We start from the raw sequence: 72,089 nt of genomic DNA, 5'->3' as shown, positions 1-72,089 counted from the left end.
TTTATGAAGCAGAAGCCCCCATGTGATCAATAATATGTCAGGCCAGTAAGGTGGGATACCCATGTTCGAACCGCGCATCATGGCAGCAGGTCCTCTTCGGCAATTTTTAACTTTTTGCAAGAGATAAATTCTTCTTGAACCGAGATCTTGAACCGGATATTGAGATCTTTAAAGCTTTGTGGGAGATATCTTTCCCTTGAACCAGATTTTAAACCGGAATCTTCATTTTCAGCCGGAAATTTTCTGACGGCCTTTAAACTCGAACTTGCGAGAAGTTAATTCCTTTTTGAACCGGAAATTATTAAACCGGAGAACAAATTTCCCTTGTACCGGATTGTAAACCGGAATCCTTTTCTGATGACCCGAAACTTCTTCATTGAGCCGGGATTTTGTAACTGTCATATACTTTCTAATCCGGAAATCTTCTGACGGCCTTTAAACTTTCATCAATATAACAGTAGCCTCCGGGACCGGGTTATCCTTCCCTCCATCGTCCTGGGGTTCTTAAATTTGCTAAAACTGGCAAGATTCGCTGAGTCATGTCATCGTAGCCCCCGAGTTTCAAAGGTGACTCGAGGAGTTGGCTTGAGACTGTCCATATTTGACCGTGATATAAACCGGCATAACTTGTATATCATTGGCGTTGATAGCACGATGTGAATCCATAGAAGGTTGAGGTGACTACGGCGGGTTGTAAATGATCCCATATGAGCCATGTCAGCAACTCGGCCAATGGTTCCTTCCAACTGGCGATTTGAAGTTAATCAAAACTGTAATGGCGGCGACTTGTGCGCCTGCCCATTGAACCATCCAGTGCAAACGGTGGTTAATGATAATTTATCTCCAATTTGAAAGAAAACCGGGCTACCCAAGCCGTGACTTGCTCATACCCAATAAACAGCTCATGCAGACAGATGCGGCCCGGTATGTTGATGTAGACCAGGCCGCGAGAGACGGATAGCAAAGACGACCACAGTATCAGAGGCAGCTCGGACAGATGAGTCAGCAGCATGTCACGGCATTGCAAGCCGGTACGGACGGGGAAAATCGGTACCGGTGTTGTAAACCGGCACGGACAGACGAATAAATGTAGACCGGGTCCGCAGAGGCGGCAGCTTTGTGCACGCTTTATTGGGTAATTCGCACGGTCCTGACGAATTGATGCGGACTGGATCGCGATATAGACCGGCATGGGTTATCCATAGCTCAGCGATATAGTAATCCCTTTTTGCAATAGACCATTTGTCCTGCATTGGAAAACTTGCAAGCCAGAGTAATTGCTCTTTTTAAAGAAAGCAATATATAATATGAAAATATAATGGATGGATTTCACCTGATATGTTAGCCAAGAAACATCCACCACAGAATTGATGATCACCACGGTGAAACTGAAATCAATCACGGACGAGTCGGCCATGCGAGCAGACGGATGAATCGGCCACGGCGTTGTAAACCGGTGTGGACGGGCGACTTAGCCACGTCATATTGATGTAAACCGGTCTGCAGAATGGCGGTTTGCACATATATTCACCGAGCTTGATGGCATGGTAAGATACTAGCGCATTCATAATGGTTGCGCGAGTTTATACATCCATGACACAGCCATAGCTTTTGCAATGAACAATTGTCCTGCATAAACAATATTGCAGACCAAGGCACAGGTAAACTGTTCTTTGACAAAAATAATATGTGATAAAAAAATATATTTTAGATGGATATCACCTGATGTGTCAGGCTAGAATTTATCCGCCGCGGAGTTGATGATCAGTTGACCACCATGATGAAGTGGTGCGGTACACCGTGCGAACGGTGTGTCAATCACTGGCGCGATCCTGACGAGTTGATGTAGATCGAGCTATACAAACGGTGGCTTGCGCACACCCGTTCAATAGCAAGCAGGCGCGGATGCCGGTGCATGACGATGTTACCGCACACTCCATAGGCACATCATGGCACCGCCTTTATAATGAATCATCATCCTGTGCAAAGGATATCACATGCGAGATTAATTGTTCTTTGGGGAAAGATGCGTCAATAAAAATTAATTGGATTAATTTCACCTGATATATTTGTCAACAAAGACACTTCTGGTATATCCATCTTCATTCAGATATTGAGTCTACTGGGTAATCTTCCCAGAACCAGTTTCACCAGCTATCACAACCACTTGATCTTCCCACACAAGTATTACCTCTGTTGACAAGGAAATTTTGATTCTGCAAAATCGCTGATTGCTTCTGTTTTTTCAAATTTGCACTGTAAGTGGCCTGCAGAGCAGCATTAGCAAACCGGTGCCGGTCGGCGGGTAGGCGGGACTGCTGGCGAGCCGGCCAGCACGGGCGACAGTTGACATAAGGGTGGGTGGCTCAAGGTGCAGCCGGCTCGCCACAAGGGCTACGCCAGGCATCTCCTAGGCGGGCGGCCCTCCTGCTGCAGTCAAAGCGGGCGGCGATTCGGCGTTGATGGTTTAGAACAGGGCGGTTTACGACCGAAAACAAGGCGAGGCGCCCAACTGTGGTTGAAGCGGACTGCGGCATTGGTCTTGACGGGTCGCCGAGGGCGGCGCAGGCCGCGGTGGCGGCTCAAATTCAGAGCGAGACGAGGCGGATCGAAGCCGTGGCGGAAAACGAGCCCATGAGTCACCTGCGCAGTTCGGCGTCGAGGTGGAGGCGAGGCGCCTTGGAAACGAGCGGCGGCTCGGCAAAGGCCAGTGTAGCTCTGGCAGCAAAAGGCAGAAGCGGGCATCTGGCGAGTGAGTGCGGAGGCCCGAGGCGGCTTATGAGGCGACAGAGACCGCGGGTTGCCAAGACGGAGACCATGTGGGTTGAATTCATCGACTCATGCCGGGATGGAGCAAGGCGGGCGACTCATGCCCAAGACCGAGGCGGAGAACGGAGACCATGCGGGTTGAAATCGTGGTAGAAGCGGAATCCGGCGGCTTGGCAGAACCGCGGGACGAACATCGCGGCGGCTCGGCAGCAGGCGGTTTGATACAGGCAACGTCCGGCTCATATCCAGGTATCGCGAATTGATGATTGCCGGACCCTAGTGACGGCGGGTCTCGCGAAGACTGCGACGGAGAACAGCGGCGCAGGGGATTACTCAAAGCAGAAGCGACTTAGCCGTCCAGCGGCGACTCGGCCGGGGTGACACTCAGGCCATAGCAAAGGCGCTCTTGAAGTGTGGCGACTCAGACTCAGCAGGCAATTTGACAGCGGCGATTCTTGGTAACTGGGCCGGTTCAAACCGGCGGCGAATAGGCAGACTGCGATTACTTGGATGAAGCAGTAGCAGTAGCCGCGATGGCCAGGCTTAGGCCGGTTTATGGCGGAGGCAAGGTCGCAAAGGCATCGGAGTCACTCGGTTGACAAGTCCATATCCATCTCCTGCCCGTAGTTCCTATTTGGTCGCAAAGGCGATAGTTGTTGTACCCTCGTTGTACAATAGTTAAATACGGAAACTGTGATCTTGATGACTCGGCGGCAGATTCTTGCCTGGTTTCGGTTTCGCCGGATCATTATAATATGTACCGTGGCTGCTCCGTGCGCAACCCTAAAACTTGCCTCAATCTCATACCTTGCGGGCTAACTAAACTGGCTTCTGAATTAAATGTTGACGCAGATCTTTCTGAACCGACGCTTTTATCCGGAAAATCACAAAACTTCTCAATCCATTAGGGAAATCCCTCCAAGAACTCAACACCACCGTGCGTGGGTCCCACGGTGGGCACCAACTGTCGTGGAATTGTCACGACAGATGTCCTTAGTGTCAGGACTTAGTCGCGAGGCCAACGCATCTATGTGGTAGCTTGAGAGGGGTTGAGCGGGACGAGAGACACGATGTTTTACCCAGGTTCGGCCCCTCATGGTGAAGGTAAAAGCCTACATCCTGCTTCATTGATATTGCTGATGATGATCACGGTTACAAGAGTGCTCTATTTCGAGAGCTATTGTCTAAACCTAACTTGTCCAACTTCTGGAACTTATGAATCTTCTCCCTCTTGGGGTGCCCTGCCCCTCCTTATATATGTTGAAGGGGCGGTTTACATGACTAGTCCTATTAGGATTAGGATTACTCTATTACAAGTGGAGTCCTAGTCTTGCTTCCTTTGTAAGGGAATATGCTTTGTGCTTTCCTCATAAACCGGCCCACCATTTAAACGTGAACCGACCTTCTAGGCCATGGGCCTCGTCATTCATCTGACCCGCCCGCCGGGTTACTAATGACCCGCCAAGACCGAGTGGGTAGCCCGTGAACCGCCAAGCTCCGGGCGGGTTACCAGTGAGTCATTCCGTCTGGTCGGTTTATACTTCCGGCCGGTTTACGCCACGGGGTATATCCCCGACACTTTCCGTGGCCGTTTGGACTTGCCTATAGTCTAGGAGTCCTAGAAGCAGTTAGGTTACCCACGCCCGTATTGATGAGAATCCCGGAATAAGGGGACACGATCTCTGCTTTAACAAGACGTGCCAAGGAAACCACCTCGCATGACGCGTTGAGGTGGGATAATAAAACGATTCGAATAAAGGCTTGGCCGTGGTGCATCACACTACGGAATACGTCAGCAGATTAGATTTATGTAAATATTATTCTCTCTATGGCAATATGTGGAAACTTATTTTGCAGAGCCGGACACTATCTTTGTGTTCAAAATCTTCTATGAAGTACTTGGAGGAGGAACCCGCCTTGCAATGCCGAAGACAATCTGCGCGCCAGATTCGTCGTCATTGAAGCCTGGTTCAGGGGCTACTGAGGGAGTCCTGGATTAGGGGGTGTCCGGATGGCCGGACTATACCTTTAGCCGGACTCCTGGACTATGAAGATACAAGATTAAAGACTTCGTCCCGTGTCCGGAAGGGACTTTCCTTGGCGTGGAAGGCAAGCTTGGCGATACGGATATATAGATCTCCTACCATTGTAACCGACTTTGTGTAATCCTAACCCTCTCCGGTGTCTATATAAACCGGAGGGTTTTAGTCCGTAGGACAGCATATAAAAACAACAATCATACCATAGGCTAGCTTCTAGGGTTTAGCCTATCTCGTGGTAGATCTACTCTTGTACTGCCCATATCATCAATATTAATCAAGCAGGACGTAGGGTTTTACCTCCATCAAGAGGGCCCGAACCTGGGTAAAACTTCGTGTCCCTTGCCTCCTGTTACCATCCGGCCTAGACGCACAGTTCGGGACCCCCTACCCGAGATCCGCTGGTTTTGACACCAACATGCATCAACCGCGTGTGTAACCGTGATGGTATCTTCTCGGCGGAGTCCGGGAAGTGAACACGGTGTTGAAGTAATGCTTGACGTTGGTTGTTCTAGGATCACTTTTTAATCATAGTTGTTCGACCGTGCTTTTGCCTTCTCTTCTCGCTCTCATTTGCGTATGTTAGCCACCATATATACTAGTCACTTGCTGCAGCTCCACCTCATACCTTTGCCTTACCTATAAGTTTAAATAGTCTTGATCGCGAGGGTGTGAGATTGCTGAGTTCCCATGACTCACAGATTACTTCCAAAACCAGATGCAGGGACCAATGATAGCGCTCCAGATGATATGACCGAGTTCAAGTGGGAATTCGATGAAGACTCTCGTCGTTACTACGTGTCTTTCCCAGATGATCAGTAGTGGTGCCCAGTTGGGGCGATCGGGGACTATGTTGCATTTGGGGTTTATCTTTATTTTGCTTCCGTAGTCGGACCTTGAGTGTATTGGATGAATGTAATGACTTATTAATGTATTTGTGTGACGTGGCGAGTGTAAGCCAACTATGTACCTTTCCTCTTTATTTATGTACAAGGGTTGTTGTGAAGATTACCTTAATTGCGACATTGCTTTCAATGTGGTTATGTCTCTAAGTCATGCTTCGACACGTGGGAGATATAGCCGCATCGAGGGCGTTACAGCTTAGCATTTTGAGGGGTCCACTTTTCTCATCCATGCCATACCAATCATTGAGCTTTCCTGAGATATTAATTTTAAAATAGCATTAGCTCAATGAGCTATATGTTGCTAGGAATTACCAAAACCACTTAGAGATAGTTGCACTTTCAACTACAATTGTAAGTCTGTAAGCAGTTCTCTTTCAAAGAGAAAAATATATACATGCTTCAGTGAATGGCCGCCCCTTCTATTTAAGTAACATTGCCATTTTTATTGGTACTTGCTAATCAGTATGCACTAGCAGTGCGGGGAAAACTTTCTCCAAAGCTCTTAAGAGTCCTCAATCCATTCACACACATATGCAGCTTGATACATGTGAAATCAATGACTGATTATCTACGTCAACGCCAAGGGAAGCGGAGGACGAGGATGGGGAGTTGGGGAAGTACAAATTAAGGTGAGATAGATTTGCATGATATCTGCCGTTTTGCCCACCATATTCTCCTTTGTTTTATAGAGAAAGAAAGTCAGCGTACAGGTCAGAAGAAAAAAGATATTGTAAAATAGTAAAATGAAGCTACCTACGCCCTCTCTCAGCGTTTTGGCACAATTAACCGTCTGATTACGCTCACCGACGAACCAGATCAATTTATAGGGCTGCTGCTCCGCCGATCCATCTGGACGACTTCACGTGAATCGGAATAACAGGCGCTATGGGCCGCCCCCGAAGGGCCCGACATTTATTTTCTAGGCCGGGCCTGCGTTGGACCAGCTTCTCAGAAAACCTACGCACATGCTTGTCTTAAAAAAAACTACGCACAGGCGGCGACGGATGGCGACGGAGCTCGACTTTCTCTCCCACAATGCCGGCTGGTAGCGTGCATCTCCTTTGGACCGTGGCGGTGCGGGGGACACCTAGAAATTGATTAGCAGGCTACCAGATCCCAACTCGCAGCCGGAATAGAGCCGCATCATTGGTGCCCGAGAACTGAAACCGGTGATCTCCCTTGCAATGCCTTTATACTCTTCCTGCCCTGGCTCATGAATGTGAAAGCAGTATTTGGAACCATGTCTCCACTTTTTGTGTGATTTGGGCTTCATGATGTTTGTCAATCCCCTGGCACGCACCAGCCGTATTTGTAGGAGATTAAAGTATTTGACCATGGATTGAATCTGACAGAGTATAAATATTCAAATATATACATCTTAGTGGTAAGCAAAATTTCAGTTGGTAGATGATCTTATTAGTTACATTACAGTATTACCTGCGCAATCATCTGATGTCTTGTATTGCGAGTTATCGTCTCGTTTTTTAAGGACACTTCATGGTCAGTTGATGATTAACCAAATCCCAATCATTTACTCCCAGTGATGGTGGATATGTAGTAATAGTACATCTGTAGTTACACGATTAAGTGACATGTATTTGTGAAGATTTGGTAATTTTAGAACTCCTTTGCTGTTAAAAAAAGTGAACCATAGATATCTACTTTTGGTCGTATGGCCTGACTCAGTACCCAGCTCATTCTTCCGATTACATGGTGTTTCATTGTATCGGATTGCTTAGCCGAATCCAAAAAAGCACTATTTTTTCCCTTCAAATTCAGTTTACTAATCAAGTTTTTGTCTAAGAAAATTGTTTATGCACGGTGAAGTGGCCTTCTGTGTGAAGTCAGATACAAGGCGTCGCATGTCGTTGTTGTTGTTTGTACACACTTCATTTCTTCTATGCACATGGCATATCTACAGGAAAGACAAAAAATAATTAAATGTTAATTAGCTGCTTCGAGGATACACTTGATTAAAGGCCATTTTCGAAAAACTTGCCCATTAGTGCTACTTCAGTTACCAAGAATCAATGTGGGCGATCACGCAGCTCCATATATGAATTGTGTACCTGTTAATATTTGTATTGAGCTTCATATATGAATTTAATTGAAAAATATATGTTGTTTTTTAATATATATATTGTAGACATGTATTGTGGTAATAGATAGTAAAAGTGGTGCATAACTACCGAAGTCTTGAATACGTAGTTCTTGTTTCATACTTCATGCAAACAAGTGGCCTGGGACAAACTATCTTTGGTAAGAGAAAGGAATGACATATACAAAATAAACATGAGGTAATTAGCAGGAAATTGCAATTCATATTCTTTTGGATGCCATCTCAGTTTCCTTTTATAGGTTAGCTTTCCTACTTTTCTTTCATACAATATTTTCGCTTTTATTTTCTAAATGTATACTCAGATATATGTTCGTCTTTCATAGAGTCCAGAAAAAGTAAATTTGACATGGCATGGCAAATGCCATGTTCTACCAGCCTATTGTTTTGACATAGTTCTACTAGCAAACCACCCATTATTGACTGTTTAGGGACGAGCGCGGCAACGCGCGCCATCATGTTCTAGTTGTTTGTAAGGAAGAGAACTGTGCCTTTTTTGGAAAGAAGACAAAAATACTAGGGTGCTGATTTCTTTTCATTCAGCCCCACGATTCTGTTATAGTTTGGATCAAGTAAAAAAAGGAAGGTGTTGATCGGTTGGTTTCAATTGGAAAGAGCTATAAGTATCCTTTTATTTATCTTTTAATATTTTTTTCGAACAAATCTGTATCCTTTTATTGGAGAAAGAAAGTGTTGCAAAAAAGGGGAGGAATTAAGAGGGCGATCAGATCTGATCCTTGATATCTGTGTTAGTAATACATACATTCTTGCATACTGGCTGATCTTTCCATATGTATGAGTGTAGGATGATTCAATTTTATTTGTTGGTTGAGGAACAAGTGTCAAGATTGCTGCACCTCGATTTAATTTCATGGCTCAGTCTGCACTTGGAGGAAGTACTTTGTAGCGTATACTGGAGAGCACCGCCGCCGTAGGTTCATGCCTTGGCGCTCCTCACCGGCGCAATTTCCCAACCATCTCTTCCTATCGCCATGTTCTCCTTTTTGCTGAAGGAACTCTTCTTTCGGTGGTCGTTCTCAGAAGACTTTGGAGAGACTGAAAACATGGGACCATATGGTGGCTGAAGAAGGTGGACATCATTGATTGCCTGTTGCCTTCTTGTTCGGAGGCAAATCAACAAGCACTCTTATCTTACTTAAGGACGGATTAGATGCGAAATATTATTGTTTGTTCAATTTGTGTTCTATTTAGTGGATTCTGAAAGATGAAACCAGCATGGTGGCATCTACCAAAGAACCATGTGTGTGTGACCATGAATGCGGCAATGAGGATTGCTATGTCGATTCTTTTGTTTTAGCAGACTACTGATATGATAGTCATATGTATATTATTTTAACCTTACAAAGTAACCAGTGAGTTAGAGATCACAAAGTCAGGTTTAACACTCTTGAAGTGAACTTAATTGGTTTGCTGAAGTGATTATCTAGAGTTTGTATGTATTTTTTATTTATGGTTTGATCTTGTAACAAATAACAGGAAGATATAAACCTCTGACTCCGAGTATGAGTTCATAACTGTTGGTGTTGCAGCAAGTGTTATCAAAGATTACTTGAGTCCACTGATATAGAAATGTTTAAAGTTGCAGGTCTTAAAAACCAAGCATGGGGTCCTTCCCCTCCCTAGGTCTGAGGTTATCATTGAGGTAGCAATAGGCTTAATAAAAGAAACAAAATAAAACCATCTCAATGAGCTTAGGAGAAACACGTCATCAGCGGCAGGAGCTTTGCCGAACAGGAGCTTTACCTTATCGGAGAACTAACAGAGAGTGCAGAGAGGAGAAAAGAGGCTAAAGATGGGTGTTGGTAAATTACAGTTGCAGTAAAGAAAATATTTTCTATTTGAGAATGGATTTCTTTTCAAAAACACTGAGTACTTTGAATATTGTTTTTTCTACTTATGCTTTGTTTCAGTGGTATACTATTGATTGGGTTTCTAACCATTTATTTATTTTTTACTCGTTGTAACGTACGGGCCTTTTTACTAGATAAAAGTGGGAAAAGTAACTAGGTCCTCTACCACCAATGTTGAACTGAAGCTCCAGAACACGGACGACGCCGATGCTGCGAGGAGCACCACCCGGCGGGCCTATTCAAAAACTGTTCGTGAGTTACAAAATAGTTTATTTTCTCATGAAATAATTGCTATTTCAAAAAATGATCATTTATTTTAAAAAATGTTCGTTAAATCAACAAATGTTCGCTATAAAAAAGTTAGTGGATTTCAAAAATTGTTCCACCAATTTCCAATTAAATATTCATCGAATCTAGAAATGTTTGCCCATTCAAGAAAATTGTTTAAAATGTTAATAATTTTAAACAAATGTTTCCAAATAGTATAGAATGTTCATGTATTCAAAAAATGTTCTTGATTCTAGAAAATGTTCAAAAACTTGTATTAGTGTTCACGGACTTGAAAAATGTTCACGATTTCAAATATGTGAATGAGTATAAGAAAATGTTCATGATTTCACGAAATTGAGAGTGATAGTATATCTCGGTGATGTAGCAAAATGTGGTCATGGGCATTGCAGATTATGATGTTTTTTTTCTCCCGTTGCAACGCACGGGCCCTTTTGCTAGTCTTTCTCTAATTCTAATAATAAAGCACGGATTGAGTCTCCGGGTTCACCGTCACAATACGCTTTATCCCGTAAGTTTACGCTTTCACTTTAAATTTAAAACATATATGCGAGGTGGTACTAATAAAATTTAATACGTCGCGCGCTAGCTATTGATCCTTTTATTACGGGCCTTTTATTATGGGTCGTCCTTGACTTTTTCAATATAATCAGTCCACGATACTTACATAAGTAAGGAAAAAGTAGAATGCAAACCTCAAACCAAGAACCACTTCCATCGGGGGAACTTTCTCTAGTAGAGTTCACATCATCTCTATTTCTAATGGAGCAGTTGGTAATCTCGCTTTCAGATTTTTTTTTCGTCCCACCTTTCATAGTTTTTTTGGTACCTCCTCCCACCTTTGCTGGTTTTTTTTCGTAGATTTTTTTTTTCATCCCCTCCCCCTATTTCATCGGTTTATTTTTGTGTCACCCTCTCACACAACGAAAAAAGTCTGAACAGATCAGAACTTTCCATACTGGCGCAAATTACTTAGTAATGTAGAATCAATTACGAACAATCTCTAAAGATCAAATCTGAATTAATTAACCTTACCTTGAATCACTCAATCACATTAATTAGAAAACAAATAATTGATTTTCAGAAAATCGCTCAATCACATTAACCTTACCTTAACTCACGGATGGTAATCAATCTCCAAACAAAGAAAACAATACATCGAGGGAGCAGTAAATAAACTCCCTTTCACATGACATGTATATGATCTTTCCTTCCCTTTCTGTTGTCGAGCGTTCTTAATTCTCGAGACCGATGCTTGAGCTGTGTCACTAGGTCGCGACGGTGCCGGAGGACGAGGACGGCGAGGCCGGGTGCCGCGGCACCGCGTTGGCCGCGGCCGGTGAAGGGGGCGAAGAAGGGCGGCTTCCCTAGCCCTGGCCATGGCCGTGGCCCTAGGAGTTGGTGCGGTGGAAGCGGCACTTGAAGGACCCGGTGTGGGTGGCCGGTGCGCAAACATACTTGGAAGCGGGCCCGTGGCCCGCGCCGGACGGCGCCGACCCGGGCCACCTCCTCCGTGTATTCTTGGAGCTGTGGCTGGCCGATTTACATGAAATTAATTCCCTCAGTTGTGATGGCAAATATAATACACATAATTCATATTGTTATGCACTAGCGTGTGTGTGTGAAATAGATGGAATATGGTCCCGTACCCAATAAGATGGATATGTGTGTGTGTTAGAGAGAGAGGGGGAGAGAGAGTGAGGAAGAGGAAGGGAGAGTGTGTGAGAGAGGATTTGATGGTAAAAAAGGGAGAGAATTACTTATTGGGCCCATTCTTAAAATTTAGTTCCCTTTTTGACCCAGAAAACTGTTTTCTTCCCTATTTAACACTCAAACTTCATTTTTTGCCTTATGTGACACTTTCATCCATTTTTCCATCCAAAGATGTCAAGTGACACGTGTAAAGACAGTTTTACCCCAGTAATAATATGCCAACAGAAAAGGATAGAGAAGAGGTGTGACAAACAAAAAAATATGGGGGAATCTGCACTCATGCCTCTTTCCTTTCTCCTCTCCTTCCTCCTAACCCCCCCTGTTCTTTCCTTCCACCATCGCCCAACATGTTGCACTTAAACACGAAGTGCACCTGTGTCATGCACGATAAGATACATGTGTGCATGTGTACATTCGTGCGGCCATCAAACCAGCTAGCTTTTATTTTTATTTTTTTGAGGATATCAAACCAGCTAGCTATTGCGTGCGTTTCCTGTGTGTGCAGCTATTCGGATCGATCAAGCAAGGATCGATTAGTCTGCTGTTTTATACGTGTGTGAGGTTCTTTTGTCTACGGCCGGTGTACATACGTGTGTGGTGTACGTAGCTAGCTTTGCTAGTCTCGGTCGGAAGTCTGTTCCTTCGTCCGTTGTCGTCGTCGTCACGTGTTGCCGTCGCCGAAGCACTCGCGTAGTTGAGACTAGGCCAACATAACCCGCCATGTATTGCAGCTCGATCTTTTTTTTTTGAAGTTATGTATTGCAGCTCGATCTGTGAGAGCAGATCTGTATCGCAATGGCCTATGCGTCTGCAGCACTTGAAGCATGAACACATCTATATGATGACCCATTGACATGCCTCGTTCTAACTTATCACACGCTAGATTAATGTTTACAAATTTATATGCAACAGTGGATGCTAAATGGGTTCGTCACTGTTCCACTCATCGTATTATTATTATTAGTCATATAAATACATTTTTGTTTACTTAGTCAAACAGGACAAAATATTTCACATTACATTTGTGTTTGCATGTAAATAATATGTTCACATACTACATTAGGGGCAAAACAGTCTTTTTAGGTTAGACTTAACACTGTTACTAGCCAAAATTGACGGAAGTGTCACATATGGAACAAAATGAAATTTGGGTGTCAAAAAGGGGAGAAAACAAAATTTTGGGTCAAAAGGGGAACCAAACTTTTAAAAAGGGCCAAATAAGGAATTCTCTCTAAAAAAGTCGCCAATGTCACTTGATATGTATGAGAATATTAATATTGAACTCTCAAAATTAATGTGGCCCTGTTGCAACGCACGAGCGTTCTTCTAGTTTATATAATAAGGATCATAGTACAATCCACGTAAACACAGATATGACAAAACTGAAAAAACAACAATACACTAGCTTTACACAAAGAAACAACAGTTAAGAAGGAAAAATACAATTAAGACCAAAGAAACCTCTGAACTTGAGACCAACGCACGTTACCTACCTTTGGTGCCACCACAGTAGCCACACACACAAAAAAAGACGGATAACCTCCTCATCTAAGCTTGACCCGGCTCCACCACTGATATGCAGCTTTGCGGACCACCAAGGTGGCTCACCAAAGACGGAACCATTACCGTTGAAGGAATCAGACCGGAGCAACACCTTGGACATGCCATCGAACTCCAGATCTGGCACCCCGAACAACTAAAACGTCGGAGAAGGAAACCATATCTGTCATCCACGAATCACGAACTCAGCACATGATCCACCATCTTCCAGATGTCGTCGATGCAAACCACAATCTGCATCCGCTCCCGAACTACCTTACAAGCTTTGCGTCAGCGCTGGAGCAAACGCCGTCGCGACAACGGAGCCCGAGGTCACGGGTCCACCATGATGATGCCGCCGCCGTAACCACATCCTTGCTTGAACAAACTGATTTCCAAATCTCTTCCCAACTATAGGACCGATCGCATCTTCCGGAAAGGATCTGAAAAATCTTCACTCAGCGTCGGCATCGGCACTGTCGAAGTCAAGATGATGAACAACCTAAAATTTAGATTACACGGGGAGCCACCGAAAGATGGCGCAGGAAGATTAGCCTTTCCTAACGGCTTGGCCTTTAATTCCTGGCGGAGGCTAGGGTTCCAGCCGCCACGCACGAGAGGAAAACTATGGACTCCGATCCGAGAGTTTAGCGCGTGACATTGTACTCGTACCACTGATTGCGTGATTGCGTCTGGCGCAAGTCTACTGATGCATGCCATGCCACTCAACTCGAGCTGGCCGTGCGCCCTCGCTGCATGGCATGGCACGGCACGCACAGAGCCCCCGACAGACTCGACCGCGGCTGCCAATCAGGCGGTCAGCCCGCGCGTCACCGCGTGTCATAGTTGACGCGCTCCCACACTACTCCTCACCCACCGTCACCTCTGTACTCTCCGCAGTAGCCTCCTCCAATCTTGATGTCAGCGCCCCAGTGGCCAGAGCAGAGCACGTACTTGCGCTGCAAACGGAGAGGACTACGTTTCTGAATTCTGAATCCCGGCCGGGGAGCCATAGACAGCGGTAAATTCCGTCAGGTCGCGGGCGCCCCCGCGAATCCCGGCCGGCCGGCCTGGCTCGTGCCCGTCGTCCCCCCGGGAGACGCGCACGGAAACCAGCGCGCGTCCGTGGACCGTGCTGTGCGGCCGTGTGACGTCCGACTGGCCGGACCCTTGGATGGATTCGTACGCGGCCGTTGCGTGTGCGCTTGCGCTTGCTTCTCCTCTGCTCCATGGCTTGGGTTGGGTTCCCTCCCGACCGGCGATCTTTTGCCCGACGACGCCCCGATGGGGGAGAAGGTGCCCATGCACGCATGTACGAGCGCTCCTTCTTTCTCCGTGCTTGAACATTTCTGCGACAATTTTCAAAAAGTGAACTATGGTGACGCCGAGATTCTATGCGTGCATGACTGGCCGCTAATCCTATGCAAATTGTATCACGTACGTATAGGATTATACACCACAATTCGCTGATGCCCAAGTTTTAGCTGATCGGTCAACTTATTTGTCATTTTATGACCCGACAAAGTATCAATCCGGGTTGAACAGAATCATGATCATGTCTAGGAGGAGTACCCTCGAAGGCGCTGGTATGTATTTGTCCCGATTATTTTCTCATTGACATGGCACATGTCCCGCGCCATGAGCCAGGTCATCATTGCCCCAGCCCAGCTAGACAGCTAGCATGACATCTATCTTTTTTCTTTAAAAAGGAGGATGATCCCCCGTCTCTGCATCGAGTGATGCACATAACCATCTTTATTATATTATTTAACAACCATTCTTGTCGGGAGCCAACATACATCAAGTAATCTGATAGCCTTACCAAGCCGACCGCCAGCTAGTCGGGAGCACCAACCATTCTAGCATACTCTCAACGCGCGCTGCATGCGCACGCTCTATTATTCACCGCCGCCATCTTCCACCGTCCCATCTTCAGTAGCGATCAATGCATTAACCTTGCTAGACCATCCGGCCATCGACGTCACCACGATACCGAACATCGCCACCCTCCTGTGCGCGCCCATCAGCACGTCTCTAGCCTCGACACTCCACTGCGCCACGTCGCCGAGACCCGTTGTCATCAATGTTGAAGATGCAACACTGCTCCACCTCTTGTCCTCTCCAGCCAACACCTGCTCCAAAACGATGCCCCCAAGAGGGAGAACGACATGGAAGGTGCCATCATCGACCTATTCGAGAGACCCAAATCTAGGGTTTTTCCCTGAACATCCCGAGCATGGTGACACAACCTACGGCGACGTTGTCTCAACAAGGAAACGACGTCGCAGACGCCATCGTCGTCCGCCATGACCGGGGCATGATTTTCATCCTAAGTCACGTCACCCAGATCTTGTCGTCGACTGGATCCGCATGCAGCTTCGCCATGTGGACGTACGACGCCACTTGAATGTCAGTAGAGGGCCTCCAGCCGACCCACACCGGTCCCACCACACGCCGCCGGCTGGCCAAAGCCACGACGCAACAAAATTTTTCGAGACGCCAGATCCACAGTCACCGCCGCCAACCATCACATAACAGTATAGCCCACGGTATCACCCCGCCGGCCATCTGGTCACCGGCTACCGCCACACAGCCAAGACCTCCTTTCTGACCACACGTAAGGCCACCCCACACGAGCTGCCCTGCTGCCTCACGGGGGAACCACCACAACCTTCTCATCCTAGCACTTTTGGCACCGAGCGCCACCGCCACCGCGGGCAACACGGGCGGCAGGAATCTGCCAGGAGGAGGGGCTGGCGGCGCTAGGGTTGGGCCCCCCTAGCGTCGCCGAGGGGGTTCCGCCTCAGTCACATGGCAATATGGCATGGCATCTATCTTGGCGCCAGCACAAGTGGCATGCAAGGATATACACAACTTCGGCATCATAAAGGGTTGCGCCGAGCATGGAGTCTGATCCGGCCAAAGTTTCAAACAGGCTCATTATTTTGTTGTTGTAAAATCTCTACTACTTAAAAAAGAACATAAGGTTCCCATTTCACCTTTCTTCCCACCACCCCTTCGTCCAAACTTCCATGTGTATGATAATCAATCATCTTAATTTACTTACCTTAACCAATTCCACTTTAATTTACTTACCAAACTTCTAATCAAAATATAAGATAATTCATGAACAGAATTTGATGAGTATTTATTTACACAATCGCATTATTAGTGACAGGTAAATCATAACCTAACGTTCTAGAATACTTATATCCCGTTGCAACGCACGGGCATTGTTCTAGTAAATTATAAATTACTTACAAACTTCGCGTGGTGCTTCTCTAGTCTCTACGCTATCTCAGCTACACCAGGGATTCGTGCAATCGTGCTGGATGTCAGTACGTCGCGTACGGAGCACACCTAGCTGCTAGTGCGCCGGTGGCCAGTGACATCGAATTGTAAAGCTGTAGAGAGGTAAAATAGACAACCAACACTTCCATACAAAAAATCAAGAGGAGAACACTTTGCTGTAAAAGAGACTGAACTGAAATAATTGCTACTCCCTCCTTTCGAAAATACTTATCATCAAAATAAATAAAAGAGGATGTATTTAGACATATTTTAGTTTTTATATATCCTTTTTTATCTATTTTGATGACTAAGTATTTTTGAACGGAGGGAGTACCACAGTCATCGCAAGCTTTGGTTCCGGAGCGCATCTGACGAAATGGCGAGTGCTCCCAATGTCGTTCCAATTGCTCGGTGCACTTGCCTCCTTGATCGGATCCGCATCTCCCTCCACCAGCCCAGAGGGGCCAAGGTCACACTCAGTTTTCCTACGCCCCTAGCTAGCCTCCTGCCAAAAGGCCAATTTTCTCCCCCCTATAGAGAAAAACGGAGATTGCCGCAAGGGCTATAGCCTATAGCTCTCGGCGTGGTCATGTCAAAACGAAAACCATCTTTCAAAAGGAGTTAAAGCAGCAAATCCGACCAGGCCACGGTGAATCCGCGGGACAATGACGGTTACCCAAAAGTTGTACCTGACGTCGATGCCTGTAACTACTCGCCCAATCTATCTGTAATTATAAACTACTTGGGCGTGATGTGCACCACACTAACACTAAACCCGGTCGATCGACGGGGGTACGGTGGCCAATCAGGCCGAGGGTTGGTCTGCGACGCGCCTCCGTGCGTGCGTCACATGTAGACATGCACCCTCGCATCGGCAGGCGTACTGACGCAGTGTATGAAGAACGCAACGCACCAATTTGATACAGTCAAGGGGCAGGCAGCGCGCGCAAGGAACTTGTCGGTTCCTCTGTCTGTCGCGTTGAATCTTCGGTTATAAACAAGTTGAGACGCTAAAGGCAAAATTTTGATATGTGCACTTGCCTCTTCAACACATGCCCCTGAATTGGAGTACTTTTACATATAAAGAGATTGAAATGAACTTGTACTATTATTCCTTTGGGGCCAGTATAAATATTGAAGTGTCCATCATTTTATTCTGAAAGGAAAAGTATATGCAGGATCGCAGGAACATGCTAGCCTGTTCTCCGGCGAAAAGCAGTATGAATGATCAAAATACGTAGCAGGTCTTACGCAATCATTCGATACGATTATACGAATGAACTAGAGTGGGAGGCAAACGCTCGCCGCAAAAGCTTAAAAACACGAAGAACATGCGAGGAATGCATTGCCTTTGTCGGCTGGAGTTGAGCGCGCGCAGGCGGGGTTCGATGCATGCATGGATCATCAGTGTCGCCGCGTGAAACTACCAGCGGCCGGATCAAGGTTGAAGATAGATACCCTAGCTAGCGCATACCTTGTGGATCACTCGGCCATGGAGATGGAGGGCATACAACGTCGATCGTAGGAGCACGATTCATGCTGGCACACAACGTAGCACGCTTCAAGATTGAAGACGCATACCTCGTGGATCGACCATGGAATCGGAGGGCACACGACGTGGTGCGGTTCGTGCTCGACGACGGCGCCGGCGCCGGGCTCCGGAGCGAGGAAAGACCGTGATGGAGGAGAAGAACACGTGCAGTGCAGGGCTAGCAGCTCTGATCCCGCCGACGGAGGCAGGAGGAGATCGAGCGCGCTCGCATGCATGCACGTGCCCTGCTTCTCCAGCGCGGTCCTTCTCGCTGATCCTTGGAGTGTTTCTTCCAGTGTGGTCTGTCTTTCTTCCCACTGAGGAGCGTGAGGCACTAATGGTGATGGAGAGGAGGCAGAGGCGCCCCCTCCCCTTTTATACCCGTTCCAGAAGAGCGATGGTGATGGGAGATGGTTTCGCTTGCTGGAGGTAGGGAAGCCTGTAGCCGAAGAGGCGAGCATCCGGCATGCAGATGCCGCGGCAGCAACAGTGGCATCTATCCGGACGATTATAATTAGTTTAGCTCTTGCTCCCTGCTCACCCTGTCGGGCCACTTAAGGCATCTCCAGCCGCGTCTTCAGAAAGGTCTCCTCAGATAATTTTTTCGCGTCGACGCTGAAAAAACGGTCCAGTCGCGCCCTCAGAAGCCCGATTTTCGCCGGCTTTGGCCGAAAACAGCGCCGGCGGACCCAGGCCGAACCCGGCGCGCTGGGGGGCACCCGGGGACGCCGGGGCGAGCTGTTTTGGCGCGAAAAAGCCGCGGGCCAGCCGCGTCAGCTACTCGGTGCCTCGTCTTCCCCCAACGGCCTCGTTCCCGCCGGGAATCAATGGCAAGGCTGCCTGCCCGGCAGCCTTGCCATTGATTCCTCACGGGCGGCGCGTCACGGGACGGCGCGCCGACGCCTCCCCTTCCTCGCACGCATACACACGGGCGCGGCGCGGCTATAAAAGCCGGTGGCCTCCACTCGCCTGTGCCCACACCAGCCCCGTCCCTCGCCGCCGTCCAGCCCCTCCCTCTCCCTACCTCTCCCGAACGCCGCCGCCCAGCCCCTCCCTCTACCTCTCCCGAGCCCGCCCAGCCCCGCCGTCGCCATGGCAGAACGCTTCCCCGGAGACGAGGCGGCGACCAACGGCTTCGGCCGCCGTTCGCTCCGCAAACAGGAGTCATGACTCCTATTCCAGGCGAACATCCCGGCACCGCCGAACATGCGCGCCGGGCCGACGGGGTGGAGACTCAGCGCCGGGGGAGTGCCCATTCCCCCGTTGCCCGACGCCGCGGCGAAGCCGAAGTACTTCGCCGAGGAAGTCAAGGTCGTGCGCGCCTCCCTCACCGACGCGCAACTCTCCCCCCCCCCCCCAGTACGCCGCCGACAACCACGCGGCATGGGCGGAGTATTTCGAGCGCCACCAGCAGCAGCGCTTGGCGTCCACCAACGGCGCGCCGGTGGTCGGCGGCCGGCAGAACAGCGAGGGGCGCCACCTGTGGTGGGGCGTCCCCGGCCGCACACTCGAGGGCGTGCTCACGTACCTCGAGGGCGGCAACGACCCGTCGTTGGCTTACCCCCGGCGAGGGTGGCCGCCCCAGCGCAGCATCGACGCGCCGGGACGTGGACGCCAAGGAGGTTCGGGTCCTCCTCCTCCTCTTCTTCCTCCCGATCCTCGTCGCACTCCTCCGGCACTCCGGCCCTGCTCGGCGTCAAGGCCAAGCCCGCGGCGGAGAGGCCGCTCGACTGGCGCACTCGCAGCGCCGGCATCGTCATCAACGAGGGCGGCCGGCGCGCCTCCCCCTCGTCGGCTCCTCCGCGCTTTGTCAAGCCAAAGACGGAGCCGGGGCTGGCGCCGGTGAAGGCGGAGTTCGAGGACGACGACGCAGCCCTAGAATGGGCGCGCCAGGACTCCATTGCGATGGAGAAGGCGCGCCGGGAGAAGGAGAAGGAGCGCCAGTGCGCCGCCCTACGCCGCTTCGAGAAGCGCCGACGCGGCCGCGATGAAGGCGGGGTCGTCGTCTTATGCGACAGCGACGACGACGACGACGCGCCGCCGCCAGTCCGTCATGGCGACGCCGGGCAGGGGTCCAGTAGGGGCGCCCGCGTCAAGGAGGAGAAGGCGGACGACGACGATGGCGGCGACGACTCCAGCCCCTTTCTTTTTTTTAGATTAGGTTAATATAATGAAAATGCGCGAATTTCGCCGAAATTTGCCATGTTTGGCCGAAATTTAACTAGTCTTTATCATAACTTTGCCGAACAGTCCTTTTTTTTAATACGCGCCTGGGGGTGGTCCTGGGGCCGACGGCTGGGAACCGACTCGTCCCCAGAGCCCTTTTTTGCGCCGGCTCACCCCCAGGCGGCGCTTTTTGACGCCCCCTAAGGGCCAACGGCTGGAGATGCCCTTACGCGGCTGTCACGGCGGTGACGAGGGCGACCTCTCATCGCATGCTATCTCCTGCTCCCTGCTCATCCGACGCTTGATAGCCCCGCACACGTGGACAGCGTGTCGCTGCCGGTTCATGGCCGTCTCGCGTGCCAAATCGCCAAATGGAAAACCAAACGGTCCTGCAGTATTATACAACGATCGAGTTCACATCGATCGGCTCGTCCTTGGTTTAACTATACCGTTGACAAAACACCATTTTGCTGTTGCAAGGTAGGTCGGCTTTTCAAACCAGCAAACCCTGTACTGTTAATCTGGACATTCGATTAAGAAACATACGCGCTACCTGACCTCTCTGAACAACACGACGAGCGCCACCGCACTCCGTTCATACGTCGATGTCCGGAGGGGGTAAGCAAACTGCAGGCCAGGCCACTGCCGAACTTCTTCTTTACTCCGTGCTGCTTCGGCAGCAGACCGTCGTCCATCCGCGCGGCTGGGCGGCCGATCGACCGGTAAACGGCCACAGCGTTGCTCGCCACACGCTGTGATCTCACCTCATGCCGCGCTGAAACCCTCGTAGATTTTTTCACGAGATGCACACGCAACCCATCCATCGGCTTGAATGAATAGGTTGCGTACGCTGTCGATCGATTACTACATGGAGCGCGGCGCGGGGGAAAAGACGGCGGATGGACGCGCGGGTTGACGGATGGACAGCGAGAGTGGGGGGCGAGCGCTGCGCCTGCGCGGCACGACGAGACGCCCGGAGACACGGACGCTCGGGCGCTGCCGTGTGTCGCCAACGCTTGCTTGAGCGCAAAGGCTTCCGATTCCAAATCTTTGATTTGATCCGCTCGCCCGGAATTTGTGACCGGGTTACCCCACGCCACGGAGTAACTGGCCAACCGCGCCATCAAATCAGGTTGATAAAGAAACCGCAGCCGTCAGATCAACATATAAGTATCTTGTGTTTGGATTTCCTTGACAGACTTGACGCATGACATTGAATTTGTATTTGTCATGCATGAGTGGTTTTTTCTCCTACTAGGAAATGGGCGCATATTGTCGATGACGACATGATGGATTTTTTTATATAAACGAACGAAGTAGGCGGAAGTACTCTTCTGATCTCGACCTCAAATCGGATTTTTTTTAAAAAGTAAAAAAACTACTTTTTTGTAACGAATATTGACAAATGTTTTCAGCGCATGTAAAGTTTCGATGTGAAATGACATTTGTAAGAGAGTGGCAAAAAAAACATCACTCAAAAATGCTTTTGGAAATTACATTATTGGAGCATCGATTTTTTTTGTCACGGCTTCTACAAATGTTATGTCACGATGAAACTTTGCAAGCATTGATAAATTTTGTCACAAAAAAAGTTCAAAACTTTTAAAAATTTTGTACGATTTTATTGTTCACCGAGCTCATATGAGCTCGAGCTAAGAAACTCCATGTCCTGAAGTAAGGGGATACAAAAACAATGATCATACACTTGATCTCTTATGTAAAACAAATACACCTAGCCTCTGCATGATCAAGAGGCATGCAACCAACACTAACTCGTACACCTACAAAACTGCGTCGGCAAAGAGCAAAGTTATACAAGAACAACTCTATGCCCAGACAGACGGGAAAAAACTACGAATCGATCAGAACAACGATTGACAAACTACATCAACGGCCATCCGCATCAACTACCTCATGACATCACAAAGACAACAATAAAGGTTATCCAGTAGGAACATCCAAAAAGGAAACAAAGTCAAGCATCATTGTCGTTGAATCCAACACCAAAGGCTAGATCATGGGTTTTCATTCTGAATATCAAGTCCGAGCAATGTGTTCGACATGATAACGACACAGAAACACTGACATTACTAGGTATAACCAAATAGTGTTAGACATAAGGTTTCATCCTAGAGCTCATGACCGCGTACTCAAGAAGCACGACAAAATCAAAGACATCTTGTGTTATCTTGACGTGAGACGTCACGCAACAGAAGACCATGCCAGCACAAGCACGCAATCGAGCCACAAAAAGAGATGGTCGTCACGAAAGACTCGGAGCGGTGAAGGTCAATATTGCACACACGGCAAAGATTAACATGGGAGGAAGGTGCACTAGCAAATTCCAAGTTGGGATGCTATGGCAGCCCGTACCTTTCGATTGCTTTGTCGCCATCGTAGAATCAGTGGCAGCCTCGTCGTCGCTGCCGAATCGGAAGGTCCAAGACCCTCCAGCCCCTTGCTACAACCACTCATCATGAGGTGATTGGGGATGCAGTTGCTCATCCCGTCAAACCATTGCCGCCTCCGCCATTCGCTGCGACGGCAGAAGGATGGGGATCCTCATATCCGAGCGTCCATGTCCGTGTCTCGTGGGGTATTTCAGTTCTTCCATGTCCATGTCCTTTCTCGGAGTGCGTAGGTAAGTTGGAGGATGGTGTCATTTGTTACTAAAGTCTAACGTGATTAGAGTTTGTTCACGGTGGCGACATCCTTCACAGGGTATGTCGTGGTAGCGTGTTTTTGTCCTCCAATTATCTTCCCCTCAATGAAACTCAACCAAATAAAACTCTATCCGGGGACTTGTGAGGTTTCCTGTTCGCCTTCTTTATCTAGTTGGAGTTGGGATTATCTTCTAGCCCTCCTCGGGGCCGATTTTTCTAGGGCGGTGTTCTATCCAGCTCATGTTCATCACATATTCTCGTCTACGTTGATGACCCCCCGGCTGTTGTTTTTATAACCCGTTGGGCTTCAACGGGTTGCTCTACTGAGATGGTGACTCGGAGGGACAATGAGCTTTGCCCAGGACGCACAGCCAATGGATGCAAAAGGAAGATAGTGCTGATATCTTCCAAGGATTTTCCAGTACTTTATTTTTCTTCTAAGAAAGTTGTTTTAAGGGCTTATGTTATTTAATACTACAATGTGGTATTCGAATTTGGCCATTCCGCAAAGAAATGGTAAGAAGATGTCTGTTCAAAGAAGTATTTGTCAGGAGGACATGTACAAATGAAGACCATGAAACTACATTTCACAACATCTACAACCATGATGCACAAATCGAACCCCTCAAACATTCGCGGACGCGTCTTTTCAGTTTCCGGACATGTCCGATTTGGCCCCCCTCTCCCCCTTTCCTTGCAAACCGACTACACTTATATTGTCCGGTCACATACATGTGATTGGTGGAGATAAAGAGAGGAAGAAAAGAAATAATAAAGAATGAGAAAAGGTGGTCCGTGATGGGCCTCATCCTACGTGCGGACTATCCGAACATGCTCAGACATCTCCACTCCCTCTTCATACATGGGTTGGATATGAGAATTTGTGGACATCCCAGACACGTCTGGAGAAAATGGGGAGGGGGTCCAATTGGGTGTTTTTTTTCTTCTCTTTCTTGTCCGGGCAGCGACCCGACTGTCTATCCAGATGTTTGAGGAGGATATGAGGACTTTAATTATAGATGCTCTCACGGATGCTGTTGTTTAAGGTCGTCTTTCATGAAATATATTTTATGCAAACAAGGGTGCGACCATATGTTAGTTGACTGAGAGATTTAAATCTTTATCCCAGTTAGCCCAACAATGAGTCCCAACACGTAAATCTCAGTTTCATTTAGTTTTTAGTTTATTGACTGATTTTTTTTCTTATAACTAATTAGTCGACAGGTAACTCTTTTACCTCATTTTCAATTAAAAAACTCCATCCATTCATACGTATAAGGTATTCTAATATTTTTTGAATCGGATGTAGATAGACACGTTTTAGTGTGCTTGTTCACTTACTCCAATCCATATGTAGTTCATACTGAGATATCCAAAATATCTTATATTTATGAATGAAGGGAAAACAAGAAACTTGTGTTCATGACTAGTATTACACTACATTTATAAGAGTATCACTTTGATTTACATCCTTCATCGTATTTATTATTGGTTTTACTGTTTATAGCGTGACTAAAATCACGTTTTCATGTCAGTCGAGATTTTCCGCGCAGCTCTGGGACCAAAGACGAGGGTCAGAGGTTGGGAGCAACCTGTGAGTCTGGAACGACCCAACGACGTCCCAGGCGAAGGGAGTTAGAGGTTGAATGTGCACGTGGATGGGAGGGGGGAGGGTGTCGGCGCCGAAGAAAATAAGAGATCAAAGAGGGAGGAAGGAGTGGGAGAGGGGCTGGCGGGGTGACCTTGGGACGACGGTACACGAGCATTAGACGGTGGTAAGAGCAGGACGTGGAGACAAGGCACGTCCGAAAGCGCCATCGGCCACGGAAGAAGACTGCAGGCGACCTGGACGGCGTTGGATAAGAGAGATGATAAATAAGTCAATGAAAAAAAACACGCCAGCCTTTGCATTTTATCTCTACTACTTAAAAAGGACGTAAGGTTCCCATTTTACCTCTTTTTCGTCCAACCTTCTATATATACGTCCCACTCTTTTCTTATCCTTTATGATTTCTTCCTCCCATATTTGATTTTTTCTCCCCTCCATTCAATTGTCTCATGTTTATTAACTTACCAAAACAAACACATATTTTGTTGGCAAGTCATTAAATTCTTACCAAATAAGTACTTAACAATAAAATGGCAGATAAATCATGGCAATTGCATACAAATATTTGGTAAGATTTTAGCGTATCAATATAATAATATACGTGGATTCTCAAAAATAATAATACAATAATAGATGTGCAGTCAGGGGCTAATTTACTAGAATGTTTATACTCCCGTTGCAACGCACGGGCAATTGCCTAGTTAATTCAAAGACCAACACCTAAACGATAAGCGGTCTCATGTATTTTGAATTCTTTTGGGCTTATCTTTTTTTACTTCCATCGGCTTACGTGAATTGAAAGCGGCCTTCTGCGCCCAGGAGCCAACTGGCGTTCACGCACGAATGAGTGGGCCGCGGCCCATCAACGCGCTTCGCTCGAGCTGCACGCCCGCAATGTGTTCGCTCGCTCGACTATGGGCTACTTTTTCGTTATTTTGTGTTGTTGGCCTGGTAGAAAAAAAGACGGGTTTTAATACTTGTTAAAAATTCAAAAAATGTTTAAGAAATTTATAAAAGAAGTTCATCCATTCGGAGAAAAAAGTATCTTTGGTTTTGTAGAATTGTTCATCAAATTTGAAAAAGTTCAACAATTGGGAAAAGTTCACTGATTTTGAAAAAAGTTCATCAATATAGATAAAAAATTCCATCAATTTTGTAAAAATCATAAAATTGGAAAAAAGTTCACAAATTTCAGAAAAGTTCATCGTTATTGAAAAATGTTCACAAATTTGAAATAGTTCTTCGGTTTTTGAAAAAAATTCATCCATTTAGAAAAAATTGCCATTGATTTTTTAAAAAAGTTCATCAACTCTAAAAAAGGTTCTCAAAAAACAAAAATGTTCATATATTTTGAAAAAAGTTCATCTATTTGAAACAATTTCATAGGTCTTGAAAACAATTCACGAATTTAAGAAAAAAGTAAGCAAAGAGAAAAGAAAAAAAGAAAAAGGAAAAGAAAACTTAGTAATAACAACATGTGTTGTGTCTGCGGTAAGTTACTGCAACTAATCTAAAACTAAGAGGTCGCGACTCCTATTCCCTTAGCTGCCGTCACTATCATGTTTTTTGAATTTTAATAGAAGAAATAAAATGCTAAACGGGCAGGCCCAGTACGAAGGGTGTGTGTGCGTTTGTTTGCAAAATGCACTGTAATGGATGCCTGAACCGCCAAATAGAAAGCTCCAAACCGCACGCAAAATGGGCAAATCAAAGTAAGGTTAAACAGGGCCAGCGGGCGTCCTTTGTAACGTGCAGCTCTTGCACGTGAAAGCGTTCTTCGCGTATCACTGTGCTTGCGACACGGTTGTTTTTTCTTTTGTACACACTTTATCAGGGTTTTTGACTTTTTCTGGGTTTTTTCGGCTTTTGCCTTGCTTTCCGGAGGTTTTGGTGGGATTTTTTTTGTTTTTCCTTTTTGCAGAGCACTAAGTATGCTTCTGAGAAATAGAGAAAATCATAGATTTGCTTTTGCGAGAATCATAATTTGTGTTTCCGCCGGAAGTGTAATCTATGCTTTCACAAGAATCATCGTTATGTTTCTCAAAAAGGGTAAAGCATAGTTATGCTTCCATAAAAAATGAAAAAAAAACAGCCTATGCTTCGGCGAGAAGCATAACCTATGCTTCCCCCCCAAAAGGAAAAGTACATGTTGTGCTTCTACGAGAAGAATGGTTATGGTGGGTAAAGTACATGATGTGCTTTGGCGAGAAGCACAACCTATGCCCCCCCCCCCCCAAAGGAAGCACAACATCATTTTTGTGAATGGGAAAAGCATAGCATCTGCTTTTGTTTTTTTTGAAAATCGCAACTGTGTTTGTCTTCGGGTTTTACTTTCTATCTTTTTCGGTATTCATTGTTTTGGTTGCTTTTCATTTTTCTTTGTTTTCTTTGTTTCGGTTTATGTTTTTTCATAAAAGAAAGTTCCTCAAAACCTATCAACATGAGATGTTATTTTGAATAACTCTTTTAAATCCAACAGGGAAAATGGACCGGTATTTGACGTACGGTTCAAGAGATAAAACGTCTTGAATAAATAAATCTGCAAAAAAAAAAACTCTGATGTTACGACAAGTGACGCATGCAGGGCGCCACTTATCAGATTTTTTTTCAAAACTATGACGCATTTTATAGCAAATTCGGAAACTATAGCAAAGAATGGAGAAAAATCAAAACTAGCCCCCCGTCGGCCATGCGTGGGCCGAAAAGGGTGTTTTCGGCCTTCCTTTGGCCGAAATGGACTTTTCGGCCTTGCCTTGGCCGAAAAGGTGCGTACTTGGGTCGAAAAGACCTTTTTGGTCAGGAGTAGGCCGAAAAGTCCTTTTTGGTCAGGAGTAGGCCGAAAGGTCCCTTGGGCCCACCTTTTCACGTTAATGGTTGACCGAAGTAGCATGGCTCCACTCTTCGGCTTACGTTAGGCCGAAGTGATTTTTTTTAAAAAAAAATTGGTATATAAATACTATGCAACCATTGCCCATCTTAGACATTGAAAAAATATATTTTCGCGCAACCCTTTTCCCTCAATATTTTTCCGCCACCCGTTTCCCACCAACCCCTTCCCGTCATATGTTCCTGGCACCCGTTTCCCGCCAACCACTTCCCGCCATATATTCCCGCCAACCCCTTCCCTCCATATGTTCCCGCCATACCACGGTATACCATTAAATAAATTCTTCATATTTAAAAAAATCATGTTTCTCAAAATCTTTTCCCTTTTTTAAATGTATATAAAAAATTAATTTTTTTATATAAATACATTAGCCAGATGCTATCCTATTTGGCCGGTAACACATATACCCAGCGTGAGGTCAGATTTTTGACTCCATCGCTTGCGCTTTTATCCCATTTTTTAAAATATGAAGAATTTATTTAATGGTATACTGTGATATGGCGGAAAAGGGTTGGCGGGAAACGGGTGGCAGGAACATATGGTGGGAAGGAGTTTGCGGGAAACGGATGGCGGGAAAGAGTTGACGGGGAAATATTGAGGGGAAAGGGTTGCGCGAAAATATATTTTTTCAGTGTCTAAGATGGACAATGGTTGCACAGTATTTATATACCAAAATTAAAAAAAATCACTTCGGCCTAACATAAGCCGAAGAGTGGAGCCATGCAACTTCGGTCAACCATTAACGTGAAAAGGTGGGCCCAAGGGACTTTTCGGCCTACTCCTGACCAAAAAGGACTTTTCGGCCTACTCCTGATCAAAAAGGACTTTTCGGCCTACTCCTGACCAAAAAGGTCTTTTCGGCCCAGGTACGCACCTTTTCGGCCAAGGCAAGGCCGAAAAGTCCATTTCGGCCAAAGGGAGGCCGAAAACACCCTTTTCGGCCCACGCGTGGCTGACGGGGTGCTAGTTTTGATTTTTCTCCACTCTTTGCTATAGTTTCCGAATTTGCTATAAAATACGTCATAGTTTTGAAAAAACACTTATCATCACCTGTGAAGCTGTGGAGTGACATTTGCAAGGGATAACCCTTACCTAGTGATTTCGGACTGCTGGGTAGCGAACAAACACACACCCTATTGTCTCTACGACACATACTCGGACGACACATTTAGGTTTTCAGGAAACTCTGTATTTTGGTTTTGGTAAGGTTCTAGAACCTCTCTATACATGTTTTTCTATGTTTTCTTTTTTGTCTTTTTATTTTTCATACTACTTTTTTCCATTTGCTGATCATTGTGTGAATTCTCAGACCATTATTATATTCAAGAATATTTTCGAAAATGGCGAACATTTTTGGAATTCGCAAACATTTTCTGAAACGATGAACTTTTTGAATATAGTGAACCCTTTTCTAATTCACGAAAATTCTTAGTATTCATGCTTTTTAGAATTCATGTTTTTAGAATTCACAAACATTTTCAAATTCAAAAAAACTTTTTGAATTCACTATCAAAATTTTATTTAGTAACTATTTTCTAATTCATGAACATTTTTCGAATTCATGAACATTTTCTAAAATTGGAGAATAGGTTTTTAAATTTATTTACATTTTTAGGAATTCTTGAACAATTTTCTAAATCTTGAATATTTTGTAAAATCAAGAACATTTTTCCAATTTCATTAACATTGTTTTTAAATTTTGCACTTTCCAAATTCATGAACAACCTTTGAAATTCATAAAAATAAAATAAATCTTGAACACACTTTTTTAAATGAGATTAGTGAACAATTGTTGAGGTAATAAAAATAAAAAGAAACAAAAAAAGCAAAGAAGTAAAATGAAAAAAAAAACGCAAGGGTGCCTGACCCATAGACGGGCTGGCCCAAACTGAACGCGGGGCGCAGAAGGGTGCGCGAGTGGTGCCTTTTGCCGGCCTACGATTGATCCCTGAAAGAGTCATTGCAGTATGCTGAGAGCGTGCTAAGTGGTGTGTCTAGCAGCCGTCACGTGTCGCATGCTAGGTATTCCCTCGGAATTTTATTTTTTATTTATCTATACGCGTTTCTGGGTTTGTTATGTTTTTTTGGATTTTCAGTCTTTGCCCTTTTTTTCTAGGTTTTGGAGGAAAAAATAAATTGTTTTTGTGTGAACTATTTTTGTGCTTCCACGAAAAGCACAGATTTGCTTACCGAAGAGGCACATATTTGCTTCCATGAAAAGCAGAAATTTGCTCCTCATGGAGGTATAGATTTGTTTTCACAAGAAGCACAACAGTGCCTCTCAGAAAAAAAAGAAAAACAATCTTTTTTCTTTTCATGAGAAGCACGGATTTGCTTCTCGTGGAGGTATAGATTTGTTTCCGCGAGAAGCACAACTGTGCCTATCGAAAAAGGGGGAAAACATGTCTTTTTTCCTTCACGAGAAGTACATATTTGCTTTTTGTGTAGGCATAAATTTGCTTCCACAAGAAGCATAGTTGTGCCTCTTGGAAAGGTATTTTTTTGTTTTTTAGTTTCCACGAGAAGCAAAATTTGATTCCGCGGGAAGCACAGTTGTGCCTCTCGGGAAGGGAATTTTTTTGCTTCTATGAGAAGCACAAATTTGTTTCACATGGAGGCATAGATTGGCTTACGCGAGAAGACAGATGCGCCTCTCGGAAAGGAAAAAAATAGTTGAAGCAAAAATTGTGCTTCCGGCTCCGGTCTACTTTCTTTCCATCTTTCATGGAAAAAGTTTGCCAAAACCTACTAATATGGAATCCATTTTCTAAGATCTCAACGTGATAGATGCAACGGTGCAAACGGTTCGGGATTTTGATGGTTAGTTCAAGACATAATACATTTTGAATAAAGAATATATGAAAAACAGAAAAAACTACAAGGTTACGACAAGTGACGCAGACGCAGTGCTTCACTTGTCAGCGCATGAAAAAGTGGGAGTCACCTTTGCAAGGGATACCCCTAGTGACTTCGCTCTTTGCTTCAAATAGTCAACTAAATATACACACAAGCAGTGGCGGAGCCAGGAATGAAGCAAACCCCGGGCCCAAATTTTTTTATGACAACATGAATTTTTTCCGTACTTATAACTATCCGAAATTACCCTGTACCATTTCTGAAAAATACCTCATGCAAAAACATACAAAATAAAGTTCAATTGCTCAATAGATCTAGATTTTCAACTCAATGCTCAAAGATCCAACAAAATAGATAGAAGATGACATAATTATAGATAATACAAAATAAATACCAAATTAATTGATTACTTCATTGGTGCCTCCCATAATTTGATCAACAGTTCAAGAACCAAAACCTTCAAGGCATTATAACCGACATAATTTCATAAGAAAATGCATAGACATCAAGTGAAATAATTATAAATTACTGATACAAATCTAAAAACTTACCACATCAACGAGGTAAAAGCCCTTCATCCTCTATTTGTACAACATGAAATGAAATTGCAAATACATCAATTTATTTCAACAATACCTGCATATATATGACTACGTATGACCAAGTACAGAACACACACACACACACACACACACACACACACACACACACACACACACACACACACACACACACACACACACACCTTTTTCAATTAAATTTAGTTCAATGCAGTTCATACACACAGGTCGGTAGGTTAAATTGAAGAACATGGTACAAGTGCAAACTGCAAAGAATCAAAGAAATTAATCAAAGTTTTTTTTTGAAACACGGCAAAAGGCTTGTCATTTTCATTGAATAAGAAGAAGGTTTAAGAGTTTTGGCCAAAAGACCAGATTACAAGCATCACTCTCGCGGCATTATAGGCAAGACAGGGGAAGAAGGGGGGTGGCGCGCGGTGTGTGACTTGAATGATTGATTTGGCACCAGGGGCGGAGCTGGGCCCCGGGCACCCAGGGCCCAGGCCCGAGGCGTGGGATTTTTTCTCAGCTAGGACCTATGCAAAAAATTTCATGGGCCCGGGGTTCAGCTCCGCCCCTACACGTACGCACAAGCCAGGATGCCTAAAAAAACGCACGAGCCAGGAGTCCACGATCGCTGGCCGCATGACCTAACTCGTACTACGCACATGAAACGCTTTCCTAATTCTCAAAAAAAAGGAAACACTTGTCTTCAGCACTAGCGTCGCCGCCTCCATGCACGGCCGCCATGGTGCCGCGGTGCCAAATCAATCATTCAAGTCACACACACCGCGCGCTACCCCCTTTCTTCCCCTGTCTTGCCTATAATGTCGCGAGAGTGATGCTTGTAACCTGGTCTTTTGGCCAAAACTCTTAAACCTTCTTCTTATTCAATGAAAATGACAAGCCTTTTGCCTTGTTTCAAAAAAAAACTTTGATTAATTTCTTTGATTCTTTGCAGTTTGCACTTGTACCCTGTTCTTCAATTTAACCTACCGAACTGTGTGTATGAACTGCATTGAACTAAATTTAATTGAAAAAGGTGTGTGTGTGTGTGTGTGTGTGTGTGTGTGTGTGTGTGTTCTGTACTTGGTCATACGTAGTCATATATATGCAGGTATTGTTGAAATAAATTGATGTATTTGCAATTTCATTTCATGTTGTACAAATAGAGGATGAAGGGCTTTTACCTCGTTGATGTGGTAAGTTTTTAGATTTGTATCAGTAATTTATAATTATTTCACTTGATGTCTATGCATTTTCTTATGAAATTATGTCGGTTATAATGCCTTGAAGGTTTTGGTTCTTGAACTGTTGATCAAATTACGGGAGGCACCAATGAAGTAATCAATTAATTTGGTATTTATTTTGTATTATCTATAATTATGTCATCTTCTATCTTTTTTGTTGGATCTTTGAGCATTGAGTTGAAATTCTAGATCTATTGAGCAATTGAACTTTATTTTTGTATGTTTTTGCATGAGGTATTTTTCAGAAATGGTACAGGGTAATTTTGGATAGTTATAAGTACGAAAAAAATCCATGTTGTCATAAAAAATTTTAGGCCCGGGGTTTGCTTCATTTCTGGCTCCGCCACTGTTTGGCACCGCGGCACCATGGCGGCCGTGCATGGAGGCAGCGACCGTAGTGCTGGAGACAAGTGTTTCCTTTTTTTTTTTTGAGAATTAGGAAAGCGTTTCCTGTGCGTAGTACGAGTTAGGTCATGCGGCCAGCGGTCGTGGGCTCCTCGCTCGTGCATTTTTTTTAGGCATCCTGGCTCGTGCGTACGTGTAGGGGCAGAGCTGAACCCCGGGCCCATGAAAAATTCTGCATAGGTCCTAGCTGAGAAAAAATCCCACGCCCCGGGCCCAGGCCCTGGGTGCCCGGGGCCCAGCTCCGCCCCTGCACACAAGTGAGTGAACCGAACGAAATTGGATTTTGGAAACAAAAGATCTCGGTCTGTTCTTATTTTATGGGTTTTCTCGTTTTTTCTTTTTTGAAAAGTTTATATATTTCAAAATTTGCTCGTAAATTAGGGGGGGAAATCAGAATTTTCCAAAAAAATAAAATCCAATCAGGATTTTCAATTTTATGGAAATTAATATTTGGAAATCTCAGGATTTGTTCAGAAATTAGAAAATGTTCGCTCATTTGAAAAAAAAATCAGATTTTTTCATGGGTTTTCTATAAACCGATTTGAAAAAACCTGCTATAGTGTCGGTTCACTAAAGTGTCGCACGCTACGGGGTCAGAATTTGCTATGACAATGCCGGCCTCACAAAGTCCCTTCAATGCATTGTTATTGGACCGACCCAGTCGGGGTGGCGCATGTATAATACTGGCATTTTGACGTAAAACACGTCGTATAGAATCTACTTCTCTTCAACTCCGAAGTATTTTGACACAATAAGAAAAGTTTGAAGCTAATTTAACGAAAGAACAAAGGGCAGATTATGCAAGTGTGTGTGACTTGAATGATTGATTTGGCCATGCAGATAAAGAAATGAATCTGCCACACTAGAATTTACAATCGAAGGTGTCTCCGCATCCAATCAACACATAAGTCCCCTACCTAGAAAGGATAAGCCAGTTCACTTCAGGAGAATATCTTTTATGATGGCACCCCAACCATGTCATCCATGAACAGACTCCGTAAGATCCCGTAGAGTAATAATGGAATAAGTCATGTGACATGAAGTTTCACGCCCTAGGACAGAAGAAAATATGTTTCCTACAAGTGTTATGCACAGTAGACACGTGTCTTGATCGGTGGACAAGCTCGGCCCTTAACGCACACGTTTTTGAATGAAAGAGAGGCCACTCCCTCTAATCTACCATTATTAAGAAGTTACTCCCCATTACTTTCTATTCTCTCATCATGCACACTGTCCACATCTCGAAGTGCCACGTCATAGTACTATATCGCATGTTCTCCATAGTGACACAGGCCAACTCATCTACTCCTCCTGCCGCTACCTCCTGTCTTGCTCTTCGGCGCTAGAGGCAGAACTTGCTGCATGCCTGGAAGGAATCAACATTGCGAGAGCCTGGAGTACGGCTCCTATGATAGTAGAAACTGACTGCTTGGTAGCTGCCCAGATGTTACTTCAGAGCGATACCAACAGGTCACCATGTGGGGCCCTTGTAGGGGAGATTAAGAGAGTGCTAGTGGAGGTAGGAGAACATGCGATCTCACATGTGGTCAGGAGCAGGAACAAAGTCGCCCATGCTCTAGCTCGCATGGGTCAGGTAGAGCAACGGACAGCAGTCTGGCTACGTAGCTCACCGGGAGAAATTGATATCATTTGTAATTCGGACTGTAATGATCCCACTTAATCAATGAAAGTTTTTCATTCGCAAAAAAAAGTACTATATCGAAATAGGAGCTCCCACTACTCCACGTCACCAGTCTACCACATCAGCAGTGCTCTGTGCTCCACCCACCCAGCCAGAAGACATGCATCCTTCCACCTATTGTACGCGTTCAATTTTAGTCTTCGGCAAACTGCCAACCAAATGTGAGCGTACATGCAACCCATTATTGCTCATCAAACCACGAGAAATTACTGCACACGGAAAAAAAGGAAATTGATTGAGGCATACCAGAAGTTCTACTCGAATTTTGCTCCGTGTCGTCTCCCCTTCCAAGTTCAATATCACGCATATCTTTTCCCCTACCTTGCATCTTTTCTTTCCCTTCTCCATCTCAGTCGCCACAATTGGATCGCTCCTCCATACCCACCAGCCATCGCCTCGCCAATCGCCATCTCCACCAGGTGATAATCTCGCCACCACTGCCCGCTCAGCGAAATTCATGGAGCGGTACTATTCAATGAATCCGGTGAGTTAGATGGTTGATTCGCCGCCCCTCCCTTGATTTGGCTTACCCCCTTCCCTGCCCCTCAACTCCCGAGCTGCAAATTCAGGCCGACGCTTTCATGGTCGTATTCATGATCTGTCGTCGCTGCTGCAAAGGGCATGCAATCAAGGATACATGAGGCATTGAGGCCCACGTCAAGGAGGCATATGGTGATGATTTCAACGAATTGGACCTAATCCTTGGGTGAATTCCCACAACCTTTGCTTAGTTATTTATGCCTAGCGTTATGATTTCTGATGTGGCCCTTCGCTTTGGGGTTGAATGTGCAGGGATTTACTGGTCGTGCCTTTGATCGATTGGGTTGGTCTGTTCCTGATATTCTTATCCGCGCCGGTAAACAATCTATTTACTTTGCACTCTTCTCCTGGAGTTGCTTTGTATCAACGTTTCCGCTTATTGCTTTTCAGTTCCTGATATTCTCGGTTCTCATGAAGATTACAGTGAAGCGTATTGTTCATACTTTAGTTTTTGATTGTGTATTTGGCTGAAAAAATTTCTGCCCTGAATGACTAATGAACTTCACGGAAATTGGAAGGTTATAGTTTCATACTAGCTTACCCCGTGTGGCGGCACGTCGCGCCCGTCGATACGGTGTGGTTATATGGATTATGTTTCTTCTTTTATAATAAGTGTTGTTATTTTAGGATGCCAGATGATCGCATGAAAAACTATGGATGTTGGAAAAAAAAGATGAGAGGATGATGCATGTGAACAAACAGGGGAATACACGATGACACATCTCTAGTAGGGATGATTTTTTTTGCCGAACGTGGTGCGAGTCATTGCCAGATTAGATCATCTGGTGTAGCCTCCCATTGGATTAGCTCCTATGATGAAGTAGTAGAGAGACGCAAATAGTCGGGATTATATATACACCGTATGTAGTTAATAATTTTTTCCTTCTTTCATACACTTTTTTTACTATCACCGAGAAATGGCTGAGCCAAGCAGGTGGCCAATCTCGTGCACCGTCGCCAACTACTCTAGGGAAGCGATCGTGTGCAGCGACGCCGGGGACATGTCGCCGGCGGTCACCCATGCCTTTGAGGCGCCCAAGTGGAACCAGCTCGCCGGTGTGCCCGTCGGTCGTCGAACACCTCGCTGTCCCGTGGTGGACGTCCACAACCTCAACATGGTAGCGACAATGATGCAGTTTCTCGCTCAGCGGAGTAGCAGCGACGGAGGCTGGACGCAGCTCCTCCCCGGCAAGCTTGGAGGTGCAGCGTGGGGAGAGCCCGCGGGAAGCCACTCTGAACCTTGGAGCGCGGCTCCACAGCTCGTGATGTCTGAGCTTGTTCCGTATTGCACGTCGAAGAAAGGAGGAGCCTAGGAGGGAGGGGCATGCCCGGCGAGGCGGTAAACGAAGCTCATTTCCATCCCACATGAGAGAAGCGGAGAGAGGCTTGATGTTTTGCGCCGACGCTATTTCTCGGTGTGGTGCTTCGGTTGAGATTCAGGATGTAAATGGTCAGTCCGCTGGATGTTGTGGGACTGCCCGCACTGGCCACAACTTTTTATGTGGGATTATGCGGGAGCCCAGTTAATTTTTATGTGGGGCATGTGGCGTCCACATACTGCCGCATATATTTACAAAGATTAGACTGGATAAGCTAACATACAAAGGATCATTGGAACTTCCACACTGACATACAAAGCATGTGGCGTCTGGAAGTATATACATATGTACAGGAAGTATGACAAAAACAAATGGCAGTAGATACAAAGTGAAAATGGCAAACAGTGAATAATATTAGCCCACATTGACATAACGATCGCTACTAATTATCACTAGTGAGTTCGAGCTTCATTCAGTAGTCGCCTCTAGAATAACAAAATCCACAAAGCAGCGGCAACTTAACTAAAAACGCCTATCAAAGCAGCAGAAATATCTCCTGTATGTGAACAAAAAGGAATATGCAACACACTCCTCATCCTCCATATCCCAAAATTAACAGAAAGCACCTAGAGTCCTAGACCCAAAACGGCACCAAATGATAAAACTATCAGCTAAGAGCATCTTCCATTCTTCTGTCAGCTTTGTGTCGGGCGACCTTTGTACACCAAGCTATGCTCACTGGTCTTTCACTTGATTAATCGGAATCAGAATGGTCCCAGGATTGGCCTCATCTTCGGTCCACTCAACTGATTTTTTCTCCAGAAACATCTCAAACTGCGGTCATTCAAGTTTATTAATAAATTATATAAGACATACAGTACTATCTACATGAAAAAGAAACAAGGATAAGAAGTAAGGAGGGTTCCTTAAATCATAAGCATACACCAGTGTGTATTTCCCTTCCCTAAAATGATTGTTAATCAATATTGTCGAGGAGGGAAGCAAAACCATCAAGGATAAAAAGTGCAGATAGCTAGCACCGCAATCTTTAAAAAATGCAGATAGCTAGCAACAAATTCACAATAGGCAATGATCTTAAATTAATATTCTAACCAATAAGAGTCCTTAATGAGTATTATTGCGACCAGATCTTGATAGCATAATTGCAAGGATGATAAATACATACAAGTTAGCAGCATACACAATTTATACTCAGAGCGCAACTCGAAACTATGGACGTAAAAGAAACCAGATTTAACTCAAATGCTCCCCAAATTTACCCAAAGCTTGCTACAATTGAACAATTGATTAGCAATATTATGTAGTGCACACATACCTCAGTTAATAGTAGTGACCTTGATCAGGAGTATTGGCATGCTTATCATTACATCTAAACCAATCTTGAAGGCAGATTAAGGCTTCCACTGTCTCGCTGCACAATCTACTTCTGTAATCGCTGATCAAACGCTTTCCGGTACTGAAAGCCGACTCTGACGATACGATGGAAGCTTGTACAACAAGAACATCACAAGCTGTACAAGAAAGGATGGGATACTTAGACGAGTGAAGATGCCACCATTGAAGAATGTTGAAATCCTCCGTGCGAGTGAATGTGTCTTCTTCTAAGTATCTGGCAAGCTCACTAGCAGTTTGGGGTTGCTTCTTATTCAAGTGTTGGTCCCAATCCGCCAACAGATCATTCTCTTCATTCACAACCTCATCAATTTTTTGTCGGGGTGCTGACTCATCCAATGCATTCGTCATTTGTGAAGAATATTCTTCGAAAAGGTTGTCAAGAACTTCTTTCACTGCAAGAAAGTGTCTTTCTACATCTGGACCAAAAGCTTGTTTTAGTCCAAACTCGATGAAGCAAATTTTAAATCGTGGACCAAGGATCACAGGAATACAGTTTGGCAAATATGATTCCATCCAATACTTATCAAACTTTTTTTGCATCTCTCCAACCATTGCTCGAACGACTTCATCCTTTGTTGAAGCTTCCTTCTACAGCAATAACCTCACATTCCAGATTTGATGAAAGTACAAATTTGAGGTAGAATAACTTGAACCAGAAAGTACATTGGTTTGAAATCCCTCCAAACAGCAGAAGTTAGCCTTCTTGTCTTGCGGACTGTTAATTGGCAAGCAAATAAAATGTCAACTCACAAGAACATTTTAAACTTGTAACTACATACAAGTGTAATTACAAAAGAGAAAAAACAAAGCCAACTCACCATGTGGATGATTAATTTTTGAGCCTCCAAATGGAGTAGTCACTGGAGAAGGGGATCCTAAGATAGATGGTGATCTCGCGGACGAATTTGCCCTCTCCTCCAATGGGGAACTTGCAATCCTCGCTGAGGGAGACCTGCCCCTTTTTGAGGCTGCAACTCTTGCTAGAAGACCAAGGGAAGATCTCCACGTGCTCGCCACCGGTGACCTTACCAATGGTGATCTTGTCGCTCTTTGACTATGTGTCATAGGTGGAGAATCTCGTCTCTAGATAACAAAACACAGAAAGTTCAGAACATGCTATCAATTTCAAGAAGGTATAAAAGCAGATTTGTGGTATAGAGTGAGGTTTAATAGAGAAATCTGGCAAGAAAAATGACCTGTAGCTCCTCTGTTGTAGCTCCTTGAACAAATTCGGAACAGTTCATTGAACGAGCATGTTTCCTCTTCCCCTGCAACTCCTCCTCCTCCTGCAACTCCTCTTGGTTTTTCCTCTTCTTCTCTTGCTTCTTCCTCTTCTCTTCTCTCTTCTCTTTCCTCTTCTCTTCCAGGCTTTTCTTTCTCGTCTTATGCCTTCGTTTTTCCTTCCGCCTTTCTAATCAGTAACGCAAACACATGGGGTCAAAAAAAAAATCAAAGAATACAAGTAATGTCACGGGGAAACACATGAGGGCCAGATACTTACTTCCGTTCCTCATCGATAGCATTCCACACATGTTGTTCCTGCTCCATGGCTTCCCACTTTTCAGCTTGCTTGTCGATCGTCAACACCATTTGGTCGTCGACATCACCCATGGTAACTTCCATCAAATCTGCATTGAATGTCCAATGAATGCTAAATTTAACTAGCAATCAGAACAAATGGACGCAACCGTAGAATTGTTCTATTTGCTTTCTTCAGACACAATACAAGATTTCACCATTAACATACAAATTTAGCATACACCGAACTCCTATAGCGAGTAGTTACACAGACATTCTAATTCTGACCGCCAGAGCAAGATATACTTTGATATTTTTACAATTAATATCTGGAAATACAAGAACGATTACAATTAATATTCACATGCCAGTGTGATACGTTGTACAACTTGTTTAGAATTCAGAGAGATGTTTTTACAGGTGCAATGCTCTTGCAACTAGTTTTGTACGAATCACAACGACGTTTTGCTAGCTGCTCCTCTGACTAATTTCTTTTTATAGACCATTCTACCTACTCCAAATAATTTCTCGGTTCATGCATTGATTGTTCTGCAAAAACATGCATCGGGATACCTGTGGCAGCGTGAGGAAGCTTTCATTCAAATCATCAAATGATCGCCAGAATCCGCATGCTATATGGAAATACCCTGTAATGTACTTGCCTGTACACTCTTGATAAAGTCAATGACCACCACACCCCCCTGCCTTGGTCCCCATAATCCAGAAATATATGGACAGCAGTAAGTAACGAACGCTAATCTACTAGAAGATTGTACAGTAGTATCGGGCAAAGATAACCAAGAACCATCTAATTCGTCACCTGGAGTAGTACGCGTATAGTCGTGTTTGCATTGCCCACTCATCACTACACAGCCAAATTAGAGTAGTGCATAGCTTGGCACTGTCCGCATCTGTACTAGGATCTTTTGGTCCTTCGATCTTAACTAAGTACCACTAAATAGTCTTTAATTGTGCTGTTCCTCTGATATACAGAGAGATTCTAATTCTGACCGCGAGAGCAAGAGATTCGTACGAAACTAGTTGCAAGAGCATTGCACCTGTAAAAACATCCCTCTGAATTCTAAACAAGTTATACAATACGTATCACACTGGCATGTGGATATTAATTTACAGTTCATAACAATATATCAATTAACAAAGTTGCGGCCACAAGGGAGTGGACCAAGTACTATCTCAAGTACCTAACAAATGCCGGACGACGGATTCACAATAAATTGCAGAGAAGCTCATCGTCTATAGATTCAGCAAGCTACTCACATCCACACATAATAGTAATATCTAACAGGCTACTCACATTCAGTATAGCTGATGCACAACAAAACATGGATCACAACTGGTGTAGCTGATTCACATCAAGCAATTGAAGAAGACATGCCTGGCCCCTTGGGGTAGAATAGGAGGAGGGGGGATTTTGCATACCTTGGGGTAGAATAGGAGGAGGCGGGGGAGCAGGGGCCGAAGAGGCCATCACCGGGATAGGGGAGGGAGCAGCCACGCAGGGCTCGGCTTGGTCCCCGGCTATCCCCTTTGACGGCGGCGGAGGAGCAGGAGCTGAAGAGGGCGTCGGCAGGATAGGGGAGAGAGCAGAGGAGTCATCCTTGCAAGGCTTGGCTCGGTCGCCGGCGATGTCCTTGGATGACGACCTCTTCGAGAAACACGACGGCGACAGCGGCTCCATGGGATTGGAAGCGGGAGGTGGTGCCGCACCACTGGTGCGGTGGAGATGGCGGCGACGGCGCCCTAGCCTAGGGCATGGGGTGACTGGGGAAGGACGCGAAGGGGGGATTGTGGACTGCCGCTGGCTCGATGGGCTTTTCTGGGCTATCCACTTGCGCCGTTTAATTTTTCTGGGTGTCCACAAATGCCACATAACGTTTTTTTGGTGGATGGCATATGTGGGACTAATGGGACCCAGCGCCACTTACATCCTGAGTTGAGATGCGAAAGCGAGTGATGACCACAGAGAAGAGGAAGGAGCGATTTAGATGCTTATGGCGGTGGACGATTCAACAGAAATCTTCCGGAAAACACCTCGATCATCAAGGGCGGCAAGCCGCAGAGGCATCCAAAAGAAGAAGAGATAAGGACGGAGAAGTAAGCGGTGAGGCAGATAAGAATGTAACGAAAGCGGTGGATTGGACGGGGTGCATGCAGCGCACATGCGAGGGAGACGGAAAGAATGTCCCGTATCTGGCCTAGAATTGCGCCCGAGAGGTGCGGTGGCTGTCTAGGCCATATCCCTTTGTCGTCTTGTAATTGGATATAGTTACCCGTCCCGCTGCCTGTGCATGTGCCTTGTAACTGGACATAGTTGCACATGCCCCGATCATCGCTTCATCAGACTGCTATTGGTCGGCCGCATATCCAAGCAATGTGTTTCGATTGGTCTGCATGCATGCGGTGACTGATTTGCCCACATTCCTTTGTTGAGCATCGGTTTGCTTGTTTTTTGTCTGTTTCTGACGACGACAAAAGCAAAACTGCAAACCAACACACCACATGGCCGACTTAATTACAACATAAACGGCTAGAAGCACACAACAGTGAAGCAAGCACGTTTAAAAAATTTAGCCGATGCATATACGCCCACACATGCATTTGTACACAGCCATATCCCAAAAAAATGCACGCGTCAACAGCCCAAACGCCCATAGGTTGCTTTCAAGATAAAAAATCATCGGAACCAAAATCGCTAAAATGCTTTAGTTATGTTTTGGTATATGTTTTAGTTATGCGTCTATGTTTGAAAATAAAATGCTCACGATCATTTGGTTATAGAGATCTGTTTTCCTTCTCTGTTGTTTTAATGTTCTGCAATTATTCTTCAACGGTTTCGAGCCTTCAGATTTTCAAATGAAACCTCATTTGTAGTTAAGGTGCTCCAAAGGTGAGATTTTGACGCAAACCTCATTGTTTTTCATCTGTGTTCTTTAAATATTGTAGCCACGAATAAGTAGTTATTTTGGATGAGATGTCTAGGTGCATTTCCAAGCCTGATCTAAAGGTATTCTACAATTTCTAAAATATTGTACTCGGTAGTATCTTGCACTTTCTTTCTCACAGTTGCTTACTGTTTCACCTTCCAAAATTTCCTCTGATCGTTTAGTAAACTTCTCCTAATTCCAAATCTGCAATGAATAGATTCCGAGCAAAAGAGATAGAGAGCGGTGCGAGGTCAATACAATTTTCATGAATAGTTGATGCAAATGTTCCTTGGTGTTAATTTATTCATAGTACACAACAATTAAAGACATCTTCATTCATTATTTTGATAGTAATCTTAGAGTCTTGATTGTTCTTTTCACTAATGGATATCTAGATATTTTGGCAGAGCAGGTAAATCCTTCATCCCAGATTCGTGTAGAACATCAAGATAAAGTGATAATGTGTAAGCCTTTAAGACGGGTTCCAAAAATCAATCAAATTATAGGGAAATATTTTCTCACATTCATTCCAGTCCCTAAGCCTACTCACGTAGGTCGATGACATGAGTTCGGAACCCCTCTGTATGGGATGAAATACATGTGTATGGTGTGAATGTTGAATGTGCAATTTATTGTAACATTCCTGATAATGTTGCATTTACCTAACATTTGAGCTCACATTAACCAAGCATATGAGTTATTTGTACTTCAGCCTAGCTAATATGTGATGTTTCTGACATTTTCCATTTTGATTTTCTTCTTTTTCCTTTACTGTGCTCATCTCTATGTAATATCTAATTTTGGATTCATTTTTTAGATAGCTTACCACATATGGTATTTGGTTGCCTAAAATATGATTTCGACTACATGTGCCGCAGCAACGCGCGGGGTTTCATCTAGTTTCTGTTAAAGATACCAACTAACAAGAAAAAGCAACATCACAACTCCATCGTCCAGCGCCTGAGAGCACATGAGTAGAACAGGGAGTATTTAACCAAAAACTACCACAATTCGTGGAACTATGTCCACAAACTACCACTTTGCGATTTTGTCCCAAAAACTACTATTTTTTTATTAATTTGTGACTAAAAACTACCATGTGAGTAAATCAAATAATTCAGCCATTTTAAACACGTATATGACAGGCCTGGCCCGCAATGTAAATGCTGACATGTATCGTAAGTCAACACCGTTTGTTTGACCGTTAAATCCGGCCGCCGGAGTGCAGCGCCCCTGCACTCCCCACGCCGCAGGCGGCGCATGCCTCTCTTGCTCGCCCCCGTCGACTCCAACGACGGGCAGGGAGCGGGGCACCCGCGGGCGAGCGCGACGGGGCCAGGCGCGCGACCACGGGCGAGCGACCATGGGTGTGGCCATGGGCACGACTAGGGGCGCGGCGGCTAGCGGCGCGACGACGAGCGCGCGGCCACTGGGCTCGGCTACGGGCGCCCGGCCATGGGTGCGGCGGTCAAGCGCGCCACGGGGGCTCGACGAGGGGCGCAGCGGCCAAGCGCGCGCAGCCAGGGGGCTCGGCTAGTCGCGTTGCCATGGGAGCGCGGCCACTGGACTCGGCCAGGCATGCGGCCGCGGGCAGGGGCGCCGCCACGGGAGCGCGGCCAAGGGCACAGCCGCGGGCGTGGCCACGGGTGCAGACTACACGGGCGGGCGGCCACGGTCCTGCAGCCATGGGCACGGCCACGGACGCGTACTCCGGTCACAGCTGTCGAGCTCCTTCTGCGCGGCCGTAGAGATTCTTTCGATGGCAGCAAACTCCTCCTGGGTGGCCGTCAAGCTCCTGAGCGAGCGTTCGCACGTGCCGGTGCACAACAAGTGTTCGATAAAATGTCTATATGCCACTTAACAGTCAACACAACCGGTCAAAAAACCGAATGCCCTGTCAGTCCCCATCTTGTCATAATTAGGTTTATTTTTTTCCTAATCAGTCATCAAGTGGATGTGGTAGTTTTTAGTCACGGATTAGCAAAAAAATGGTAGTTTTCAGAACAAAATCGTAAAGTGGTAGTTTGTAGGTACGGTTTCATGAATTGTGGTAGTTTTTGGTTAAATATACTCTCGAACAGGAGACACAAGTAGACTCCAACTTTATATTAGAGGACCAAGCACTAGGAAACTTAGGAGGAAACCACAAACCAAACGCTGGACAATAGGAGAACATCAAAAGAGAACTGAGGCATCCATGCGCAAAAAAAGACCCCCCTCCACCCAAGAGTTGATGGTCACTAGGTTGAGTCGCCGATGAAGATCTGTAGCCACTGATCTGAAGAAGGCCAGGACATCACCCTTATGAAGTGCGGAACACCGCACCTGTTGCCTGATCTATGAGCTTTGCTTCCAGCAACAACACCTTTTTGATTTTTCTCCTTTATTTGTAAGATCGACTAACTCATCATCCAATGTTACCTCGTGATATTTATTGGAATTGTGGATCTTGGAGATATGTAACTATAACCTCACGCAAGCCATTTGTGATGTACAACTAAGGAGAAAACTCCTCTATCACCCCGACATATCCAGCCATCATTGTGTGGGGTTACTTGCACACCTGCTGCATGATCGTACCTCCAAGGGATGAAAAGAAAAAGGAATTTTTTTTGCTTCTCTTTCAACTTTTCGGCCCACACAACACTAGACGTACATACCCACGCGAACGTGTAACTGCTATTGCACTTACCGAAGAGGTATACAACTATAGTTGTGGCGGAGGCACCGCCCAGCGACCCTGGGCACTTGCCCGGGCTCGCTGGCTCCTCGACAACAGCACTCGATCAATTAACAAAGGCCTAAACTTGTTCGCTAGCTTCCTTTACCTGGGCAAAAAAAATTGGACCTTATTTTCTCAATAGTTCACAGCCCCAACAGGCAACCGTACGACAGTCTGCAGCCCAGCCAACTTCACGACGTGAGGGAATTACACACGTACGTACGGTGGTTGGAACGATCGCTCCAAGCCTGAAACTCCTGCCTCTCAACAGCCGCCCAGCGCAGGGACTGGTCGACCGGGGCGGCGGCTGGCCTAGAGCCCTACTGGCCTAGACGGCGAGACGGGGCTACGCAGGACCGGCGGCAAGCGGATATCGGGCGTCCAGGCAATCCTACTCCTTCCTCTCCTCATGATCGCATCTTTAAATCTAAAAAGTGATTTGGCAATCTGCCATGAACCAATAGATTTAGGGCTTAAATTCAGGTAATGTTTCAATGACGGCTTTAAGGAATTTATGTAGTTGATGTGTAAGTAGTTCTGTACTATTGTTACTTTTTTCTGAAAGATTGTACTATTGTTTCTTATTGTAGCTCATTTTCTTATTTATTTGTGTGACAACTAACTTCAAATTTTATCATTAAATTTCAGAGATGACGAGGTTTTTGTTAGTACAGCAAGCACTGAAAATGTAATGATGTCTAACCGGAAATAGAAGTTGAGCTGTTGAGGCACAACAGGAAATGTGAATGGTGTCCATCTGACCATCTCTATTCTTGCAAGTTTTCAAGATTTAATATATTCACATCTCACAACTTAACTACAAATCCATTTTCTATCTTGTAGTGCCTTCTAGGCTTTGGCAACACGGCGATTTTGCCCCTACGCAGGGCTGATTGTATTTCTTTCTTTTGGCAAAAATAAACAATTGAGATATACTTTTGACCGTGGTGAAAGAAATTGCAATATCACGACATCTAGTCTAGTACGGAAAGCTTTACTTTTGTTGGCTGTGAGTTTACCTCTATGCAAGGCTAGTTATTTATTTTTTGTTGTCAAGTCTCAACTTTATTTGGTCTATGAAATGGATATTGATATGTTATATATTAGTTCACTTTAAATTACATTCTTTGTGACTATTATATTTTTGGTTTCACTTCATAATTAATATGGATTTGTGATTCAGAATTTTGGTGGTATATTATATGTTGTGTATCTGAATACCTCATTTTTGATTTTTTTTTTGATTATACAGTTAGACTAAACTTGCCCAGGCTCCACGGAAGTTCTGGCTCCCCCACTGGTGCTGGGCATGTATGTATAATGTACAACTAAGGGGAAAACGTTTGCATGAGCACTGCATCTGCCTGCCTGTTGAGGTGGCAGATTTGAGATGGTGTTGTTGCAACTGATTAATGCAATTGAAATTCAAATGGTTCATGTTTGTGCTGGCGGCGTACTTTGCCAGCCTGCCTGCCGTTGCAGATTCAAACATTTTGCGCTCGGCTGGTCTGACCAAATGACCATGCCATGCCAGCTTTAATTTGGTGCAAAAAGTCTACTACTACTAATTGGTTGGCACGTTGTGCTTTATGGCACAATACAATACACACTAATTGGTTGGCACGTTGTGCTTTAGGGCTCGATGGGCGCCTGTGTGAGCAGATGCTATCCCTGCTCTTCTCCCTCTCCCACCGCCGGTGACGATGGCCACTCCTTGTCTTTGTGCGGCGGCGGCTCTCCGTCTCCGACCGCGAGGAGCGCCGCAAAGCACGCCGTCGCCTTGCACCCGCTCCCACTCGCCTCCACTTCTCCTGCCGTCTCCACATCAACCTCCTCCTCCTCCTTGCTGTCGGCCGCAACAAGCTCATCCATCTCCATGGCCACCACCTCCACCTCCTCCTCGGCTGCAACGAGTCATTCCTCCTTTTCCTCCTCCTCGTCGTCAGGTACAGGTCCCTTCTCGGCTGGATACCTCAAGGTCCACGCCTGCAGGGACATGGACAACATGGAGGTCGTCGTGCTCGACCTCGACAGAAACAACATGAAGAAGAAGAAGAAGAAGCTCCCCCGGGCGGCCTCCGCCGCTCCACGTTCACTGTTGTTGCCAAGAACGCCCCCGTCTCTGTCCGTGGTCATATCTCCGACGAAGAAGAAGCATGGCAGCAGCAGCAACAACCGCCGTATAGCTCCGGCGACGACAGCGGCAGCGAGGCGCGTGCGGCCGCTGCCCACTCGAGCGCCGCCTTCCAGAACAGTGGCAGGAGGCTCGGCGTCTTGCAAGAATAAGAAGAGGCCTTCGTCGTCATCTTCTTCCTCGTCGTGCCGATCAGCAGGAGATTCAGCCGGGAGGAGGAAGAGCGCCTGGGCAACGGCGGGCCACGCCGGCGGTGGGGCTGGCGAATTGGTGGATGACCTCAATAACCCCCTCATGTCTATGGACTGCTTCATCTTCCTCTGACCTTGTTCTTATCCATTTCTCACCATGCATGCATCTACTGTAATTGTCATCTGAATTGAATATGTATCTTCTTCTCCCTTCCCCTCGATTGTGTGATTATTAAGCCATTTCTTCGACGAGTAATTCCGGACAGAGGGAGTATGTATATAGTAGCAGTAACAGTTTTTTTTTTCTGTAATCAATCTGTTGGTATAATTTGTCATGAACTTTATTATCTCATCATCTTCTTTCCAGTTTCATTCTTCTATGGTGAAGCTAGCCTTCTCTCCCTCTCAGGAATTCTTCTCTCCAACTCTGACAAGAATAATATATAGCAGCCAGCGTTTACTACTCCCTAACAATTTAATTTTCCCTACATATTCATTGTTTTGACCCTGAACGTTGAGCAGGCTGTTGCACAACATGCAAACAACTAACACGGGAAATATTTTCTTTATGCAGGGAAACAGAGATCACATGACTACTTGATTGATGCCAGGTAGAATTCAGAAAAGAAATTGGCCATATCTGAACAAACAAAAAAAGGTAGTGCAAGTATTCTCATGCACATCAATTTTGCGTAGACTTCAGATCAAATTCTATCGACTCTGCGAAATAGATGATACAAACAACGACAGCGGCACAGGATCACCAAAAATCCTCTTAGGAAATCAGAAAGATCTCCCTCGAGTCTCTGCTATTCCCATTGGAAATTAATAGCATTCAACCAGCATCCATAGTGTTTGAACCTAGCAGATCACTTCCTTGGCGAAGATGACGGCGTCTCAGCGATCACTGTCCGTCAGCTTTTCGCTGCCCAAATGATCATGTACTCCCTCCGATCAATATTACTTGTCGCATCTTTAGTACAACTTTATGGAGGGAGTACCTTGTCTCCACGGTCAGGCAGCCTCTGACTCCATTGTCTGCCAGCGACAGTATATACATTCTTCTCAGCATACTATAGATAGGCAAAGGTGCACAGCCCTTTGAAAAATTGCAAGATAAACTTATCGTGCTCGCGAGGGTTTCTGACAGCCGGTTGGTTTCTTCCGGGCTATCTGAGTTTGTGCTACTTGCCAACTATGTTCAAGACTTGCTAGCTGTGCCTGGTGCATCGTTCTCACTTAGTGTCGGCAAGACATCTGTCTTTGAAAATAGGAGGTTGTAATGGCTCACACCTGCTATTCCTTGTTGCTCTAGAAACTGGATGTGCTCGCGCAACGACTCGTCAACGCTTTATGGAACCCCGAATAGTCAAGAGTGTGCTGATATCATGAGAAGTAATGGAGCAGAAGCAAATATGCATTACATGTCAAGCTGCTGTCAAGATGCAGGGTAGCTAATTGTCTTGCCTATTTTAAGGAGCTTGGCATGTAACGTGTCTGCGGCTGTCCTACACAAGCATGTAACGGTATCACGATAACCTCAACTTTTCCACTCCTCGAAAGGCTTCCTCTCCTTGAGCTTGAACTTCTTCATAGGCACGTGTGGATCCAGTTCCTATGCTCATTGAGCTTCATGCAACAATGTGAAAGTACAAGGCTAGACAATGACGTGATCAACAAGTTGCAACATTGAGCAAATTAATGAAATGACGAGCACATAGAGAACCAAGAAGCAAAACTTACAAACTCTTCGAGTGACGCTCCTTGGTCACCTTCTGGGCAGTTGTGCATACACACAACAATACTTGCTGACGACCTTTTGAATGGCGTACCATCAACGGAGTAGGGACTTCGCACCACGATCATGTATTACTTCCATGTTTGTAGGGGGCCTAGTGCTTTTGATCATTGAACACAACATGCACACTTTGCCAAAATGTGATGGCATTTTGCTTCATGTCTTGAAACTCCACACTTGTGGTCAACCACGCCGACCAATTCATCCTCCTTCAGTGAGTACACGGCCATCTTGTCTCCTTCAGAGTCAACGACGACAATGTCAAAATATTTTGCTATGGCATTTGGCCGAGCACTTGCTGGGTGTGGCGTCTGCCATGGACAATAGCGGTAAGGGCAGATGGTACCTAAGCGCCGGCAGGAGCGGCGGCATAGGCAAAGGCGGGTGGGCGTCTGGCTGGAGTGGTAGAGGTCTGGCCAGGCTGGGCGGCCGCTAGGCTGGTACAACGACGGCGACGGTGGTCTCCGTGGGGTGGATACAGAGCACAGAGGAGGGACAGAGTGGGAAAAAGAGCTCCCGGTGGGGTATTTATTAGGGCCCAACAGTGTCGGAGTTCGATGTGGCGGTCTGGCGGACAGACATCCAATCTTCTCTGAATCCCCCCTATGTTTGTTTTATGTCGGTTTGCGGGATTTCGGATATCTGATTGGTCCGGACAAGACAAGAGGAGATTATCCCATAATTACCATGTGTTAATTAAACTGTAACAAGATCGACCACGATCAGCAGATTACAAGGTTCTTTATGATTAGTTGGATAGATCTCCAAGTTAGGCGGCCGAAATCACTGTTCTGATCTTTTCGGCAATCTTTGTCACAAAGTGAACTCAACATGAAAGTATTTCACGATCTGACCCTTTTAACAACGTCACAGCCCGTGGTGTTTCTTCTCCATATAGAAACGCCAAGATAGCTCACGTTTCAGCTCCACATTCAAACGTCAAGATAGCTCGTGTTTTTGTTCCACATAGAAACGACAAGATGCCTGGCGTTGCTGCCCAGGCCCAAACGCCATTAGCTTTGGCGTTTCTGCTGAAAACGCCAACGGCCATGATGTTGCTAACTAAGAACAAAACAGTGCACTGATCTGATCGATCGACCATGAGCCGCTGGCGCTGCAAAGCAAAGCAGAGCATCACACGCGTGCATGCATGCATGCGCCGCTCTAGCTGCATGGTCCTCCTCGAGCACAGCTCCTCATGCATCTACTTCAATTTGCCATGCCGCCACGTACGTACGGCACACCCAGTGGCCAAGCACGCATTGATTCATGCATGCATGCACGGTCGTGCGCCCGGTGCGTGCACGGACAGCAGCGCAGCCTGTCTCGTCAGCATGGAGGCGAACTGTGCGCGTGTCAGTGCATTGTTTTTCTTCTGGTTTATAAAACCTAGCTAGCTAGTGTTGGCAGTAAACTAGTACCAGCTAGTTCATCTGTATGTGCAGCTCGTCGGCATCCATCCAGTATCTACCTACTCACTCGTGCATGCAAGCTCACTACCACTAGCTAGCTACAGGAACCATGCATGCATGCATTCATCAATTCTTACAGATATTTCTTTAACTACATATAAAACGTCAGAGCCAATGGCGTTGCCATATAGGGAAGAAACGCCAAAGCGGTTGGCGTTTCCATGTGGAAAAAAACCGCGAGATACCTCGGCGTTTTTATATGGAGCAGCAACGCTAGCTAGCTCGGCGTTTCTATGTGAAGTAGAAACGTCAGGGTATGTGGCGTTTTTAAAAAGGTCAGATTGTGAAATACTTTCACATCAAGTTCAGTTCGTGATAAAGATCGTCGAAAAAGTCAGAACAGTGATTTCGGCCAAGTTAGGCTAGACTCACATCAAGTTCAGTTCGTGATAAAGATCGTCGAAAAAGTCAGAACAGTGATTTCGGCCAAGTTAGGCTAGATGCGAGATCAATCCTAACTACAATCATTTATTGCAATTTTTCGTTGGCAGCTAACCAAGCTGACCGCTTAGTTCAATCCTAACCATCACACGGTTACAACAACTCCACGCACGCAGAGCCTGCTAGTAGTACACGGCTTATAGTGCACCGTATGCATCACAGAAACGCCGATCTTATTGGTGCGCGCTGACTGGGAGGAGTATATTCCTTGAACATTCATTCTCAATAGAATTACGTGGATGCGCACCCGCAGCTCCGGTGGTCGGCAAACGACGATGATAGCGCAACGAGAGTCGCCATGGCCGCAACCGCTCCTAGAACGGCGGCGACGAACCACGCCAGAATGCCGCCGTGCCAGCCGCCCGGCGGATGCTCAATGGCACGCGATGCAAGTCGGATTTGCACGACGCTGTCACCCATGGAAAAACTGACATTGAAAAACTCAGCGGCGCCCTGGACGATGTTGTCTTCCGGGATCAAGTACTCTTCTCCCAGCAGTGGCTGTATTTCAGCGTGGATCCACAGCCGTCTGCCTATACCTAAGTACGCGACACTAATGACGAGAAACATCTGGAGCTCCATCTGGTTGTTGTACTAGCTAGCTAAATGGTGATGGTACGCATTTATAGTCAGTCATTTTTTCGTCGTTTGTCCTTGCTGGCGCTTGGAAACTGTCGAGCATTGTCGAGGGCCAGCCAGCCCAAGAACAATGACATGTACAGCCTGCCACTTTGCGACAAGACTGTAAATATTAGGCGCCAACTCTAATCTCTTTGGGTTACTCAGCACGAACCTTCCTGAAACAAAAAATTAATATTATACTCACCACTGCGCTTAACTCTCTTATGGGTGTATCCGCCGCTTGAAACTCAGGCAAATAATCAGTAAAAGGCTTTTTTCAAAACAAATAATCAGTAAAAGGCTTTAAAATGTGATCACAAGCCGGAGTGTGCAGCTCACGAAACACATATTTCCTGTCCAAAGTCTGCTAATCAAGTCTGAGACTTTTCTTGTTTTGAAACGATGATGGCCAGATTCTCAAGGGGTTCCAAAAATCTACAAGTGCCACAGCACTACCAGATGTCTAACCATCAAATGATTCCACACATCGCGTAACATGAGCGGCACGTTTGGTTCGGCAATATTCTACCGTCTTCCGATTACACAGCTTAGCGAAGACGTTGCCGCTGTTTGGATCGGTTGGGTCGAGTTCCCCGCCACGAGCAGCGACGCCGGCCAGACCGTCGCCTTCCCCGCCACGAGCAGCAACGCCGGACGGACCTCCCCCTTCCCCGGCCACGAGCAGCGACGCCGGCCAGACCGTCGCCTTCCCCGCCACGAGCAGCAATGCCAGCCGGACATCCCCCTCTCCGTTGGGAACAGCAACTTCGGCTGGACATCCCATTCTCTATCCGAATAGCCAAGCCAGCCGGACCTGCCCCCATCCTCGTCGCGAGCAGACATGATGTCCAGACCTATCCCTTCTCCTATCGGGTGCTCTGGATTGGGAAACCATCCCTTGGTTGAAACAAAACACATCACGTAATCACCCAATCACCAGCCTAATACAGCGCATTCTGATTACAAATCTGAAACCGTTACCTGTCCTGAACCAAACGCGTTGTCGGGGCAGAACCCGCTTGCCGGACTCAGCCCCGCGGAGTAGGTGACGGAAGCCGCGAGCGTGGCCAGGAGCAGCACGTACTTGCGCAGCTCCCAGAGGAACTCCCCCTCGGCGGCGACGGCCCAGCCATGCCGCCCGTCGCCTCCGGTTAGTCTTCGACTGCACCGAGCTTTGACAGGAGCCTCTTCGCAAGTCCTCGCGCCATCTCCGGCAAGACCAGGCTGACCAGCGTGACTTGGAGCACGATGCAGAGTAGAACTCGAATGTCAGAACGAGGACGTAGATCGAGGTTGACACCTTCCGGCAGCTCCCGGCGGCGAAGGCGCCCTTGAGGCCGACGAGGTCGAGGCCGTCGAGGTCGACGATGTCGCCGAGAGCTTCCTGTTCACCAGCAGCATGATGACGGCAAGGGACGCGACGAAGGCCGTCGCGTTGCAGTAGAAGAAGGCCACGTACGTAGCGGCGCGGGTAGTTGTCGTTGAGCACCCTCTCTTGCCAGAAGCCGCCCGGCGGGCTCATGGCGACCTGCAATGCGCTGTACTTGGCTGTCGCCGGCGAGGACGGGTGGTGGACGCGGAGGATGGGGTCGCCGGCGAGGTGGTCGCTGTCCTGGCTGCCCGGCCAGAACCCTCCCTTTTCTCCCACTCCACCTCGCCGGCGGCCTCGGTTTGCCACGTCCTGCAGTCCGGGATTGACGCCGGGCTGGTCCGCCGCCTGAACTACGCTGGGGCGCGGGAACGAATGCTGCTTCTTCACGCCATCCGGGATGTTACCCTCACCACGGGCTCTGACGTTCGACATCTTCGCCAGGGCTGCGCCAAGGGCGAGGGGCTCTCCTCCGCCGGGGTCTATCGGCTGTGCCACTTCGGTGGCGAGCTCGTGCCGTTCGTTGACCTCATCTGGAGGAACTACGCCCCTAGTCTGGTACGTTTCTTCCCGCCTGACCTCAGCTGGCCCCACAACTTTTGTAAAAAATAACCGTAAAACACTGTTTAGTTACTGTTTATTGTGAAGAAAAAAATAACAAAAATTACCACTGACCCACAGATTGTTAGGGCTGGCTTCACCGAAAGACGCCGTGCTCTGGCGTGTACGTTTGCCTGTTCCTCTTAGACATGCAGGCTGTGGACGTGTGGCTTGACTGTTTTGCGGGCTACCCCCCGGTCTAGTGCGGTCGCCTGTGTAATCCTCCCCTCGCCCCCTCTCTTTTCTTTTGTATGTACCCCCTGTAGGGCATGTACAATGGTTGATAAAGCGGTCTTATCTTAAATCTTGCATGTAATTTAGAGATGACAAAAAAACATGTCTACAATGGGTCATCTCTTAGCCTTATCTTCAATAACTAGTTATTCCTAAAAATATGGTGAGACATATTGTGCTAAGAGATCATCTCTTGCCTTCTCTTAATTAAGAGAAGACAAGCCTTCTCTTATGATTTCTCTCTCCTCCACCTCATCATTTATCCTACGTGGCATTGCTAAGATAGAACCATTGTACATGCCCGTACTCTGGATCGTTGCCCGAGCCGCCTGGCTCACTTACATGGTAATATATTCAGGTGGGGAGAACTCCTCCCCGGTGAAAATTCCAAAAAAAAAGAAAGAAAGAACCCACCCGGCGTGCTGACACCGGCCTGGTACGTGATGATCGCCGCCAGCGTCGCGAAGATGAGCAGGTACTTGCGCGCGCGCTCCACTCTGTCGGCGGGCGTGATTTCGCCGCGCGCTGTCGAGACGAAGAACACGAAGACGAGGACGTGGGCGGAGATGTAGAAGGCAACCAAGGCGACGAGAACGAAGACGTAGGCGGACATGGCCACGTCCCTGCAGCTGCCCGCGGCCTAGGCCCCCATGAGACCGAACTGGTCGAGCAGCATGGCGGCCTGGAGTGCGCGCAGCCACCGCCAGCGGTGGCAGAGCGAGCGGACGAGCATGAGGTTGACAATGAGCGCGGGGAAAGAGAGCTAGAGAGGTTTGACGATGTCCAGCTCGATAACAAGAGAGGTCTGTCGAGTCCGGCGTTGCCATGCGTGTTGCAAGGCAACAAAAAAGGAAAGAGAGCATCGCATGGTAATTAAGCACAAGACAAGCACGTATGGCAGTATGGGTCGATCAGGCGGCGCTTAGTTTCCTCCGTCGTCGTTCCTTGGTTTGAGTTACCGATGCGTACTTCACGCAAACAAAAACAGCCTCGATGCGTACAAGAAGTCAAGGGCATCGAAAGGACCGAGACGTTGTGCAGCCAGGTTTGTCGAACCTGCCTCGGCCCCTGCCAGTATCCGTCCTCGATCTAGCCAGAGAGGTTTCGGTGACAGGTCGGTGAGATCGAAGAGGCCCCAAATGGAAACGCTTATAATTAATCCAAGTGCTACTAAACTTGGTAGATCTTCTTTTCGTCAGACAAGCTGAGTGTAGCTTAGATGGTTAGGTTCTTTTGTGGTTGGACCAGACCAATAGGGTTCAGGTCCCATTTTTCTGCGGTTATTTTAGACTTCATGGCTATGTTTGTTCAATGGAAGCAGAGATTCTCATTGACTGCAAAGGCATCTGAGTAGTATGAAAATTGAACACCTACTTGATTGCACACACTATTACTTTGCAATCTGGAAGCTTGTTTATGTGATTTAGTTCTTAATTTATGTTTGTGGGTCCATGCACAATGATTTTTGGTAGCTCCACTCATCGGTGACACGTCTAGAATTTGAAGTTAGGGTGGTCCTATTTTTTTTTTTTACAGAAAACATGACATGTGAACTTTCTAAGTAGATTCCAAATGAACACATATAAATAGATCAATATTGTCTTACAATCGTACTAAAACTCCTAATCAAGTCTTAATTTTGCATGAAAGAAGTCTACGTGGTGCATACTTTGAAAAATTAAAGAAAACTATGTTTGTGGCCTACGTTTTTGCATGGAACGAAAGTACCCGCTATATATAGACAATCATCCAAAAGACTACCATCCATCTTATTTCTCAACTGACTAAACTCATGGAGGAAAAATGCTCGCTCAACATTCGTCGTTGCCACCGGTAGAATGAACACCAATATTAGAAGCAAGTACACAAAATTATGAACTATATGTAACATCCGGGAGCTTTGTCTTAACTAAAACTTGATTTGTTTAATTGAATAATTAATTTGGATTTTCTATTTTATCATTTGTTAAATGGTGAGTAATAAAACCCCTTCTCTCTTGCATTGTTCTGGATCAAGATTCAACCCCGAACCATCGGACACTACCTTGTTGTGATATTTGGGAGGTACCCAAATTATTTCGCAATGTTAGCACAAGGCTAGATATCACCGTGATGCAAACCCTCCACTTATTAAATGAAAGAAGGTATTTTCTAAATATATGCCAAACGGTCCTCGATATAGTTGGAATTATTTGTGTGGCCTCATAATTGTCTAGTGAGGCTACCTTTTAAATTTCATTCGGAATGGAGTCCGTTTGATATCCAAACTTTCAAATATTCAAGGCATAGTAGCCGGATTAATTAATAAACACTTGCGAATAAAAATTGTTGTTGGGTCGGAAGACTCCTAGTGCACAACTATAGTCCATCTTAGCTTCACATCCCATCCTCTCAGATTGAATCCGTCGGATCACCATCCAACGAACAAGAGCAAACCACCCAAAGCCACCTCTCATATAAATAGACCCTCCATTTGAATTTTGAAGGCAACCTCCTACTCATCTAGCCCCCCCATCTCATTTTGCAACCACCCCCTCTAAAAACTCTCTCTAGCCTCCACCTCCATCCTAATCCTGAAAACCCTAGCCCCTCCTCCAATCTATCTCAAGCCGAGGCATAGATTCTCTCCCTATAGCGCCCCGGACATCGTGCGCTTGTCCTCTTTGCCCCCAGCCTCTGTCAGCCGCCCGAGGCAGCACTCAGTTGCACTCCCATGAGTACGCAGCTACGCCTAAGCGTTCCCGCGCCTCCAGGATGCCCCCCCGCCGCTGAACCAGCACTGGCAATCGCCGGACCTCGTCGCAGAACCAGGCCACCCGCGTGTCCCCCTCCCCCTGTTCCCTTGTCTTCCTCTCTCTCCTTCTCTCCATCCCTCTCTCTTTGTGTGTGTGTTGTCTGGAAGGGTAGTAGTGGCTGATACGTCTCCAACGTATCTATATTTTTTTATTTTTCCATGCTATTATATTATCTATTTTGGTTGTTTTATATGCATTAATATGCTATTTTATATTATTTTTGAGACTAACTTAAATCCAGAGCCGAGTGCTAGTTTCTGTTTTTCCTTGTTTTTGAGTATTAAAGAAAAGGAATATCAAACGGAGTCCAAACAGAATAAAACTTTACGATGATTTTTCTTGGACCAGAAGACACAAGTAAGACTCGAGGAGGAAGCCAGAAGAGTCCCGAGGACTCCACAAACCCTCAGTGCGCGCCCTAGGGGGGGGGGGGGCGCCCCTGGCTTGTGGGCTCCCCAGGAGTCCTCCAACCCTAATTCTTGGCCTATAAATTCAGAAATATTCCCCAACGACCAGAAGCGTCCACAAAAATACTTTTCCGCCACCGTAACCTTCTGTACCCATGAGATCCCATCTTGAGACCTTTTCCGACACCCTGGCGCCGGAGGGGGATTTGATCACGGCGGGCTTCTACATCAACTCTATTGCCCTTCCGATGAAGCGTGAGTAGTTTATCTCAGACATACGGGTCCATAGCAAGTAGCTTAGATGGCTTCTTCTCTCTCTTTGATCCTCAATACCATGTTCTCCTCGATGTTCTTGGAGATCTATCCGATGTAATCTTCTTTTGCGGTATGTTTGTCGAGATCCGATGAATTGTGGATTTATGATCAGATTTGAAGGAAATATGCCCTAGAGGCAATAATAAAGTTATTATTTATTTCCTTATTTCATGATAAATATTTATTATTCATGCTAGAATTGTATTAACCGGAAACATAATACATGTGTGAATACATAGACAAACAGAGTGTCACTAGTATGCCTCTACTTGACTAGCTCGTTAATCAAAGATGGTTATGTTTCCTAACCATAGACAAAGAGTTGTTATTTGATTAACGGGATCACATCATTAGGAGAATGATGTGATTGAATTGACCCATTCCGTTATCTTAGCACTCGATCGTTTAGTATGTTGCTATTGCTTTCTTCATGACTTATACATGTTCCTATGACTATGAGATTATGCAACTCCCGTTTACCGGAGGAACACTTTGTGTGCTACCAAACGTCACAACGTAACTGGGTGATTATAAAGGAGCTCTACAGGTGTCTCCAAAGGTACATGTTGGGTTGGCGTATTTCAAGATTAGGATTTGTCACTCCGATTGTCGGAGAGGTATCTCTGGGCCCTCTCGGTAATGCACATCACATAAGCCTTGCAAGCATTACAACTAATGAGTTAGTTGTGAGATGATGTATTACAGAACGAGTAAAGAGACTTGCCGGTAACGAGATTGAACTAGATATTAAGATACCGACGATCGAATCTCGGGCAAGTAACATACCGATGACAAAGGGAACAACGTATGTTGTTATGCGGTCTGACCGATAAAGATCTTCATATAATATGTAGGAGCCAATATGAGCATCCAGGTTCCGCTATTGGTTATTGACCGGAGACGTGTCTCGTTCATGTCTACATTGTTCTTGAACCCGTAGGGTCCGCACGCTTAAGGTTTCGATGACAGTTATATTATGAGTTTATGAGTTTTTATGTACCGAAGGAGTTCGGAGTCCCGAATGAGATCGGGGACATGACGAGGAGTCTTGAAATAGTCGAGACGTAAAGATCGATATATTGGATGACTATATTCGGACATCGGAAAGGTTCCGAGTGGTTCGGATATTTTTCGGAGTACCGGGGGGTTACGGGAATACGGGGGAAAAAGTATATGGGCCTTATTGGGCTTTAGGGGAGAGGGAGAGGCAGGCCACGCCCCCCCCCCCAAGGCCTAGTCGGAATTGGACTAGGGGAAGGGGCTGCGGCCCCTCCTTCCTTCTCTTCCCTCTTCCCCTTCCTTGTCTCCTACTCCTACTACATGGAAGGACTCCTAGTTGGACTAGGAAAAGGGGAATCCTACTCCCGGTGGGAGTAGGACTCCCCTAGGGCGCGCCATAGAGAGGGCCGGCCCTCCCCTCCTCCACTCCTTTATATACGGGGGCAGGGGGCACCCCTAGACACACAAGTTGATCTCTAAGATCGTTCTCTTAGCCGTGTGCGGTGCCCCCTTCCACCATAGTCCTCGATAATATTGTAGTGGTGCTTAGGCGAAGCCCTGCGACAGTAGAACATCAAGATTGTCACCATGCCGTGACGGAACTCTTCCCCGACACTTTGCTGGATCAGAGTCCGGGGATCGTCATCGAGCTGAACGTGTGCTAGAACTCGGAGGTGCCGTAGTTTCGGTGCTTGATCGGTCGGGCCGTGAAGACGTACGACTACATCAACCGCGTTGTCATAACGCTTCCGCTGTCGGTCTACGAGGGTATGTAGATCACACTCTCCCCTCTTGTTGCTATGCATCACCATGATCTTGCGTGTGCGTAGGAAAATTTTGAAATTACACGTTCCCCAACAGTGGTATCAGAGCCTAGGTTTTATGGTTTGATGTTATATGCACGAGTAGAACACAAGTGAGTTGTGGGCGATATAAGTCATACTGCTTACCAGCATGTCATACTTTGGTTCGGCGGTATTGTTGGACGAAGCGGCCCGGACCAACATTACGCGTACGCTTACGCGAGACCGGTTCTCCCGACATGCTTTGCACAAAGTGGCTAGCGGGTGACAGTTTCTCCAACTTTAGTTGAACCGAGTGTGGCTACGCCCGGTTCTTGCGAAGGTTAAAACAGCACCAACTTGACAAACTATCGTTGTGGTTTTGATGCGTAGGTAAGATTGGTTCTTGCTTAAGCCCGTAGCAGCCACGTAAAACTTGCAACAACAAAGTAGAGGACGTCTAACTTGTTTTTGCAGGGCATGTTGTGATGTGATATGGTCAAGACATGATGCTAAATTTTATTGTATGAGATGATCATGTTTTGTAACCAAGTTATCGGCAACTGGCAGGAGCCATATGGTTGTCGCTTTATTGTATGCAATGCAATTGCGTTGTAATGCTTTACTTTATCACTAAGCGGTAGCGATAGTCGTGGAAGCATAAGATTGGCGAGACGACAACGATGCTACGATGGTGATCAAGGTGTCGCGCTGGTGACGATGGTGATCATGACGGTGTTTCGAAGATGGAGATCACAAGCACATGATGATGATGGCCATATCATATCACTTATATTGATTGCATGTGATGTTTATCTTTTATGCATCTTATCTTGCTTTGTTTGACGGTAGCATTTTAAGATGATCTCTCATTAATTATCAAGAAGTGTTCTCCCTGAGTATGCACCGTTGCGAAAGTTCTTCGTGCTGAGACACCACGTGATGATCGGGTGTGATAGGCTCTACGTTCAAATACAACGGGTGCAAAACAGTTGCACACGCGGAATACTCAGGTTATACTTGACGAGCCAAGCATATACAGATATGGCCTCGGAACACAGAGACCGAAAGGTCGAGCGTGAATCATATAGTAGATATGATCAACATAGTGATGTTCACCAATGAAACTACTCCATCTCACGTGATGATCGGACATGGTTTAGTTGATTTGGATCATGTGATCATTTAGAGGATTAGAGGGATGTCTATCTAAGTGGGAGTTCTTAAGTAATATGATTAATTGAACTTAAATTTATCATGAACTTAGTCCTGGTAGTATTTTGCAAATCATGTTGTAGATCAATAGCTCGCGTTGTTGCTTCCCTGTGTTTATTTTGATATGTTCCTAGAGAAAATTGTGTTGAAAGATGTTAGTAGCAATGATGCGGATTGGATCCGTGATCTGAGGTTTATCCTCATTGCTGCATAGAAGAATTATGTCCTTGATGCACCGCTAGGTGACAGACCTATTGCAGGAGCAGATGCAGACGTTATGAACGTTTGGCTAGCTCAATATGATGACTACTTAATAGTTTAGTGCACCATGCTTAACGGCTTAGAATTGGGACTTCAAAAGACGTTTTGAACGTCATGGACCATATGAGATGTTCCAGGAGTTGAAGTTAATATTTCAAGCAAATACCCGAGTTGAGAGATATGAAGTCTCCAACAAGTTCTATAGCCAAAAGATGGAGGAGAATCGCTCAACTAGTGAGCATGTGCTCAGATTGTCTGGGTACTACAATCGCTTGAATCAAGTGGGAGTTAATCTTCCAGATAAGATAGTGATTGACAGAATTCTCTAGTCACCATCACCAAGTTAGTAGAACTTCGTGATGAACTATAGTATGCAAGGGATGACGAAAACGACTCCCGAGCTTTTCATGATGATGAAATCAATGAAGGTAGAAATCAAGAAAGAGCATCAAGTGTTGATGGTAGACAAGACCACTAGTTTCAATAAAAGGGCAAGGGGAAGAAGGGGAACTTCAAGAAGAACGGCAAGCAAGTTGCTGTTCAAGTGAAGAAGCCCAAGTCTGGTCCTAAGCCTGAGACTAAGTGCTTCTACTTCAAAGGGACTGGTCACTGGAAGCGGAACTGCCCCAAGTATTTGGCGGATAAGAAGGATGGCAAAGTGAACAAAGGTATATTTGATATACAGATTATTAATGTGTATTTTACTAGTGTTCGTAGCAACCCCTCGGTATTTGATACTGGTTCAGTTGCTAAGAGTAGTAACTCGAAACGAGAGTTGCAGAATGAACAGAAACTAGTTAAGGGTGAAGTGACGATGTGTGTTGGAAGTAGTTCCAAGATTGATATGATCATCATCGCACACTCCCTATACTTTCGGGATTAGTGTTGAACCTAAATAAGTGTTATTTAGTGTTTGCGTTGAGCATGAATATGATTTGATCATGTTTATTGCAATACGGTTATTCATTTAAGTTAGAGAATAATTGTTGTTCTGTTTACATGAATAAAACCTTATATGGTTACACACCCAATGAAAATGGTTCATTGGATCTCGATCGTAGTGATACACATATTCATAATATTGAAGACAAAAGATGCAAAGTTAATAATGATAGTGCAACTTATTTGTGGCACTGCTGTTTAGGTCATATTGGTGTAAAGCGCATGAAGAAACTCCATGCTAATGGGATTTTGGAATCACTTGATAATGAATCACTTGATGCTTGCGAACCATGCCTTATGGGCAAGATGACTAAGACTCCGTTCTCCGGAACAATGGAGCGAGCAACTGACTTATTAGAAATAATACATACTGATGTATGTGATCCGATGAGTGTTGAGACTCGCGGCGGGTATCGTTATTTTCTGACCTTCACAGATGATTTGAGCAGATATGGGTATATCTACTTGATGAAACACAAGTCTGAAACATTTGAAAAGTTCAAAGAATTTCAGAGTGAAGTGGAGAATCATCGTAACAAAAATAAAAAGTTTCTACGATATGATCGCAGAAGTAAAATATTTGAGTTACGAGTTTGGCCTTCAGTTAAAAACAATGTGAAATAGTTTCACTACTCACGCCACCTGGAACACCACAGCGTAATGGTGTGTCCAAACGTCATAACCATACTTTATTAGATATGGTGCGAACTATGATGTCTCTTACCAATCTACCACTATCGTTTTGGGATTATGCATTAGAGACAGCTGCATTCACGTTAAATAGGGCACCATCTAAATCCGTTGAAACGACACCATATGAACTATGGTTTGGCAAGAAACCTAAGTTGTCGTTTGTTAAAGTTTGAGGTTGCAATGCTTATGTGAAAAAGTTTCAACCTGATAAGCTCAAACCCAAATCGGAGAAGTGCATCTTCATAGGATACCCAAAAAGAAAATGTTGGGTACACCTTCTATCACAGATCCGAAGGCAAGATATTCGTTGCTTTGAATGGATCCTTTCTAGAGAAGGAATTTCTCTCGAAAGAAGTGAGTGGGAGGAAAATAGAACTTGATGAGGTAACTGTACCTGCTCCCTTATTGGAAAGTAGTTCATCACAGAAATCTGTTCTTGTGACTACTACACCAATTAGTAAGGAAGCTAATGATGATGATCATGTAACTTCAGATCAAGTTACAACCGAATCTCGTAGGTAAACCAGAGTGAGATCCGCACCAGAGTGGTACGGTAATCCTGTTTTGGAAGTCATGTTACTAGACCATGACGAACTTGCGAACTATGAGGAAGCGATGATGAGCCTAGATTCCGCGAAATGGTTTGAGGCCATGAAATCTGAGATATGATCCATGTATGAGAACAAAGTATGGACTTTGATGGATTTTCCCGATGATCGGCAAGCCATAGAAAATAAATGGATCTTCAAGAGGAAGACGGACGCTGATAGTAGTGTTATTATCTACAAAGCTAGACTTGTCGAAAAAGGTTTTTGACAAAGTTCAAGGTGTTGACTACGATGAATTTTTCTCACTCGTAGCGATGCTTAAGTCTGTCTGAATCATGTTAGCAATTACCACATTTCATGATTATGAAATTTGGCAAATGGATAAACAAAACTACATTCCTTAATGGATTTATTAAAGAAGAGTTGTATATGATGCAATCAGAAGGTTTTGTCAATCCTAAAGATGTTAACAAAATGTACAAGCTCCAGTGATCCATCTATGGACTGGTGCAAGCATCTCAGAGTTGGAATATACGCTTTGATAAGTTGATCAAAGCATATAGTTCTATACAGACTTGCGGTGAAGCCTGTATTTACAAGAAAGTGAGTGGGAGCACTACAACATTTCTGATAAGTATATGTGTATGACATATTGTTGATCGGAAATAATGTAGAATTATTCTGCAAAGCATAAAGGAGTGTTTGAAAGGATTTTTTCAAAGAAAGGCCTCGGTGAAGCTGCTTACATATTGAGCATCAAGATCTATAGAGATAGATCAAGACGCTTGATAAGGTTTTTCAATGAGTACATACCTTGACAAGATTTTAAAGTAGTTCAAAATGGAACAATCAAAGAAAAGAGTTCTTGGCTGTGTTACAAGGTGTGAAATTGAGTAAGACTCAAAGCCCGACCACGGCAGAAGATAGAAAGAGAATGAAAATCATTCCCTATGCCTCAGCCATAGGTTCTATAAAGTATGCCATGCTGTGTACCAGATCTATTGTATACCCTACACTGATTTTGGCAAGGGAGTACAATAGTGATCTAGGAGTAGATCACTGGACAACGGTCAAAATTATCCTTAGTGGAATAAGGATATATTTCTCGATTATGGACATGACAAAAAGGTTGGTCGTAAAGGGTTACGTCGATGCAAATTTTGATACTGATCTAGATGACTCTAAGTCTCCATCTGGATACATATTGAAAGTGGGAGCAATTAGCTATAGTAGCTCCGTGCAGAGCATTGTTGACATAGAAATTTGCAAAATACATACGGATCTGAATATAGCAGACCCGTTGACTAAACTTCTCTCACAGGCAAAACATGATCACACCTTAGTACTATTTGGGTGTCAATCACATAGCGATGTGAACTAGATTATTGACTCTAGTAAACCCTTTGAGTGTTGGTCACATAATGATGTGAACTATTGGTGCTAAATCATATGGCAATGTGAACTAGATTATTGACTCTAGTGCAAGTGGGAGACTGAAGGAAATATGCCCTAGAGGCAATAATAAAGTTATTATTTATTTCTTTATTTCATGATAAATGTTTATTATTCATGCTAGAATTGTATTAACCGGAAACATAATACATGTGTGAATACAAAGACAAACAGAGTGTCACTAGTATGCCTCTACTTGACTAGCTCGTTAATCAAAGATGGTTATGTTTCCTAACCATAGACAAAGAGTTGTTATTTGATTAACGGGATCACATCATTAGGAGAATGATGTGATTGACTTGACCTATTCCGTTAGCTTAGCACTCGATCGTTTAGTATGTTGCTATTGCTTTCTTCATGACTTATACATGTTCCTATGACTATGAGATTATGCAACTCCCGTTTACCGAAGGAACACTTTGTGCGCTACCAAACGTCACAACGTAACTGGGTGATTATAAAGGAGCTCTACAGGTGTCTCCAAAGGTACATGTTGGGTTGGCGTATTTCGAGATTAGGATTTGTCACTCCGATTGTCGGAGAGGTGTCTCTGGGCCCTCTCGGTAATGCACATCACATAAGCCTTGCAAGCATTACAACTAATGAGTTAGTTGTGAGATGATGTATTACGGAACGAGTAAAGAGACTTGCCGGTAACGAGATTGAACTAGATATTAAGATACCGACGATCGAATCTCGGGCAAGTAACATACCGATGACAAAGGGAACAACGTATGTTGTTATGCAGTCTGACCGATAAAGATCTTCGTAGAATATGTAGGAGCCAATATGAACATCCAGGTTCCGCTATTGGTTATTGACCGGAGACGTGTCTCGGTCATGTCTACATTGTTCTCGAACCCGTAGGGTCCGCACGCTTAAGGTTTCGATGACAGTTATATTATGAGTTTATGAGTTTTGATGTACCGAAGGAGTTCAGAGTCCCGGATGAGATCGGGGACATGATGAGGAGTCTCGAAATGGTCGAGACGTAAAGATCGATATATTGGACGACTATATTCGGACATCGGAAAGGTTCCGAGTGGTTCGGATATTTTTCGGAGTACCAGGGGGTTACGGGAATACGGGGGGAAAAGTATATGGGCCTTATTGGGCTTTAGGGGAGAGGAAGAGGCAGGCCGCGCGCCCCCCAAGGCCTAGCCCGAATTGGACTAGGGGAAGGGGCTGCGCCCCCTCCTTCCTTCTCTTCCCTCTTCCCCTTCCTTGTCTCCTACTCCTACTACATGGAAGGACTCCTAGTTGGACTAGGAAAAGGGGAAATCCTACTCTCGGTGGGAGTAGGACTCCCCTAGGGCGCGCCATAGAGAGGGCCGGCCCTCCCCTCCTCCACTCCTTTATATACGGGGGCAGGGGGCACCCCTAGACATACAAGTTGATCTCTAAGATCGTTCTCTTAGCCGTGTGCGGTGCCCCCTTCCACCATAGTCCTCGATAATATTGTAGTCGTGCTTAGGCGAAGCCCTGCGACAGTAGAATATCAAGATCGTCACCACGCCGTCATGCTGACGGAACTCTTCCCCGACACTTTGCTGGATCGGAGTCCGGGGATCGTCATCGAGCTGAACGTGTGCTCGAACTCGGAGGTGCCGTAGTTTCGGTGCTTGATCGGTCGGGCCGTGAAGACGTACGACTACATCAACCGCGTTGTCATAGCGCTTCCGCTGTCGGTCTACGAGGGTATGTAGATCACACTCTCCCCTCTCGTTGCTATGCATCACCATGATCTTGCGTGTGCGTAGGATTTTTTTTTGAAATTACTACGTTCCCCAACAAGATTATCTATGAATATTATTTGAATCTTCTCTGAATTCTTATATGCATGATTTGATATCTTTGTACTTCTCTTCGAATTATTGGTTTGGTTTGGCCAACTAGACTGGTTCTTCTTGCAATGGGAGAGGTGCTTAGTTTTGGGTTCAATCTTGCGGTGTCCCCACCCAGTGACAAAGTAGGGGTAGTGAGGCACGTATTTGTATTGTTGTCATCAAGGGTAAAAAGATGGGGTTTTCATCATATTTCTTGAGTTTATCCCTCTACATCATGTCATCTTACTTAAGGCGCTACTCCATTCTTATGAACTTAATACTCTAGATGCATGTTGGATAGCGGTCGATGTGTGGAGTAATAGTAGTAGATGCCTATAATAGTAGTTGACACGGACGTGATGCCTATATGCATAATCACTGACTTGGATATCATCATAACTTTGCGCTTTTCTATCAATTGCTCGACAGTAATTTGTTCGCGCATCGTATTATTTGCCTTCAAGAGAGAAGCCTCTAGTGAAACCTATGGCCCCGGGGTCTATTTTCCATCATATATTTTTAGATCTATAAACCAAAAATACCAAAAATATCTTGCTGCAATTTATTTACTTTTATTTTGTTTTACATTTTATGTCTATCTCTATCAGATCTCACCTTTGGTGACCTGAAGGGATTGACAACCCCTTTATCGTGTTGGGTGCAAGTGTTTGATTGTTTGTGTAGGTGCATATATTGGAGACTTGCTTATATCTCCTACTGTATTGATACCTTGGTTCTTAACTGAGAGAAATACTTATCTCTACTTTGCTACATCACCCTTTCCTCTTCAAGGGAAAAACTAATGCAAGCTCAAGAAGTAGCAGGAAGAATTTCTGGCGCCGTTGCCGGGGAGATATACATCAAGCCTACCAAGTACCCATCATAAACTCTCATATCTTGCATTGCATTATTTACCATTTGCCTCTCGTTTTCCTCTCCCGCACTTCTAAAATGATTTCAGAAAAATACAAAAAGATTTGCCCTTTTTATTCACCCTTCTTCTGTTCGTATTTTCATTTGCTTTTTGGTTGTTCGTGTGCTAGATTGCTTGCTTTGTCACGATGACTTAAGAGAATACCAAGTTGTGTGATTTTTCCAATACTAATAATAATGATTTTATTAGTACTTCAATTGCTCCCGCCACTAGTGCGGAATCTTATGAAATTAATGTCGCTTTGCTTAATCTTGTTATGAAAGAACAATTTTCTGGCCTACCTAGCGAAGATGCCGCATACCATTTAAATACTTTCGTTGAGTTGTGTGATATGCAAAATAATAAAGATGTGGATAATGCTATTGTTAAATTGAAGTTATTTCCGTTCTCACTACGAGTCGTGCTAAAACTTGGTTTTTCATCTTTGCCTAAAAATAGTATTGATTCATGGAATAAGTTTAAAGATGCTTTTATTTCCAAGTATTTTCCTCCCGCTAAGATCATATCCCTTAGGAACAATATAATGAATTTTAAGCAACTTGATCATGGACATGTTGCACAATCTTGGGAGAGGATGAAGTTGATGATAAGAAATTACCCTACTCATGGTTTAAGTTTATGGATGGTCATACAATTTTTTATGCTGGATTGAATTTTGCTTCTAGAAATCTATTAGATTCGGCCGTAGATACGTCTCCGTCGTATCTATAATTTTTGATTGTTCCATGCCAATATTATACTCCCTCCATTCCTCTATATAGTGCGCATAATTTTTTTAGCGATATTTCGATATGTAGTGCGCATTAGCTACTTTAGTCACTTCTGGATGAAACTAGCCCTGCAGCAGCGCTTGTCTTTATCCCCTTCCTCCAGTACCAATGAATGCATGCGGCGGCGGAAACTTGAGGAGATGGGAGGCCGGCGTGTCCGGCATCTCCGCGTCCGCCTCCGACATTGTCGTGTCCACAGCCGGCGTCTCCGACGTCGTTGCTTCTGCATCCGGCGCCCCCGCGTCCACGGCCGGCCTCCGGCATCGATGCGACCGCATCCAGCGCCTCCACGTCCAAAACTAGGCTCCGACGTCATCGCGACTGCATCCGGCACCTGCGCGTCCGTGAAGGAAATATGCCTAGAGGCAATAATAAAGTTGTTATTTATATTTCCTTATATCATGATAAATGTTTATTATTCATGCTATCATGATAGAATTGTATTAACCGGAAGCTTTGTACATGTGTGAATACATAGACAAAACAGAGTGTCCCTAGTATGCCTCTACTTGACTAGCTCGTTTATCAAAGATGGTTATGTTTCCTAACCTTAGACATATGTTGTCAGTTGATGAACGGGATCACATCATTAGAGAATGATGTGATGGACAAGACCCATCCGTTAGCTTAGCATAATGATCGTTAAGTTTTATTGCTATTGCTTTCTTCATGACTTATACATATTCCTCTGACTGTGAGATTATGCAACTCCTGAATACCGGAGGAACACCTTGTGTGCTATCAAATGTCACAACGTAACTGGGTGATTATAAAGATGCTCTACAGGTATCTCTGAAGGTGTTTGTTGGGTTGGCATATATCAAGATTAGGATTTTTCACTTCGAGTATCGGAGAGGTATCTCTGGGCCCTCTCGGTACTACACATGACTATAAGCCTTGCAAGCAATGTGACTAATGAGTTAGTTGCGGGATGACGCATTATGGAACGAGTAAAGAGACTTTCCGGTAATGAGATTGAACTAGGTATGATGATACCGACGATCGAATCTCGGGTAAGTAACATATCGATGACAAAGGGAACAACATATGTTGTTATTGCGGTTTGACCGATAAAGATCTTCATAGAATATGTAGGAACCAATATGAGCATCCAGGTTCCTCTGTTGGTTATTGACCGAAGATGTGTCTCGGTCATGTCTACATAGTTCTCGAACCCGTAGGGTCCGCACGCTTAACGTTCGATGACGATTTGTATTATGAGTTATGTGTTTTGGTGACCGAAGTTTGTTCGGAGTCCCGGGTGAGATCACGGACATGACGAGGAGTCTCGAAATAGTCGAGAGGTAAAGATTGATATATTAGAAGGTCGTATTCGGACATTGGAATGGTTTCGTGTGGTTCGAGTATTTTACAGGAGTACCGAGGGGTTACCGGAACCCCCTGGGGAAATATTGGGCCTAGATGGGCCTTAGTGGAGAGAGAGGAGAGCCCACAAGGGGTGCCCCCCCAAGGGAGTCCGAATTGGACTAGGGGAGGGGGTGGCTCCCCCCTTTCCCTCTCCCTCTCCCTCTCCTTCCTTTTCCCCTCCGATGAGAAAGGAAAGGGGGGGGGGAATCCTACTAGGAGTGGAGTCCTAGTAGGACTCCCTCCCCATGGCGCACCCCTTGGTGGCCGGCCTCCTCCTTCCCTCCTTTATATACGGGGCAGGGGGCACCCCATAGCACATCAATTGTTCTCTTAGCCGTGTGCGGTGCCCCCCTCCACGGTTTACTCCTCCGATCATAGTGTCGTAGTGCTTAGGCAAAGCCGTACGCGGATCACATCACCATCACCATCACCACGCCATCGTGCTGACGGAACTCTCCCTCGATCCTCTGCTGGATCAAGAGTTCAAGGGACATCATCGAGCTGAACGTGTGCTGAACTCGGAGGTGCCTTACGTTCGGTACTAGATCGGTTGGATCGTGAAGACGTTCGACTACATCAACTGCGTGAACCTAATGCTTCCGCTTTCGGTCTACGAGGGTACGTAGACACACTCTCCCCCTCTCGTTGCTATGCATCTCCTAGATAGATCTTGCGTGATCGTAGGAATTTTTTTGAAATTTCATGCTACGTTCCCCAACAGTCCGACATCTCACAATTGGCGTCACTTGTCGGCGTCTCTGGCACCACTGTTACCCTGGACTCATCCCGAAGAATGAGCTCCAGCACGAGTGCGCGGACACCGGGGAGTAGGGCCACCAGCTGCGGGAGTTCGGCGCATGCGTGGAGCTCGTCCACTAGCAGCCGCCCCTCGAGTTTTGCCTGCAGCGCTCGTGGCCGTCCCGGTCACCCTGCCGTCGCGCTGCCATAGCTGTGCCCCGCGTCCACGGCGGTTTCTCCATGTCCATGGCCGCGTCCAGGTCTGGTGTCTCCGGTAGCACCGCGTCCATGGTCAGCGACAGCAAATCACGAGGGCACGTGATACGTCTCCAATGTATCTATAATTTTTGATTGTTCCATGCTATTATATTATCTGTTTTGGATGTTTATGGGCTTTATTAAACACTTTTATATTTTTTTGGGACTAACCTATTAACCCAGAGCCCAGTGCCAGTTTCTGTTTTCCCCCCTTGTTTTAGTGTTTCGAAGAAAAGGATTATCAAACGGCACTACAAAAAAAAGACACATCCGTGACATTTTGGGCCGAACGAATTTTTTTCTGTCATACACATGACACTTCTATGACGATAATTGTGACAAAACCCGGTATCATCATATATGTGGTGGGCTCCTAATTCTATGACAAAAAATCATGACAGAAAATGGGCTTTTCGTCCTGGGCGGGCCGGAGACGCAGCAGCATGAAATTCTTTGGGCCGTCCATGACGGAAAAAACCGTGGTAGAAGCGAGGGGGAGGAAAATTTTGGGGAGTTCCCGGTTACGGTGGGAGGTCGGGGGCCGAGCGATGCGCGTTTCTCTAGTACATGTACGTGCGTGTGTGCGAGGCGTTGGCTCTAACTGAACCCGAGCGAGGCGTTGGGCTCTAACTGAACCCGAGCGATTGCACTGCAGGCTACGCGTTACTGAACCCGAGCGATCGATCGATGGCTGTTAACTGAACCCGATCGAGCGATTCCTTCGCTACTGCTGCTAACTGAAGTCGATCGATACTGCCTCTGGATGAACAGTGAGCGTTGCCGGGGGGGGGGGTTGGATGAACAGTTCCCGATGGGGGTGGATGAACAGGACCCCATGGTGTTGCCTCTGGATGAACAGGACCCCGATCGATCGAGCCGGTTGGGGCTGGATGAACAGGACCCCATGGAGGGCTGGATGAACAGGACCACCCCGTGGAGGGCAGGATGAACAGTAGACGGTGGAGGGGTGCCCGTGGAGGGGTGGTTGAACAGGACCCCATGGTGTGGAGGGCTGGATGAACAGTAGATGGTGGAGGGGTGGTTGAACAGTAGCCAGTGGAGTAGCGCGCGGTGGAGGCTGGATGAACAGGAGCCCGTGGAGGCTGGAGGAGGTCGACGGTGGATGAACAGTAGCTCGTGGAGGCTGGAGGGGGTCGACAGTGGAGATGAACAGTATCCCATGGAGTCCCGTTTTGCGGTACGCCACACCCCTCCCGATGAACAGGACCTCCGTTTCGATCGTAGCGCTCCAACACAAGTCCGTTTCCTCCGTTTTGCGGTACGCCACACCCCTCCCGATCAACAGGACCCCCGTTTCGACCGTAGGAGGTCCGTTTCCTCCATTTTGCGGTACGCCACACCCCTCCCTATCAACAGGACCCCTATTTCGACCGTAGGAGGTCCGTTTCCTCCGTTTTGCGGTACGCCACACCCCTCCCGATCAACAGGACCCCCGTTTCGACCATAGGAGGTCCGTTTCCTCCGTTCTGCGGTACGCCAGGCCTCGTTTCCATCGCCTCTTCCGTCCAAGCCCTCCTGGTGAACACGACCACACATTCTGTTCCGACCCAGCCGCGTTGCCTCCCGATGAACACGACGCATTCCGTTGCCTCCCCATGAACATGACGACGATGCTGTTTCTCCGTTCCGACCCAGCCATGTCAACGAGCCCTCGCCGTACGTATGCGCGAGTAGGCGTTCGAGACCCCGCCCGTATGTACACATACGTGGTTGTATTTTCTTTCTTGCACCCTGGCCGCTATACGTACGTGTACATGCTACGTGTGCGCCTCTACTACGACACGTGCGCGCCTCTACTATGACACGTGCGCGCCTCTACATCGACCAATATGTACGTACACGTTCGCGGCCAGAATGACAACGCTACGTACGCTTCGACCAGGTGGGTCCCGACTGTCAGGCACTTCCTTGCCTGCGAAGATGTAGCTGGTGGGTCCCAGCAGTCAAGGGGTGAATCGTTTTTTTTGCTCGGACGCACTTTCTTGCTTGCAAAGATGTAGCTGGTGGGTCCCAGCAGTCGGGGGGCTGGTGGGTCCCAGCAGTCAGGGGGGCGAATCGTTTTGGTTTTTTTTGCCCGGACGCACTTCCTTGCGTGCGAAGATGTAGCTGGTGGGTCCCAGCAGTCAGGGGGGCGAATCGTTTTGTTTTTTTGCCCAGACACACTTCCTTGCATGCGAAGGTGTAGCTAGTGGGTCCCAGCAGTCAGGGGGGAAATGTTTTTTTCGCAAAATACGGTGGCCCGTCCGGTGGGTCCCCGCTGTCAGGTGGAGGAATAATTATTTTGC

The 72,089-nt window shown here is 45.9% G+C and overlaps 1 protein-coding gene across 1 annotated transcript; it reads right to left on the bottom strand.

The window, feature by feature from the left end:
* Positions 1-36,462: 36,462 nt before the first annotated feature.
* On the bottom strand, positions 36,463-40,759 carry LOC123184752 (MAP7 domain-containing protein 1). The gene is made up of 6 exons (XM_044596819.1): positions 40,394-40,759; positions 38,937-39,063; positions 38,632-38,842; positions 38,254-38,518; positions 37,356-38,150; positions 36,463-36,853 (listed from the first exon to the last, which is right to left on the bottom strand). The coding sequence occupies exons 1-5, from the start codon at positions 40,650-40,652 to the stop codon at positions 38,038-38,040; spliced, it is 975 nt and encodes a 324-aa protein (XP_044452754.1). The 5' UTR covers positions 40,653-40,759; the 3' UTR covers positions 36,463-36,853; positions 37,356-38,037.
* Between the last annotated feature and the right edge of the window lie 31,330 nt (positions 40,760-72,089).

Source organism: Triticum aestivum, chromosome 2A, assembly GCF_018294505.1.
Source record: "Triticum aestivum cultivar Chinese Spring chromosome 2A, IWGSC CS RefSeq v2.1, whole genome shotgun sequence".
Lineage (NCBI taxonomy): Eukaryota > Viridiplantae > Streptophyta > Magnoliopsida > Poales > Poaceae > Triticum > Triticum aestivum.
The sequence above is the reverse complement of the archived record's forward strand: the minus strand, read 5'-3'. Positions and strand labels throughout refer to the sequence as shown.

What these genes read in the sequence shown, in the direction of transcription:
- LOC123184752 (XM_044596819.1), bottom strand. Translation starts at nt 40,652, where the DNA reads ATGGAGCCGCTGTCGCCGTCGTGTTTCTCGAAGAGGTCGTCATCCAAG. An exon ending in GCTATCGATGAGGAACGGAA is followed by an intron (nt 38,843 to 38,936) that starts GTAAGTATCTGG and finishes CTGATTAGAAAG; the next exon opens with GCGGAAGGAAAAACGAAGGC. An exon ending in AAAAATTAATCATCCACATG is followed by an intron (nt 38,151 to 38,253) that starts GTGAGTTGGCTT and finishes GCCAATTAACAG; the next exon opens with TCCGCAAGACAAGAAGGCTA.